At 38.4% G+C, this 72089-nt stretch overlaps 1 protein-coding gene across 3 annotated transcripts; it reads left to right on the top strand.

Moving 5' to 3' along the window:
• Positions 1 to 19305: 19305 nt before the first annotated feature.
• Positions 19306 to 59688, top strand: LOC108520525 (coiled-coil domain-containing protein 138-like). Of its 3 annotated transcripts, XM_017859933.1 has the most exons (5): positions 19306 to 19418; positions 27423 to 27615; positions 37275 to 37451; positions 57623 to 57761; positions 59189 to 59679. In XM_017859933.1, the coding sequence occupies exons 1-5, from the start codon at positions 19314 to 19316 to the stop codon at positions 59226 to 59228; spliced, it is 654 nt and encodes a 217-aa protein (XP_017715422.1). In that variant the 5' UTR covers positions 19306 to 19313; the 3' UTR covers positions 59229 to 59679. The 3 variants fall into 3 exon arrangements, with proteins under 3 accessions (XP_017715422.1, XP_017715424.1, XP_017715423.1); XM_017859935.1 differs by lacking the exon at positions 57623 to 57761 and having other exon boundaries at positions 59189 to 59688; XM_017859934.1 differs by lacking the exons at positions 57623 to 57761; positions 59189 to 59679 and adding an exon at positions 45932 to 46141.
• Positions 59689 to 72089: the final 12401 nt, after the last annotated feature.

Genomic DNA, 72089 nt, shown 5'->3' with positions numbered 1-72089 from the left:
ATTACCACAAATTTAGAGGCTTAAAATAATATACACTTATTATTTCACAATTTGCATAGGTTAGGAGTCTAGGCATAGCTGCCTTGGATCATCAACTCATGGTATCACTGGGATGAAGTCAAAGTGTCAGTCAAGACTGTAATCTCATTGGAAGCTCAGGGTCCACTTCCAAGCTGTGTGGTGGTTGTCAGAATTTAGTTTCCTGCTGTTATCAGAACACACTTTCTTGTTGACTATTGGCCAGAGACTGTCCTCAGCAACTAGAGGCCATCCTTGGTTCTTTGCCATGGGACCCCGTCCATCCTTAGTTCACAATAGTGCTGTTTTCTTCTTCAGTGCAAGCAGCAGTAATCTCCCACTTTGAATCCATCTGATTTCTTTTAAGGATTCATCTAATTAGATGAGGCCAAACCAGGATAATCTCTATTTTATTAACACAAAGTCAACTGATTAGGGACATTAATTAAATCTGATATTTCCATTCTGCCAAATAACATAACGTGATCACAGACATAATGACCCATTATAGTTATAAATTTCGCTCACACTCCAGGGAGGAGGATTATATTGGGGATATTTAAGCAGAGGGGCAGAATTTTGGAAACCATCTTAGAATTTTACTTATTAAATCTGTCTTCTGTGCTTACTTGCTGTACATAGAGCCTTTTACTAGGGGGGTGATGCTCCATAATCTAAAATTAATGAGTATTTTAGGAAGTGATTTTGATAGTGATGGTGTCATTATCATTTTTTTCTGAAAGGGAGCTAATATGACTGTACCATATGATTTCCACAATCCAAAAGTCAAATCAGAAAACATTCTCCCCACCAAAAAATTAAAACAAATGCAGGGGTAAAGGTAGGTATTTATGTAGCAAATCATTTGATTTCTATGATTCTTTTTTTCCTGCTGCAGAAAATGGGTATAAGGTTTCCCTTCTCATTGGGTTGCTAAAAGGATTAAAGAAAATTATTAGAGAAATACCTGACAGATAATAGGTCCCTAACAATTGGAAGGCACTTTATCTTCGTATTCCCTGCACAGAATGCCTTAACTAAATTTTCTAGAAAGAAAAACTATTTTTAAGGACATGTGGAAAATATTATTTTGAAAAGCAACAGATGCTTTGGGAAGTAATTAACTAGTGCACATAGAAGAGGACATTTATCAGTCACAGAAAACATTTTGCATAAAAGGCAACTTAAAAGAGGCAAAGAGAATGAGAAAACAAAAAAAAAAAAAAGGACAATTGCACACTGATTTCTTCCCATAGAAGAGAGTTTAGGGAGGGAATTGTGGTATGGAAAGTTATCAGTTAAGTTCCATATTTTGCAAGTGGTAAGATATTAAAAATCCAGAGGTCTGGAAACTTGATAGAATTTATGGGACCTATCCCATAAATTACCCCCAAATTACATGTTTCCTAGAATATGTCTTATCTTGGTGTCTGAGGACTTCAGGGCTTCAGCATAGGTGCATAGCAAGACCTTAAAAAATATTACTCAATGAAGTATTTAGAATGCTTGTCAATATATTACTTCTATATGCAAATAGTCAAAAAAGTACATAATTGTGGCCAGGTGCGGTGGCTCAAGCCTGTAATCCCAGCACTTTGGGAGGCCGAGGCGGGTGGATCACGAGGTCAGGAGATCGAGACCCTCCTGGCTAACACAGTGAAACCCCGTCTCTACTAAAATACAAAAAACTAGCCGGGCGCGGTGGCGGGTGCCTGTAGTCCCACCTACTCGGAGGCTGAGGCGGGAGAATGACGGGAACCCGGGAGGCGGAGCTTGCAGTGAGCCGAGATCGCACCACGTCACTCCAGCCTGGGCGACCAAAAGAGACTCCCCTAAAAAAAAAAAAAAAAAAAAAAAAAAAAAAAAAAATTGGAAACAAAAAATGAAAAAATTTAAAAAAAAAAAAAAAACAAAATAAAATAATGTGAAGCAAACATTGACAGAATTGAAGAAATAGTAACATAATAATACTAGGAACTTCAATACCCTACTTTCAGAAATAGGTAGAATTTCAGAAATAGGTAGAATAACCAGACAGAATATAAGTAAGGAAATGGAGGACTTGAGCAACATAATAAATTAACTCGATCTGTCAGACATATACAGAACACTCCACCCAACAACAGCATATGATACATTGTTCTCAAGTGTACATGGAACATCCTCCAGATAAACTATGTGTTTGGCCACAAAACAAGTCTTAATAAATTTCCAAAGACTAACATCGTTACAAAATTTCTGATCACAATGAAGTGAAACCTCAAACCAAGGAAGGATAACTATAAAATCCACAAATATGTGAAAATTTAAAAACTCACTCTACAGCAACCATTGGGTCAAAGAAGAAATCCCAAGGAAAATTGGCAAATACCTTAAAACAAGAAAATACATCATAACAAAATTTATAGGATGCAGTGTTAAGAGGGAATTTTGCAGCTGTAGATACTTACATTGAAAAGGAAGAGAGATCAAAATCAAAATCAACAGCCTGGCTGATTTGGTTCCTTGAAAGTATCAACAAAATTGACAAACCACTAGCTAGATGAAGGGAGAAGAAAAGAGAAGACAGGAATAACTCAAATTAGAAAGGAAAGAAGGGATCTTGCAAGCAATACCACAGAAATAAAAAGGATTATAAGACAATATTATCAACAATTACATGCCAACAGATTGCATCACATAGAATAAATGAATAAGTTCCTATAAAAACACAGCTTTCCAAGACTGAATCATGATGAAATAGAAAATCTGAAAAGGCCGACGATAAGGAGATTCAATCACTAAAAAAAAAAAAAAAAAACAAAGCCAACAATGAAAAGCCAGAGAGCTTCACTTTAGAATTCTATCAAACATTTGAAGAATTAACACCCATCCTCCTCATATTCTTTGAAAAAATTGAAAGGGAAGTAACACTTCCAGACTTACTCTTTGGGGCCTACATTACCCTGATACCAAAGCTAGACAAAGACACAGTAAAAAAACTACTGACTAATACCTTGATAAATATAGATGCAAAAATCTTCAACAAAATAATAGCAAACTGAATTCAACAGTACAGTCATGCATTGCTTAATAATGGGACCACATTCTGAGAAATGTATGGTTAGGTGACTTTTTGTGTAAACATTGTAGAGTATTTACATAACCCTAGGTAATATAGCCTACTACCAGCCTAGGCTATATTATGTAGCCTGTTGTTCCCAGGCTATGATCCTGTACAGCATCTACTATGCTGAATATCTTAGGCAGTTGTAACACAATGTGAAGTATTTGTGTATCTAAACATATAAAATGTACAGTAAAGATACAATATAACAGATTAAAAAGGGTACACCTGGGCCAGGCTCGTGGCTCATGCCTGTAATCCCAGCATTTTGGGAGGCTGAGGCAGGTGATTACCTGAGGTCAGGAGTTCGAGACTACCTTGGCTAACATGGTGAAACCCCGTTTTACTAAAATACAAAATTAGCTGGACATGGTGGCGGGCTTCTGTAATCTCAGCTATTCGGGAGGCTGAGGCAAGAGAATTGCTTTAACCCAGGAGGCAGAGATTGTAGTGAGCCAAGATCGCGCCACTGCACTCCATCCTGGGCCACAGAGTGAGACTGTCTCAAAAAAAAAAAAAGGGCAGGTACACCTGAATAGAGCACTTACCATGAATGGAGCTTTCAGGACTGAAAGTTGCTCTGGGCGAGTGAGTGAGTGAGTAGTGAGTAAATGAAATTCTAAGACATGCACGCTACAGTAAATTTTATAAACAGTATGCCTTAGACTACACTAAATTTAAAAAAAAAATTTTTTTCACTAACGAATTAAGCTTAGCTTACTGTAATCTTTTACTTTATAAACATTCTAGTTTTTTTTAACTTTTGACTTCGTAATATTAACACTTTGTTTAAAACACAAACACATTGTACAGGTGTACAAAATATTTTCTTTCTATCCTATGTTTTTTTCTATTTAAAAATTTTATATTTTATTTTTTACTCTCTCAACTATTTTGTTAAAAACTAAGACACAGACACATGTTAGCTTAGGCTTACACAGGGTCGGGATAATCAATATCAGTGTCTTCCACCTCTACAGTTGGTTCCACTGGAAGGTCTTTGGGGCAATAACACACAAATAGCTATCACCTCCTATAATAACAATGCCTTTGCCTGGAATACCTGCTGAAGGACCTGCCTGAGGCTCTTTTACATTTAACTTTTTTTTTTTTTTTGAGACGGAGTCTCGCTCTGTCACCCAGGCTGGAGTGCTGTGGCCGGATCTCAGCTCACTGCAAGCTCCGCCTCCCGGGTTCACACCATTCTTCTGCCTCAGCCTCCCGAGTAGCTGGGACTACAGGCGCCGCCACCTCGCCCGGCTAGTTTTTTTTTTTGTAGTTTTTAGTAGAGACGGGGTTTCACCGTGTTAGCCAGGATGGTCTTGATCTCCTGACCTCGTGATCTGCCCGTCTCGGCCTCCCAAAGTGCTGGGATTACAGGCTTGAGGCACCGCGCCCGGCCTGACTTTTTTTTTTTTTTTATAACTGGAAGGAGTACATCTGAAATAATGATAAAAAGTATAGTGTAGCAGATATGTAATCAGTAACATAGTTGTTTATTATCTTTATCAAGTAGTATGTACTATACGTAATTGTATGTGTTACACTTTTATACTACTGGCAACACAGTAGTTTTTTTTACACCAGCATTGTCACAAACACATGAATAATTTACTGCCGTATGACATTGTAACAGCTACAACATCACTAGACAATAGGAATTTTTAGCTCCCTTATAATCTCATGGGACCAACATTGTTATATGTGGTCAGTTGACCGAAATGTTATGCAGTGCATGACTGTGTGAGATTAAAAATTGGTAAAGAATGAAATTGAGTTGTTTCAGAGGGAACTCTTTCACATGGAACTAGACATATGTATGGAAGATACAGTACACAGATTTACCTATAAAGTATTCCTGCCAGAAAACAAGTTACGTAGCAACACAAGGAATCATGCAAAATAAATTAGGAACGTGAGATAATTCACTGACCTAGACTCTTCAACAAGTTAATCGTGTAAATAATAAGGAGGTGGGAGGATGTAATGTGTCCAAAACTTGAAGAGACTTAGGAGACACAAAGACCAAGAGCACCAAGCAGGCCTGATTATATCTTGTTTTTGTTCTGGTGGTTTTTGTTTTTGGTAACAGCTTTATTGAGATATAATTCACATCTTATACAAGTAGGCTTTTAACTGCAATTCAGTGTTTTTTTTTTTCTGTATTCACAGAGTTGTGTCACCATCACCTTAATCAGTTTTAGAACATTTTACCTCCTCTCTCCAAAAAAAAATCCAACCCATTATCAGTTGCCCAGCCCTTTATTCAGCATTTCCAGTCCTAGGCAACCACCAACCACTCATCTGCTTTCTGTCTTTATAGATTTTTCCTATCTGGACTTTTCATATAAACAGATTCATACAATATGTAGTGTTCCATGACTGACTCGTTATATTTTTGAAATTCACTTATGTCATCACATGTATCAATACTTCATTCCTTTTTATTACCAAATAATATTCTGTAATATAGATATAAAGTTTTACTTGCCCATATCATTTGAGAGACATTTGGGTTGTTTCCATTTGTTGGCTGTTACGAATGGTGTCGCTATGAACACTTATCTACACATTTTTGTATGCATGTATTTTTTCATTTTCCTTGACTACATACCTAAGAGTGAAACTGCTAAACTGCCAGACTGTTTGTCAAAGTGGTTCAACAATTGTACAGTCCTGCCAGCAGTCTGCAGGAGTTTCGATTTCTTTATATGATGGTCAGAACATATGGATTTAAAATTTTTGTCATCTCAGTGAGTATGAAGTGGTCAATCATCATGGTTTTGATTCATGTTTCCCTGATGACTAATGTTGAGCATCGTTTCATGTGCTTATTGACTGTTGGGATTTCTTTTATAGGTGTTTATTTAAATCCATTGAGCATTTTTAATTGAGCTATCTTTTTTATTACTGAGTTATTTGTAGGAAGTTTTGTTTTTAAATATTCAAGATGGATGTACCTTATCCAATATGTGATTTGAAAATATTTTCTCCATTCAGTAGTTGTCTGTTGACTTTCTTGATAGTATCCTTTGAAGCATAAAGGTGTTAAATTTTTATAGAGTCCAATTTAGCTTTTTTCTTTGCTTGTATGTTTTGCGTCATATTTAAGAAAACATTGCCAAATCAAGAGCCACAAAGATTTATCTGTATATTTTCTTTCAAGAGTTTAATACCGGCCGGGCGCGGTGGCTCAAGCCTGTAATCCCAGCACTTTGGGAGGCCGAGATGGGCGGATCACGAGGTCAGGAGATTGAGACCATCCTGGCTAACACGGTGAAACCCTATCTCTACTAAAAAATACAAAAAACTAGCTGGGCGAGGTGGCGGGCGCCTGTAGTCCCAGCTGCTCGGGAGGCTGAGGCAGGAGAATGGCGTAAACCCGGGAGGTGGAGCTTGCAGTGAGCTGAGATCCAGCCACTGCACCCCAGCCTGGGCAACAGAGCGAGACTCCGTCTCAAAAAAAAAAAAAAAAACAAGAGTTTAATACCTTTACCTCTTACATATTTAGGCCTTTGATGCATTTTGAGTTAGTTTCCTATATAGTGTGAGAGGGGTGTAACCTCATTTTTTACATATAGGTACCCATTTGTTTCAGCATCATTGGTTGAAAAATCTGTTCCTTCCCTATTGAATTGTTTTGGTACCATGTTGAAAATAAATACAGTGTAAATAAGAGGGTCCATGTCTGGATTCTCAGTTCCGTTCCCTTGTTCTATTTGTCTGTCCTTATGCCAGTGTCACACTTGATTCATTACTGTAGCTTTGTAGTAAATTTTAAAATCAGAAAGTGTGAGTCCTCCAACTTTGTCCTTCTTTTCCAGATATGTTCTGGGTCAGTGGCATTTTCATATGAATTTCAGGGGCAGCCTTTCAATTTTGGCAAAGAAGCTAGCTGGGATTTTGATTAAGGACTATTGAATCTGTGGATTAATTTGGGAAGTCTTGGAATCTTAGCAGTATTGTCTGCTAATCCATGAACAAGATGTCTTTCCATTTTATTTAGATCTTTTTAATTTCTTTCAGCTATATTTTCTCATTTTCAGGGTATAAGTTTTGTACTTCTTTTGAAAAGTTAATTTCAGAGTATTTTTATTATTTTTGGTGATGCCAAAATAGAATCATTTTCTTAAATTCATTTTTGGATGGTACGTTGCTAATGTATGGTTACACAATTAAAGGTAGGTCAAGATAGGGATGCCACCTACTGTCACCTCTACTGTTTAACATTATTCTAAAGCAAAATGATGAGAAAATGGAATGAAATGTTTAGCATTGAAAAGCAGACCTATCTTCATCACTTTAAAATAATGTAAAGGAAAGGAAACCAGCCAAAAAATTAATTAGAACTCGTGATTTCAGTGAAGTATCCAGTTGCTAAAAAGCAAAAAAATCTTCCAAATACATCAATATGTAATTTAAAGAAAAGAATGTATTTACAATACCAAATTTACAAACCTAGTAAAATAAATAAAAGAGAAAATGTGTAAAACAAAATGTAGAAAATTACAAATTTCATTTAACAATATGAAAACTTAATTTGATAATCAAGGGATTTCACATGTGCTGGATAGAAAGATATATGACATTTCTTACTAAATCAAAAAGTTAAATGTATCAATAAAAATGATTTTGGCTGGGTGTGGTAGCTCACGCCTGTAATCCCAGCACTTTGGGAGGCCAAGGTGGGCAGATGGTGAGGTCAGGAGATCAAGACCATCCTGGCTAACACGGTGAAACCCTGTCTCTACTAAAATAGAGACAGGTGAAACCCTGTCTCTACTAAAAATACAAAAAAATAGCCGGGCGTGGTGGTGGGCACCTGTAGTTCCAGCTACTCGGGAGGCTGAGGCAGGAGAATGGCTTGAACCCAGGAGGCGGAGCTTGCAGTGAGCCGAGATCACACCGCAACACTCAAGCCTGGGCAACAAGCGAGACTCCGTCTCAGAAAAGAAAAGAAAAGATTTTAAAAAACTTGAAAATTATGTTACGTATTTTGGATCACTGTTCCTGAAAAAAAAATCATCAGAGATTCTATTCCCATATGTAACATATATTAAAACCACAGTGATTAGAACATTGTGGTAGTAGTATAGGAGCACACAAATTGATAGAACTGTGACCACAAAAATAGATCCAAACTTGTACATGGATTTCACATATGATAAAAGTAGCATGTTAAATCAATGGAGGAAAATGGGAATTACTTCATAAATGTGTCAAGACTACTGATTTACCATTAAAAACAAGAAGGTGCTTCTATACCATACTTAACACCAAAATATATTGTAGATAAATATTTGGAAGTTATCATGAAACCATAGAAAACCCAAAAATATAACATTAAATATTTATTAAATATGAGGACAAGGTAAAGCATTTTACCATTAATGTTTACACAAATGGTAAAATAACAAAAGGGCTCTAGATTTAACGACATAAAAACATAAAACTGTTATATGTCAAAGAATACTACTTATCCTAAAATTCATATGGAATCGGAAGGCATAATGAAAAGCCAAAACAACCATAAAAAGAACCAAGTTAGAGATCTCATACTTTCTGATTTCAAAACTTAGTACAAAGCTACAGTAATCTAAACTCTGTGATACTGACATAAGACATGTAGACCAATGGGATAGAATGGAGAGCCCAATATAAGGCCTCACATATAGTCCAGTGATTTTTCACAAGGGTACAGAGATCACTCAGTGGAGGAAGGACAGTCTTTTCAACAAATGATGTTGAAAAACTGGATACCCTCATGCAACAAAATGAGTATGAGCCTTACCTTATACGATATGTAAAATTTAACTCAGCTGGGTGTGGTGGCTCACACCTTTAATTCCAGCACTTTGGGAGGCCAAGGTGGGCAGATCACAAGGTCAGGAGTTCGAGACCAGCCTGGCCAACATAGTGAAACCGTATCTCTACTAAAAATACAAAAAATTAGCCAGACATGGTGGCAGGCACCTGTAATCCCAGCTACTCGGGAGGCTGAGTCAGGAGAATCGCTTGAACCCAGGAGGTGGAGGTTGCAGTGAGCCGAGATCACGCCATTGCACTCTAGCCCAGGTGACAGTGCGAGAGTCCCTCTCAAAAAAAATTTAACTCAAAATGGGTCAAAGGCTTAAATGTGAGAATTTAAAACTATAAAACTCTTAGAAGACATAGAGGAAAATCTTCATGATATTAGATTAGGCAGTGATTACATGGCTAAAACACCAAAAGCACAGGCAACAAAAGCAAAAATAAACCGAACTTCATCAAAATTAAAAACGTTTGTGCATCAACAGATTGAAATGGTAATCTCCAGAATGGGAGGAAATATTAGCAAATTGTGTATCTGACAAGCGATTGCTACCCTCAATATATAAGGAACTCCTTCAACCCAGCAAAAAACAAAACCAAAAAAACTCCATTTTTTAAAAAGCAAGCAAAGAACCTAAATAGATATTTCTCCAAAGATAAAGAAATGGCCCCTAAGCACATAAAAAGATGCTTAACATCACTACTCTCTAAGGAAACACACAACCACAGTAAGATACCACTTAACACCTATTAGAATGTTTATTTTAAAAAATAGGGCTAGGCGTGGTGGCTTACACTTGTAATCCTGGCACTTTGGGAGGCCGAGGCAGGCGGATCACTTGAAGTCAGGAGCTTGAGACCAGCCTGGCCAACATGGGGAAACCTCATCTTTACTAAAAATATAAAAATTAGCCTGGCATGGTGATGCAACCCTGTAGTCCCAGCTACTTGGGAGGCTGAGGCACAGGAATTGCTTGAACCTGGGAGGTGGAGGTTGCAGTGAGCTGAGATGGTGCGACCACACTCCAGCCTGGGAGACAGATTGCGACTGTGTCTCGGTACGTACGTACATACATACATACATACATACGTACATACAAGTGTTGGCAAGGATGTCAAAAAGGGGAATCCTTGTTTATTGGTGATAGGAATGTACAATGCAGCTGCTGTGGAAGACAGTATGGTGGTTCTTCAAAAATTTAAACATAGAATTACCTTATATTATGCAGTTTTACTTCTGGATATATATTCATAATAATTGAAAGCAGAGGCTTGAACAGATACTTAAGTGCCAAGTTTATAGCAAGATTATACATAATAAAATGAAGGTGGACACAATGTAAATGCTCATCCATGAATGAGTGGATAAACAAGATGTGGTATATACATACACAAGACTATTATTCAGGCATGAAATTGACACGCGCTACAACATGAATGAACCCTGAAGACATTGTAAATGAAATAAGCTAGACACCAGATGACAAATATTACATGATTCCACTTCCATGCGTGCAGTACCTAGAATAGTCAAATTTTGTGGAGACAAAGTAGGATGGTGGTTACCAGGGGCTGGGGGAAGAGAATGGAGGGTTATTATTTAATAGATACAGAGTTTCAGTTTGGCATGATGCAGAAGTTTTGGGGATGGATAGTGGTGATGGTTATACAACAGTGTGATTACACTAATGCCATTGGTAAATTTTAAGTTACGTGTATTTTACCATAATAAAGATTTTTCAATAAAGTGTCGACTAGGGTACATTTTCACCAGGATTCTGCATTCTAAGACAGGCCACCCTAAACTTAGGGTGCTCACTTTGCAAAAGTTAGGCAGTTGCCAGTCAGAAACCAAAGGCATGGCTCACGCCTGTAATCCCAGCACTTTGGGAGGCTGAGGCAGGCGGAGACCTGATGTCAGGAGTTCAAGACCAGCCTGGCCAATGTGGTAAAACCCTCTCTCTACTAAAAAATACAAAAATTAGCCGGGCATGGTGGTGGGCACCTGTAATCCCAGCTACTCGGGAGGCTGAGGCAGGAGAGTCGCTGGAACCCAGGAAGTGGAGGTTGCAGTGAGCCGAGATCGCGCCATTGCACTCCAGCCTGGGCAACAAGAGCAAAACTCTGTCTCAAAAAAAAAAAAAAAAAAAAAATCAAAGGCACCTTGAGAAGGAAGCCAGAAAATGTTCTTCATTGTGACATTTTGGCCAGGACAATTTAGCCAGGTACGGTGGCTCATGCCTGTAATCCCAGCACCTTGGGATGCTGAGGCGGGCAGGTCACTTGAGGCCAGCAGTTCAAGACCAGCCTGACCAACATGGAGAAACTCTGTCTCTATTAAAAATACAAAAATTAGCCAGGCATGGTGGTGCATACCTGTAATCCCAGCTACTCGTGGGGCTGAGGCGCCAGAATCACTTAAATCCCAGAGGCAGAAGTTTCAGTGAGCCGAGATCATGCTGCTTACTGCACTCCAGCCTGGGCTGTAGAGTGGGACTCTGTCTCAAAAAAAAGGAAAAAAAATTCTGACAATTTCAAATCATCACAGTAAGAAAGAAAAAGGCAATGTATCTGATGTAAAGATCACCAGATGATCTTAAACGCTGAAAGGACAAATTGTAAAAAGTGAGTTTGGAAAGAGTTCACAGTTCACTATTACTGCCACTCCATGAACAAGGACTGTTGTTACAGTGTTAGTAGGATGAAATATGCCAAATCTCTTGAAACATTCAGAAGATAAGAAAAAATACTTTTTTGTTATGTTTGGATTAAGAATATAAATACTGTCGGAAAAGGCTTAGTATTTAGAGGGGATAAGGATATAAATGAAGTGAATATTTTTCATGAGAAAATGAAATCGCTAGGAAAAGACAGTGTTTGCTGTGAAGAAACTGAAAGTCAGATATCTAAGAGAAACTTGACTTTCCAGTTTTAGCACGTATCAGAATCATTTGCAGGGCTTGTTAAAACTCAGGTTCCTAGGTTCTATCCCTGGAATCTGATTTAGTAGATCCAATGTGGCACAGAATTTTGTATTTCTTTCTTTCTTTCTTTCTTTTTTGAAATGAAGTTCCAGTCTTGTTGCCCAGGCTGGAGCGCAATGGCGTGATCTCGGCTTACTGCAACCTCCGCCTCCTGGGTTCAAGCAATTCTCCTGCCTCAGCCTTCCAAGTAGCTGGGATAACAGGTGCCTGTCACCATGCCTGACTAATTTTTGTATATTTAGTAGAGGTGGGGTTTCACCATGTTGACTGGGCTGGTCTTGAACTTCTGACCTCAGGTGATCCACCCTCCTCGGCCTCCCAAAGGGCTGGGATTACAGGCGTGAGCCATCGCGCCCTGCTTTTTTTTCTCTTTTTTTGAAATGGAGCCTCGTTCTGTCGCCCATGCTGGAGTGCAGTGGTGTAATCTCAGCTCCCTGCAACCTCTGCCTCCTGGGTTTAAGCAGTTCTCCTGCCTCAGCCTCCCGAGTAGCTGGGATTACAGATGTACGCCACCACACCTGGCTAATTTTTATATTTTTAGTAGAGACAGGGTTTCACTATGTTGGCCTGGCTGGTCTCAAACTCCTGACCTCAAGTGATCGCCTGCCTCAGCCTCCCAAAGTGCTGAGAGTACAGGCGTGACCTACCACGCCTGGCCAGAATTTGTATTTCTTTTCTTTTTTTTTTTTTTTTTTTTGAGTTGGAGTTTCACTCTTGTTGCCCAGGCTGGAGTCCAATGGTGCGATCTTGGCTCACTGCAACCTCTGTCTCCCGGGTTCAAGTGATTCTTCTGCCTCAGCCTCCCAAGTAGCTGGGATTACAGGCATGCGCCACCACACCCAGCTAATTTTGTGTTTTTAGTAGAGATGGAGTTTCTCCATGTTGGTCAGACTGATCTGAAACTCCCCACCCGGAATTTGTATTTCTGACAGGTTCCCAAGTGATGCTCTTTCTGTAGTTGTAGGGACCACAATTTGAGAACCACTGGCGTAGATAAATTACATCCTAAGATGAGAAAATATATGGAAAAGCCTTGTAGAAGTGACTGCTAAAAGTTAAACTTTGAAGGATGAGTAGGTATTTGTGAGACAGACACCTAGTAGTTGAAGGAGAAGACATGAGCTGCCTTCGTCATGACATGTATCTGTTACAGGGTGTGGGTGAGGTATGATGTGAGGAAAGTTGCAGTGAGCTGGAAGTGGAGTCACCTGCTGTTCTAGAACTATGCTGGCGAGTTTGAATGTCATCCCTCAGAGAAGAGGGAGACAGGAAATGGTTTTAAGCAAGGGATCTATATTTTACCATGGAGAAAACTTAAATGCACATTGCTAAGTGAAAGAAACCAGCCTGAAAAGGCTACATGCTCTATGATTCCAACTATAATGACATTTTGGAAAAGGCAAAACTGGAGTAAAAGATCAGTAGCTGCCAGGGGTTCTGAGAAAGAGAGGAGAGAAGCACAGGCGATGTTTAGGACAGTGAAATTATTTCCTGTGATACATGGTGGATATGTGTCATTATATGTTGTCAAAATCTGTAAGCTATACAACAGAGTGAATCCTAATGTAAACTATAGATTTTAGTTAATCATAGTGTGTCAGTGTTAACAACTGTTACAAATGTACCACACTAGTAAAGATGTTAATAATGGAAGGTACTGGCAGGTGGGAGTAGGACAGGGGGCATATAAGCATTCTCAACTTCCTACTCAGTATACTCAGAAACCTAAAACTGCTCTTTAAAAACAAGGTCTGTTAGTTTAAAAGTAAACAGAAAGTAGAGATAGAGTAGGCAGGAACTACAAAGAAGACAATGCCAGATGAATTTAGTGAAGTCTGGTTTTTCTTAAGCTATGGGAATGTTTATAGCCCATGACAAAGGTCAGCAAACCCTTTTGTAAAAGGACAAATGATGAATATTTTAGGATTTGCAGGCCAAAAGCAAAGTGAAAGATACCAATACTTACATAATAAGAAATGAAACAAATTTTCACCAGTTTTTTTGTTGACAAAATTAAAATGTAATGTGGAGTAAACTTTTGCAGTAGATCGAATAATGAGGAAACTAGAATTTGGGGGTATCATTTTACTTAATTGGGGTTCCAAGTGTTTCGTTTCATCAGAATCAATTGCATATTTTTATCTGTTAATGCTGATCTGTAATGAGAGTTTACATATTTCATCTTTGAATTTTTTTTTTTTCTTGTTGTTGAGACGGAGCCTCACTCTGTTGCACGAGCTGGAGTGCAGTGGCGCGATCTTGACTCACTGCAACCTCTGCCTCCCGAGTTCAAGCAATTCTCTTGCCTCAGCCTCCTGAGTAGCTGGGATTACAGGTGTCCACCACTCCCAGCTAATTTTTTGCATTTTTAGTTGAGACAGATGGAGGTTTTACCATGTTGACCAGGCTGGTATTGAACTGCTGACCTCAGGTGATCCACCCACCTTGGCCTCCCTAAGTACTGGGATTATAGGCATGAGCCACCATGCCCAGCCTGAAAATGTCTTTTCATACGCTAAGTATTGTCAAATAATTGACATCAATCCGTGAGCATATGATTTTGTTTCATTGTGGTAAAATATGCATAGCTTAATATTTATCGTTTTAACCATTTATAAATGTACAATTTAGTGGCATTAAGTATAATCCCAATGCTGTACAACCATCATCACTATCAATTTCAAGAATTTTTTATCATCTGAAACAAATTCTGTACCCATTTAACAATATCTTCCCATTCCTCCCTCCCCTGTAGACCCTGGTAGTCTCTCATCTACTATCTATCTCTAAGAATTTGTCTATTCTAAGTATCTCATAAGTGGGACCACGGACATGCATATGACTCTGTCACTTGGAAAGCATTTACAGAATTCTTTTGGATTCTTCTCTTGATTCTTCTTTTTGTCTATCACTGTCTTGGAGAGTAATCACTTCCAATTGAAGGTCAGTTGGCAGCTCCTCAGTTGCAGTCAAATGGATCTTGAAATATGCAGATCATTTTGCACTTGCATTGAGATTCAAATAATGCTGCTAGAACTGTAGTTTGGGGTCAGAAAACATATCCGCTGCAAATCTGTGTTGGAATGGTATTGGAGATCTCCTCTCTGACATTATGATTCAACCACCACCAGTTGTTGAAATGGCTACTGTAGTGTAAGTTTCATATATAAGCACTGTTTTGACTTGTAATTTCAGGTTGACTCTAGTAAGAAAAATGAATAATGTGCAGCAAAAGGTAATTTCCAGAACTGTTCAATGATTGAGTGCTGTTCTTATTCAGAAAATGTTCATCTCAGCCATGAGCTCAAAAATTAAAAAAATTCACTGCCATGTGTTAGGGCCATTAAGGATATTATACCTCTATTTCTAATAAAAAATTCACGAAACTGTTGATAGTTAAGTCCCCCAGAGCAAATGAAATTCACCACTGATAACAGCGATATGAAAACACATGATACATTCAAATATTTTTCACAAAGTATTGGCTTATAGATAGTATAATGACTAAACATAGTTTAAATACCTTACATATCATAAGATTTGTAAATCTGTTCAAGTAAGTCTTTTTCTGGTCCACCCATATAATTTCTCAAACTGTGATGAAAACAAATTTATTATCTTAATAATTTTTAAGTATACAGTTCATTAGTATATTCACATTGTCCTTCAGCAGCTCTCCAGAAATACTTTATCTTGAAAAACTAAAACTCAGTACCCATTGTCTTTGTTTTGTGCTGTTGCAACAGAATATCTGAGACTGGGCAATCTGTAAACAACAGAAATTTATTTCTCACAGTTCTGGCAGCTGGACGTCCAAGCATCTGATTGGGGCTTTCTTGTTGCATCCTCACGTGGCACAAGGCAGAAGAGCAAAAACCAGATGAATGTTGTGTGCCCACAGGGTGGAAGAGCAGGAGAAAGGGATCCCACTCCCACATGCCTTTATTATTATGCCATTAATCCATTCCTTAGGGCAGAGCCCTCCTGACGTAAATACTTCCCAGTAGATCCCCGCCTCGCAACACTGATGTTTTGGGCATTAAGTTTCCAACACAAATTTTGAGGAACATATTCAAACCATAGCGCTTATTAAGTAACAACTCCCCATTTCACCTACCCCGGCCCCTGAAGACCACCATTCAATTTTCTGCTTCAATGAATTTGACATCAGAGTTCTCATATGGGTGGAATCATAATAATATTGGCCTTTTTGTGACTGGCTTATTCACTTAGCATAATATCCTTAAGGTTCGTCCATGTTGTAGCATGTGACAGGATTTCTTTCCTTTTTAAGGTGACAGTGTTTCTTTATGCATGAATACCACATATTGCTTATCTGTTCATTTGTTGATGGATATTTGGGCAGCTACCATCTCATGGCTATTGTGAATGGTGCTGATAGGAATATGGGCTTGTAAATCTTCTTTCAAGACCCTGTTTTCAATCCCTTTGGACATATATTCAGAAGTGGGATTGCTAGATCATCTGATAGTTTTATTTTCAATTTTTGAAGAACTGCTATACCATAGTAAATTAATGCTGTAGGGATTTTGGTAGCGATTATCTTGAATCTGTAGATCACTTTGGGTAGCATGGACACCTTAATAATACCAAGTTTTCTGACCCATAAACATGAAATTTCATTCTATTTGGGTCTTTTAATTTTTTTCATCACTGTTTTGTGGTTTTTAGTATATAAGTTTTTTACCTCCTTGCTTAGATTTATTCCTAAGTATTTTTATTAATTTTGATGCTATTTGAAAATGGAACTGTTTTCCTTATTTCCTGTTTGGATTGTTCATTGTTAGTGTATAGAACCACAACTGATTTTTGAGTATCGATTTTGTATTCAGCAACTTTGCTGAATTTATGTATTCTAACTTTTTTTTTTAATTGTGGAATCTTTAGGATTTTCGACATACAAGGTCATGCCATCTGAGAAGAGAGATGATTTTACTTCTTCTTTTACAATTTGGATACTTTTTATTTCTTTTTATTGCCCAGTTTCACTGGCTGGTACTGTGGTGAATAGAAGAGGTGAGGGTGTGCATCCTTGTCTTGTTCCTGATTTTGGAGGAAAGGCTTTCATTCTTTCACCTTTATAGTGTAGTCTGTGGGCTTTTTATATATAGCCTTTATTATATCGAGGTAGTTTTCCTCTATTAAGTTTGCTGAGTATTTTTATCATGAAAAGGTGTTGAATCTTGTTCAGTGCTTTTTCATTGTCAGTTGAAATAATCGTGTGGGTTTTGTCCTTCATTTTGTTAAAATGTTGAACCGTCCTTGCATTGCAAGAATAAGTCTCACTTAGTCATGATGTATAATCCTTTTAATATGCAGCCATGCACTGCATAATGATGTTTATGTCAATGGTAGACCGTATATATGACGGTGGTCCCATAATATAATGGAGCAAAGAAAAAAAGAATATATAAAAAAACAGATTATAATGGAGCTGAAAATTTCCTGTCACTTTGTGACATCATAGGTGTCATAATATTGTAGCAGAACACATTACTCACATGTTTGTGATGATGCTGATGTAAACAAAAAACAAATCTGTGCTGCCAGTTACATAAAAGTATAGCACACACAGTTATGTACAGTACATAATACTTGATAATAAACAACCATGTTACTGGTTTATGTATTTACTATACTATTTATTGTTATTTTAGAGTATATCTCTGTCATTAACTGATGCATGGCTTTATTAAAAAGTTGGGGGGAGAAGTTTATATAAAATTTTACTGAGATTATGACTGTAAGAGAGTATATGGCCACCAACTTTTATTCCATAAAAATACTATTTAGACATTTCTCAGCTTGTGAGGTGTCTATAATTTTTTCAATTTTGTTTTTTAAGACACCAGAGTGGTCAGATGGTAGGAAGACAGGAGCCTCGGGGAAAGCATTGGTCAGACCCTTTATTTTGGTTTCCACATGAAGGGCAATGCAGGGCAGGGTGAGCAAATAGGATTGGCTAGTTTGAATAATTTTGGCTGGTACTAAGCTCTAGGGGTAGTCCCTAGTGACTCTGGTAAGATTACAGCAGAGAATATTGCCTCCTGGGATACAAAGGCCAGATAGAAGGGGTCTGGCTCTGAATTTGTTCATTTGTCTATCAGAGGCATACTCTAGGCTGAGCACTTTGCTATATCTAAGAATTGGCTGGTCCAGGGAGGGGCAGTCTCTCCCCAAGTGGAAAGGTTTTTTAAGATGTCAGAACATCATAATATACAGGAAATTTTAAAAAATACTTGTATGTATATACACACAATACACTCATAATCAGTCTGGAGAATCTTTACACAGTTGACATAACCATTTTCCTGATTGCTGTACAATTGCTTCCAGGTTTATACTCTTACAAACAGTGTAGCAATAAATATCTTTGTACATGGCTTTTGGAGGGATCTTCTTAAAACGATTTTCTTAGGCTGGTATCTCAAAAGTGGGAATACTCTGTTAGAGCCTTAGAATTTATCTTTACGGTTCTGAAATCATTTAGCAAAATGTTACACTTTTGAAGCAAAGTTCATAGACATCCTTAAACATTTAAATATTATTTTTATAAATTAGCATATTAAGATATACATGCAATGTAGACATATAAAAAAGTAAATATTTGAGACGGAGTCTTGCTCTGTCGCCCGGGCTGGAGTGCAGTGGCCAGATCTCAGCTCACTGCAAGCTCTGCCTCCTGGGTTCACGCCATTCTCCTGCCTCAGCCTCCTGAGTAGCTGGGACTATAGGCGCCTGCCACCTCACCCGGCTAGTTTTTTTGTATTTTTTAGTAGAGACAGGGTTTCACTCTGTTAGCCAGGATGGTCTCTATCTCCTGACCTCGTGATCCGCCCATCTCGGCCTCCCAAAGTGCTGGGATTACAGGCTTGAGCCACCGCGCCCGGCTGAAATCCAGCTTTTTAAGAAATCCTTTCATATATCTTTTTCAGTATAAATTTGTGTAGATGTAGTTTATGTAAATGAGATTTTTATTCCATTTGCTTCCTTGTAAACACCTTTTTTCACCCCAAAATACGCCATAGCAATACATGTAAATCTAGGTTATCATTTTTAAAGGTTACATATGTACTATAAATTTATTTAATCATTTAAGTTTCAGAGAGTATCTTTGTTTAGGTTAATCTCCTTAAACTAGATGTGCTGTTATTGCTGGATGAAAGAAAATGCGTATATAAAAATTCAAATACATATTGCCAAATAGTATTGCATATAGTTTTAAACTGAAGATTTTTTGTTGGAGAACTCTTTTTTTGTTTGTTTGTTTTTAAAGATAATTTTGGAAAATTGTGGTAATTGATTTCAGACATTTAAAAATACTGTGCCTTTGTATTTATTTTCCATCATTTTATCTTTAGCTTTTGCCTCTGATGACAGAGCAACTACAGTGGATGCCATTTGTGAATACCAAACTTCATGAGCCTTTTGTAAAATTTATATATTGGTCCCTAAGGCAGCTAGATGCTGGAGCACAGGTAATTGGTTAATAGGAATTTTTCTTCAAGTAATACTCCACCTAATATTACTTCTTGATCTTATTTCACAATATCTGTTTTGAATAAATTCTTTGTATTTCAGAACAGTCTTCCCTATCTATAAGATATCTTGCTGGGATTTTGATAGCAGTTGTGTTAAACCTGTATATCAATTTGAGAATAATTGACATCTTTCCTTTGTTGAGTCTTATAACTTATGAACATAAAATGTGCATTTATTTAAAACTTTAATCCATGTTGTATAGTTTTCAGCATAAAATTGCTGCATTCTTGTTTAGATTTTTGGCTGAGTATTTACATTTTTTGAGCACTTTTAATTGGTGTTATCTTTTTACTTTTGATGTTTACATGTTCATTGATAATGTATAGAAATAAGATTGTTTTTTGTTTATTTTGTATCCTGACCTTATTAGTTTTAGGAGTTTTCTTGAAGGTTCTTCAGGATTTTTACGTAGAAAATCATGTTATCTGCAAATGAAGACAGCATTGTGTTTTTTTTCTTTTTGATATGTATGTCTTTAATTTCCTTTTCCAACCTTATTGCATTAGCTAGAGTTTCTAGCAGTATGTTGAATATGAGTGGTGAGAGTAGTCATCCTCGCCTTGTTTCTCCACTTAGGTGGAAAATTCATTCTGCGATTACTAAGTATAATATTAGCTGTGGTATTTTCATAGATACTTTCAATCAAGTTCCCCTGTATTCCTGTTTTCTGAGTTTTTTAAAAATCATTAATGGCGTTGAATTTTTTTTAGATACTTTTTTTGCATTGATTGATAAGATCACATGATCTTTTACATCTTTAACTTGTTAATATGAATTACTTTGAAATATTAAATTAGCCATGTGTCTCTGAAATAAAACCTACTTGGTTGTGGTGTTTAATTTTTTTATATGTTTTTATATTAGCTCATTCTGTTTGCTAATATTTTGTTAAGGACTTTTGTTTCTATATTCATGAGAGATATTTGTCTATAGTTTTGAACTCTCTTTGGTTTTGTATCAGGGCAATATTAGGTTCCTAAAATGAATTGGGAAGGGTCTTATCCTTTATCTTTTCTGGAAGAAATTATGTAGACTTAGTGTCCATTCTTCTTTAAACATTTGGTAGGATTCTCCAGTGAAACTATGTGGATGAGATTTCTTTTGGGGGAGGTTTTAAATTGTGAATTTAAGTTCTTTAATAGTTACAGGTCTGTTCTAGTTATGTAATTCTTATCGATGATTTGTAATAGTTTGTGCTCTTTGAGGAACTGAACCATTCAAATGTATGCAAATTTATGTGTATAGAATATTTCATAGTATTCTCTTATCCTTTTGATGTCTTCAGTATCTGTAGTGGTAGCCTTATTTCCTTCTTAATATGGATAATTTGTGTTTTCTTTCTTTACTTCGTCTTTTTTGCTAGAAGTTTCTCTGTTTCTCCCTTTTATTGATCTTTCAAAGGATCATCTCTTTGTTTCATTTATATTTATTTATTTATTTATTTACTTACTGAGACAGAGTCTCACTCACTTCCTTACCCAGGCTGGAGTTCACTGGCACAGTCTCGGCTCACTGCAACCTCTGCCTCCTGGGGTCAAGCGATTCTCCTGCCTCAGCCTCCCAAGTAGCTGGAATTACAGATGCCCACCACCACACCTGGCTAATTTTTGTGGTTTCTTTTTTTTTTTTTAGTAGAGATGGAGTTTTACCATGTTGACCTCAAGTGATCTGCCCACCCCGGACTCCCAAAGTGCTGGGATTACAGGTGTGAGCCACCATGTCTGGCTGAACCCTTGAATTCTTCAGAAGTTTGTTGTCTTTCTGTTATTCTGTTTTTCTAGTTTATTGTATTGTTGAGGTTGTTTTATGGCTCAGAATATGTATTCTGTTGTTTGGTGGAGTGTTGCATAAATGTCAGTTTGATCCTGTTGGTTGATGGTGTTTGCGAGTTGTCTATACCCTTGCTGATACTTTGTCCTGTTCTATCAAGTGTGGAGAGATAGATGGATGTTGAAGTCTCCGGCTATAACTATAGATTTATATGTAATAACCTTCATCTGTTTTGCCTCACATATTTTGTAACTGTGTTCATGTAAATTTAGGATTATGTCTTGGTGGATTCGCCCTTTTTATCATTTTATAATGTTCTTTTCTATCTCTGATCATTTGCATTGCCTCTGAAATCTCTTTATCTAATAGTAATATAGAGACTTCTACCTTCTTTTGATTCATGTTCTAATAATATATCTTTTCCCAATCTTTTTGACCTGCTTATATTATATCTAGAATGAGTTTTTTTTTTTTTTAATAAATGGCATATAGCTGGATTTAGGAAAAATAAACTTTGTCAAGCTCTGTTTTAATTGGTGTTTTAGGCCATTTACATGTAATGTACTTATTGATATGTTAGGGCTTAAGCTGTAACTGTTTTTTTAACTACTGGGTGGTTCTTTTGTTTCTCTTTTCATTTCTTTGGTTCCTTTTCCTGCTTTCTTACAGGTTACTTGAACATTTTTTAGAATTTTATTTTCCTTTATCTATAGTGTATTGAATGTATCTCTTTGTATAACTTTTCTAATAGTTCTTCTTGGTATTACATTTGTTTTAATTTAGGATCTTTAAGATGGAGAGTACCCCTCCAATGATTAGAAGCCATAGAAGATGGAAGTAAAGGGTTTTTCTTGTTTGTTTTTTTGTTTGTTTTTGAGACAGAGTCTCACTCTGTTGCTCAGGCAGGAGTGCAGTGGTGATCATAGATCACTGCAGCCTCCAGCTCCTGGGCTGAAGCAATTCTCCCTCAGCCTCCTGCATAGCTAGGATTATAGACGTTCGCCACCACACATAGCTAATTAAAAAGTTTTTGTTTTTTAGGTAGAGGCAGTGTCTTGCTTTGTTGCCCAGGCTGGTCTCTAACTCTTGGCCTCAAGTGATCCTCCTGCTTTGGCCTCCCAAATTGTTGGAATTACAGCTGTGAGCCAACCCATCTGGCTGCAATAAAGAAATTTAATTAATTATTTATTTATTTTTTGAGACAGAGTCTCGCTGTGTCGCCCAGGCTGGAGTGCAGTGGCCGGATCTCAGCTCACTGCAGGCTCCTCCTCCCGGGTTCACGCCATTCTCCTGCATCAGCCTCCCATGTAGCTGGGACCACAGGCGCCCGCCACTATGCCCGGCTAATTTTTTTTTTTTTGTATTTTTAGTAGAGACGGGGTTTCACCATGTTAGCCAGGATGGTCTCGATCTCCTGACCTCGTGATCTACCCATCTCGGCCTCCCAAAGTGCTGGGATTACAGGCGTGAGCCACTGCGCCCGGCCAAGAATTTGTTACTTTTAGGTCCTGGGAGTTACATGACAAACCTGGAGTCCACATACTTGGAAGTCAGGAAGCACAGGCAGGGAGAGAGAGCGAGTGAGGGAGAAAGGGACCTGTGGACAAGTGCCCTTATTGGATTCCAGGATGTTACCCATACAGGTTTTTCACAGGGTGTTTTGTTTGTGGAGTTTAAAGCAAGCAGGCATGACCTCTAGGAGGTAGTCACTGTGGCATATTCACACAGTCTGTAGTGAGGTGTGAGGGTCTGTGAGACAAGTTGTGTGGACTGCATCTAGCTATCCCACAGGGAAGTGGTCATCAGGGAGGAGTTGTCTAAGGCAGATATCTAGATCAAACACATTTAGGAACTAGGGGTGGAGATGGGGATTTAAAACTGGAAACCGTGTTAAAAGTGACTGATCCCTGCTTCTAGTGTGAAAAAGTTCAACTTATATTTAAAATGAATGCCAGGGCAACATAAAATTATAAATGTTCACTACAACATTATGTATAACTTATTCAGTCTATTGCTATTGTCAGTTTACCAGTTTGAATAAAATACAGAAACTTTACTTCTCTTTTTATCCCTTAACCTTTTCTATATACGCTTAGAACCACATTAGAGAATGTTATCATTTTTCCTTCAACCATCAAACATAATTTATAAAACTCGAGAAGGAAAGTTTATTGTATTTACCTATATTTTTGCTTACTTTGTTCTTCTCTCCTTCCAGATGTGCCACAGTTCCCTCTTTCATTATATCCTGTCTGTTTAGAGGACTTCTTTATCAGTTCTTTAGTTTTTGTTTTTTTTTTCTTTTGAGACAGGGTCTCGCTCTGCTGCCCAGGCTAGATGCAGTGGTATGATCTCAGCTCACTGCAACCTCCGTCTCCTGGGTTCAAACGATGCTCCTGCCTCACCCTCCCAAGTAGCTGGGATTACAGGTGCCCACCACCATGCCCATCTACTTTTTGTATTTTTAGTAGAGACGGGGTTCGCCATGTTGGCCAGGCTGGTCTCGAACTCCTGACCTCAAGTGATCCACCTGCCACAGCCTCCCAAAGTGCTGGGATTACAGGCATGAGCCACCGCACCTGGCCTAGAGTAGGTTTGCTGATGACACATTCTCTTAGTTTTTCTTAACATATTTTGATTTCTTTTCAATTCCTGAAGGATATTTTCACTGGGTATCAGATTCCAGGGTGACAGTTCTTTACTTTCAGTACTTAAAAAATGTGCATATTCTTTCTGCCCTCCATGGTTTCTGATAAGAAATCTATTGTCATTTGAGTTATTTTCCCCATAGATGTAAGGTGTCATTTCTCTCACACATTTGTCTTTAATTTTTATGTTTGACTGTGATGGGTCTTGGTGTTGATCTCTTTATTTTAGCCTGTTTGGTGTTTGCTTAGTTTCTTCAGTCTCTGGGCACGTTTTTTGCCAAGTCCAGGAAGTTTTCAGTCATTGTTTCTTCAATTTCATGTTCTGTGTGCATGTGTATGTGTTTTTGTTTTGTTTTGTTTTTTGAGACAGGGTCTCGCTCTGTTGCCCAGGCTGGAGTGCAGTGAGCCTCACCCTCCTGGGTTCAAGCTGGGACTACAGGCATGTACTACCTTACCTGGCTAGTTTTTTTGCTTTGTAGAGATAAGGTCTCCCTATGTTGCCCAGGCTGGTCTTGAACTCCTACGCTCAAGTGATCTTCCATCTTGGCCTCCCAAAGTGCGGAGAGTACAACCGTGAGCCACCGCCCCCAGTTTCTTCAAGTACTTTTTCAGCCCTACCTGATTTTTCCTTTCCTGGGACTCTAATGACATGATTTTAGATGTTTTGTTATTCCCCGAAGTTCTGGTGGTGGTGGTGGTTGTTATTTTTCCAGGTTGTTTGCAGTTGTTCAGGTTGGGTGTTTTCTGTTGTTTTATTTTTCAGTTATTCTTTCCTCTATCCTCTCCATTCTGTTATTGAGACTGTTATTGTATTTCCAGTTCTGAAATATTCACTTGGTTCTTTTTCTGTTTTTTCTTTGGTAAGGCTTTCTGTGTCTTCGATGAGATTTTCTAAAAGCATATGCAGGTGCTCCTTTTCTCATGGCTACTTTAGAATCTTTGTCAGACAGTTCTAACATTCTGTCCTGTTGGTGTTGGCAGCTGTTGATTGTCTTTTCTTCATTTAGTTTGAAATCTTTCTCGTCCTTGGAATGATGGGTGATTTTAAATTGAAAAGTAGACATTTTGGGTCTAGATTTGTTTCAGCAAAAGTTTTAGCATAACTTAGGTGAAGCTTCAGCAACAACCCAGAGTGCTAGATTTGGATTTTTTTTTCTCTTTTCCTTCAATTAAAGGCAAATACTATCCACATTTTTTTTCTTTTCTTTCTTTCTTTTTTTTTTTTTTGTGAGACAGAGTCTTGCTGTGTTGCCCAGGCTGGAGAGCAGTGGCGCGATCTCGGCTCACTTCAACCTCCAACTCCCAGGTTCAAGCGATTCTTCTGCCTCACCCTCCTGAATAGCTGGGATTACAGGTGCGCGCCACCAAGCCCAGTTAATTTTTGTACTTTTAGTAGAGGTGGGGTTTCACCATGTTGACTAGGATGGTCTTGATCTCCTGACCTTGTGATCTGCCCGCCTTGGCCTCCCAAAGTGCTGGGATTACAGGCGTGAGCCACTGAGCCCAGCCCACGTATTTTTTTCAGGTTTATTTTTGCATTATGAAAGTGTAGTAGTAAGCATTAGAGAGAATTTTAAAAACAAAAAAAGTTTACCTTAATCCTGTCATTTTAACACACTGTAAGTAGAGTTTTGAACATTTTTTTCTGTTTTTTACACAAAGGCTTGAAAACACCTATGTATTATTTTTTCTAATAAAATTGTATTGACAGTATATGTAAATTAGATTGCACTGCTTGTGTGTCTCACCACTCAACCGTTTGGCCTTTGACACTGGCAAAACCTCAATAGATTTGTTTTTAATTTTAGATGCAGAAATTTAAAAGCCAAAACTTATCCACATTGCAGGATCAATACTGAGTTAGGAACCATTTGGTCACAAATTTCCATGCAGATAGAGGAAACTGCTATAAAACTCAAATCACATGAGATTGGAGAATTGGGTCATAATAAAGGAAATTTTGGCCGGGCGCGGTGGCTCAAGCCTGTTAATTCCAGCACTTTGGGAGGCCGAGACGGGCGGATCACGAGGTCAGAAGATCGAGACCATCCTGGCAAACACTGTGAAACCCCGTCTCTATTAAAAATACAAAAAAATTAGCCAGGCGTGATGGCGGGCGCCTGTAGTCCCAGCTACTCGGGAGGCTGAGGCAGGAGAATGGCGTGAACCCGGGAGGCGGAGCTTGCAGTGAGCCGAGATCCGGCCACTGCACTCCAGCCCAGGCGACTGAGCGAGACTCCGTCTCAAAAAAATAAATAAATAAAAATAAAGGAAATTTTAAGTTGTTACTAAATCTGGGTTAAGCATTCTGATCTGCAACAGTTTGAAATGCTTTCCTTTCATTTGATTCTTTTTTTTTTTTTTTTTTTTTTTGAGACGGAGTCTGGCTCTGTCGCCCAGGCTGGAGTGCAGTGGCGCAATCTCGGCTCACTGCAAGCTCCGCCTCCCGAGTTCACGCCATTCTCCTGCCTCAGTCTCCCGAGTAGCTGGGACTACAGGTGCCCGCCACCACGCCCGGCTAAGTTTTGTATTTTAGTAGAGACGGGATTTCACCGTGTTAGCCAGGATGGTCTTGATCTCCTGAACTCATGATCCGCCCGCGTCGGCCTCCCAAAGTGCTGGGATTACAGGCGTGAGCCACTGTGCCTGGCCTCATTTGATTCTTAATAGATATATCAAATACCGTTAGATCATACATTATTTTAGGAGTAGTTTCTTGCTAATATTTCTGTTTTGCCCATTTTGTTTTTGTTTTATTCTCCATGAGAATTATCCATGATTCTAACCCAATATTTTACTGTTTTGAAATTGCTAAAAGTTTTTGGAGTCACTGTGACTTTTGTAGTCAGAGTGAGCTGAAGGGAACTGAGGGTCTAGATAATCATTTCATAAGCGAACACAGAAAGATGTGCCTGATAAGCTGGTTTTCATTGATGGTGGAGCAATCAGCAACTGAGAATGTAGGTAGTCCACCTCTGTTCCCTTGATAGTTCTCTGTGTCAGAAATATAGCATGATCTTATATTCTTACACGTTTTAGGAAAATGTACAGTCATACTTTTAAATAATCTTTAAGTTGATAAAATTATCACTTTCCAATTTTGCATATTTTCAACTTTAAATTAGCCACAGATTCACTTACTTTTAATACATATATTTGATTTAATATTTAAAGTAGTTATTGGCCAGGCACAGTGGCTCATGATCCTGTAATCCCAGCATTTTGGGAGGATCACCTGAGCCCAAGAGTTCAAGACCAGCGTCAGCAACTTAGACCCATCTCTACCAAAAAGACCCCAAAAAACCTGGGTGTGGTGGTTACTGCCTATAGTCCCAGCTTCTTGGGAGGCTGAGGTAGGAGGATTGCTTGAGCCCGGGAGTTTGAGGCTGCAGTGAGCCATGATTGCACCACCACACTCCAACCTGGACAACAGAGCAAGACTGTGTCTCAAAAAAAAAAAAAAAAAAGAAGATATATTCTGAACATGAATAAATATACTAAGATTGTACATATTTTTAACAGCACTCAACTATGACATCAACATTGAGGAGACTGGGTGAAGACATTTTTAAAGGAGTGGTAACTAAAGGAATTCAGGATAGTTCACCACAGCATTCTATGGAGAATAAACCAAAGACAGCTGCTTTCTTTAAGAGCTCCAATTTGCCACTGAGACTTTTATCAACCTTAATTGTTCTCAAAACAGTCACTCAAGGTAAGCTTTGAAGTGTACTTGTGGTTAATTTTGAGAAACAGTAGAGAATATCATATATTAAAGCAATTCTTTTATAATCACATATGTGGTACATTTTCAGAATGAGGTTTTGAATTGTTTTATAATGGTTACACATTATAAAAAGCTACTTGTATTTGCTGAATTTCAGAAATTGAAAGTCTTTAGTTGGATTGTTGCCTCCTCCCAAGAGGCCTTTGATTGTTCGGTCATATTCCCAAAACAGCTTTTGCCTACATTTATTTGTATTTGTCACATCAAATTGAAATTGCTAGTTAGTTTATTGTTTTCCACTAGCGAATGGGTTGGCAAACGAGTCCATGGGCAAAATCTGGCCTACTACCTGTGTTTTGTAAATGAAGTTTTCTCCCACAACCATGCTCATGTGTTGTATATTGTCTATGACTCTTTGCCCTACAGTGACAGAATTGAGTAGCTGGCGGCAGAGACTGTATGGACCCCAAAGCCTATAATATTGTCATCTGGCCCTTTACAGAAAATGTTTTTCAGTGCTTACACTAGCTTGTAAGTTTCCTGAAGAAAAATCTTGTTTATAATGACCCTGCACCTAGCGTAGTGCTTCATATATAATAGTGAATAAGGAAATGGATGAATTAGAAATCCTTCAAAGTTGGCCCTAATTAATATGTGTTTAATATTTAGCTATAACAGGTTATATTATTAAATGTGATAATTTTTTGTTAAAGTGAGTTATGCCAGTATAGTCAGGCAATAAATATACCATCTTTCTGTCTGTCCTGTTTGTTAAATTATATGACTCAGATTGTTGTTTTTATTAATGGGCAATGACAGTAATTTGATTTGACTTCTTTCTTTGAAGTATGGTTTATTTGGTTTCTCCCAATGGTATGGAATTGATGAAAAAGTGAAACACCATATAACTGCTTTCTTAATTATTTTGCCTCCTCAAAATTACAATAGAGTAGGTGGTAAGTGTGTGAAAGGTGACTTCCAAGAAGCAGAGATTAGCTCAAAATAAAGCTCACCACAGGCCTATCTCCGAATCTTAAAAAAAATACACACACACTTACATACGCACAGGTAAATAGATTCTAAATAAGAATTTTAGCTGACAGACCATAGCCACACATTAAAGTATGTATTCACCAAAGATCAAATAAGGTTAGTATCGAGAATTTGAAGCCAATGTAATATAAGAAAAATTATTAATCATTTATCATTTAACTAAAATGTTTGAAATAATATATCAACATACATTAGTGTATCATTTAATAACATAATGTTCATTTCTGATAATGTGCTAAAAAGCAAAAATGCAATAAGGGATATTTATGTGAAATAGAAGGGAATTAGGTGCTCTCTGTCACCACTTGTGTGCGGCAGTTTTGGACATCTGTAATGAGCCATGAAACAATGAAGTGTGAATATTGGGAGGAGTAGAGAAAACCATTTATTTGTGGAGACTCTATATTAATCGAGGGCTTTCAAAGAAATATAAGTGCGTAAGAATATGGATAAATAATGGATGAATGAATAGGTTGATGAAGATTATTGCTGAAGTTCAATGTCAGAAATAAAGAACTTTTATTCTTCTTACCTATGAAGACACAGTGTTTTAAAAATAAGATGTCCCACATGGCTTAGTGTATAATACTAGTTAAAATTCTAATATAGTTTGCATAAGTTGAGGAAGTGATAGGGAAATTTATGTGGAAAACTTTGCAACAAATGCGATGATTTAAAACAAGTAAAACAGCAACACTGGGGCAGAGACTAGCCGACTTTAAAAGAATCCTAATATGTAATGATACAAAATGAATAATAATTTATTTAATCAAAATAGGACAATGGGAATAGGAAGTGCAGAAATGAATCAAAATTGGCACTTCATATTATTGAATTAATGACTTTGCTTCCCTATGCAAGTCATTTTTTTAAGAACATAGAATCATGTCAAATCATATCATGACACAGATGATAGAATTAGTAGACAAGACTTTACTAGAGTTATTATCACTATATTCCTGTGTTCAAGAAGGTAAAGGAAAACATGAGCCTGGTGAGGGGATACTTGGGAGATACGGGATAAAAAGACATCAATCAGATTTCTAGAGATGAAAAACCCAATGCCTGAAATTTGAAAATACACTGCAGAGAATTAGATATTGCAGACAAAAGACTAGTGAACTGGAACACATAGCAATAGAAACTGTCCAAAATGAATTACACAGAGAAAAAAAAATCTACAAAAAGGAAAATAGAACATCAGTGAGTTTTGAGGCAGAATCATATATTCTAATATTATGTACTTAGAGTCTATGAAGAGGGGAGACAAAACCATTTCAAGACATAATGTCTCCAAATTTTCCAAATATGGTGAAAACTAAACACAGAAATCCAAGGAGCATGTCCGACTGAGCTCATGGTCACTCCTATTCCCTTCTCCTTAGCCTCCTCTAGATACCTGTGTGCCACCCCTTTCCTCCACACCCTGGATTTCAGGAATACTGCCTCCTGTGTTGACTCTCCGTGACCTTTTCAGTGGCTTCATCACCTCTCCCTAGACCACAGAGAGTCCCTGACATGTCTTCCTGGCTTCACTGTCTAGTTTCCCTTCACACTTGTTATGACCGATTCTTTCTCACAAGGTTCTTGCCTAATAGATGCTCTTTGCTGCAGGCTCCTCAGCCTCATAGCCTCAAAAATGAAAAAGAAAAAAAAATTCTGACACTAAACACTGTGGAGCAAGGAAGAGATACAAGAGTTCTCCCTTTCCTTATAGTCTGGCCGCTCCCAGCCTAGGCCCAAGGGTTTCTTATGAGCCCAAACCTATGGGGTTCCAGTGTTCATCTACTACCTGGGGCCAAGGGACAAGCTGCTGCCATCAAGAAAGAAGCCTGAATGCTGATGAATCTCAGGGAGAAGAGCACTTTCTGACAGCAGGTCTTCTCTCCAGCAGCTGCAGGCTGGTGGGGTGTGCCTGCACACAAGACTTGGGGCTAGGAGGGTTCAACAGGATGCACGGGCCAGTGAATACAGGTGTAAAAGGGGCCTTTGTCCTGGCCAAATCCCAGCACATGCCAGAACTAGGAAGAAACGTCAGAGCCAGATGGTGCTCAGAACCACTGTCGGACACTGTCATGATACAGCTATTTATCCTTTATCATTAAATATAAATATACTGAAAAAAAATTCTGGGAGAACTAAAATTTAAACATAAGAAAACTCTTAAATCATAAGAGTAGACTTACCTAACTCTAGTAAGAAGATGTTTCCTATTTATAAAATAGGAACATCAGTTTCAAATTTGATAAATTTAGTAGAAAATATGAAGTAGACAAATGTATTGGTAATAGGCAGATGCATTGGATAATACACATTGGTAATAGGTAGATGCATTGAATAATACACATAATATTAGCTGCTTAATCCAGATATATATAGATCTATAAAGATAATACCTAGTTATATTGAATAGACTGTTCATATAAGAATCAGCATACATAATACTTGGTGAGTTTTTTTTTTTTTTTTTTTTTTTTCGAGACAGAGTCTCGCCCTGTCACCCAGGCTGGAGTGCAATGGCACGATCTTGGCTCACTGCAACCTCTACCTCCCAGGTTCAAGCGATTCTCCTGCCTCAGCCTCCTGAGTAGCTGGGATTACAGGCATGCGCCACCACGCCTGGCTAATTTTTTGTATCTTCAGTAGACACGGGCTTTCACCATGTTGGCCAGGCTGGTCTTGAACTCCTGACCTCGTGATCCGCCCGCCTCAGCCTCCCAAAGTGCTGGGATTACGGGCGTGAGCCACTGTGCCCGGCCACTTGGTGAGTTTTGACACCACAGTGCTGTCTAGGGAAAACTCTTTAACTGTGTTTTTTCTCTACTCCCACATGACGATAATCATCCACACAGAAGATTTCTGTGACAAAACGTGTGGAGGTTTTTCCCCACACACCAAGCAGCAGACACAAAGCTGCTCTAATTCACTTCTGACACGATCCACCTGGAGATAGTGTCAGATCCCACAAGTTGGATGCTTAGTCTCCAAGGCTGCCTCATGCCACACCAGTCACAAGTCTGGCCCTCTGGAACTTCTGACCAACTGGCTTCAAATTGGGGTTTCCACAACCCGCTCTTTGGGTTTAATTTGCTGGAATAGCTCCTAGAACTCAGGGAAACACTTAACCAGTTTATTATAAAGGATATTGCAAATGATGTAGATGAAGAGAGAGGGCAAGGTACAGGGGAAGGGATGCGGAGCCTCTGAGCCCTCCCTGGGGCACCACGTGCTCCAGGGACCTCCATGTGTCCAGCCATCTGGAAGCTCTCTGAACCCATTTCTCTTGAGTGTTTTGTTTTTTGTTGTTTGTTTGTTTTTGAGACGGAGTTTTGCTCTTGTTGCCCAGGCTGGAGTGCAATGGCGTAATCTCGGCTCGCTGCAACCTCTGCCTCCCAGGTTCAAGCAATTCTGCTGCCTCAGCCTCCTGAGTAGCTGGACTTACAGGTGTCTGCCACCATGCCCAGCTGATTTTTGTCTTTTTAGGAGAGACAGGGTTTCACCATGTCAGCCAGGCTGGTGTTGAACTCCTGAACTCCGGTGATCCGCCCACCTCGGCATCCCAAAGTGCTGAGATTATAGGCGTGAGCCGTCATGCCCGGCCTTTCTCTTGGGTTTTTATGGAGACTTCCTGACATCACAATTCTGTCCCCCAGGATATAGGGCAGGACTCTCGCTGGGGAGGGTCTTAAGACCCACAATCAGAAAGTCCAGGAAAGATTAGAGTCCTGGCTTGGGCCAGGTGAAAGGAGGGCAGGAGGTCAGAGACCTTCCCCTGAGGCCTCACACACCCAACATCATAACAAAAGACTAACGAGATGAAAACTTATGTATATATCATAACACCACAGATGCTAAGCTCTTTATACCTTATCTCTGAATACTGTTATCCTCATATTAGTGATGAGGTTTACAAAGGTAGATAATTGTGCCAAAACAATACAATCTGCATTTGACAGAGCCTAATTTAGCCTCTATCAATTGCTGAAGCCTACTTTCTGAAGCCTATTTTATGACTACGTAAGAGCGTGCACTTCCTGAGATAACCAAAGAAATAACAAACACCTGTATAGCACTTACTATGTTATAGGCCGAGCACTTTGTATATATTAACTCATTTAATCCTTACAACAGTTCATGGATGTCCATATGATTGTTGTAGTTTTACAAATGAGGAAATTGAGGCATAAAAACGTTTAGCTTGCACACTTAATCAGTATGTTATGCTCAATCTCTGAAATGAAATTTAACTGTAAGATATAACTCTTCTTTACGGAAAGAAAGGAACACTTGTGCACTGTTGGTGGGAATGTAAATTAGTTCAGCCATTGGGGAAGACAGTGTGGGAATTCCTCAAAGACCTAAAGACGAATGCCATTCAACCCAGCAATCCCATTACTGGGTATATACCCAAAGGAATAGAAATTGTTCTATTATAGGGACACATGCATGCGTTATGTTCATTGCAGCACTATTCACAATAGCAAAGTCATGGAATCAACCCAAATGCCCATCGAAGATAATCTGGATAAAGAAAATGTGGTACATATACACTATGGAATACTATGCAGCCATCGAAAAAAATGAGATCATGTCCTTTGTAGGGACGTGGATGGAGCTGGAGGCCATTATCCTTAGCAGACTAATGCAGGAACAGAAAATCAAGTAACACATGTTCTCATTTATAAGTGGGAGCTAAATGATAAGAACAAATGGATACATAAGAGGGGAACAGCACACACTGGGGCCTATAAGAGGGTGGGAGGAGGGACAGGATCAGGAAAAATAACTAATGGGTACTAGGCTTAATACCTGGGTGATGAAATAATCTGTACAACAAACCCCCATGACACAAGTTTACCTATGTAACAAACCTGCACATGTACCCCTGAACTAAAAAAAAAAAGATATAATGTAACCATTACAGAAGTAAAATGATCAAATATAATGTGTCACTGAGAGGATATAGGCACAATTTTGTTTGTATCAAAGTTAATATTTTTGAAGTGCACTTTGCTCACAGACATCACCAAAATACATCATAACCTTTCATGAGATCTATTGCAAGAAATAATTGCAAAGGTAAAAATGTTCAAAGGTGTTAATATGCTGTTTGTAATAATGAGAAAAGATAAATAGCTGGTAGACCCACAATCGGAATAGTGAAGAAAATGAACATCAGCCAAGTTCTTGGACTTTGCTGGCCTTGTTTTAGTCATTATACTTGATTGTTTCAAATTTATTCCCTGCAATAACTATGACATAGGTGGTGATGTCATTTTTATAGAAGAGCAAACTGAGGGTCAGTCTAATATAATTGACCCAGATTTTCTAGAAATATTGGGCCCTTAACCATAGCATCATGAGCATGGTGCAATATTATATGTCATTAACAATGATACGTATGGAGATATAGAAATCTATGCATATTTTAATTAATAAAACCTTCAATATGTTTGTAACACTGTAATCTAGAAATTGTTAAAAGAAGTTGTAGGAATTTTATCTGATAGAATTATTTGGTTTACTGATAGCTTTCTTTTTTTTTTTTTTTTTTTTTTTTGAGAGATGAGGTCTCTGTCACTCAGGCTGTAATGCATGGTGCAATCATAGCTCACCACAACCTTGAACTCCTGGGCTCAAGCAGTCCTCTTGCCTTAGGCTTCCAAGTAACTGGGACTACAGGCGTGCACTACGATGCCCAGCTAATTTTTTATTTTTTGTAGAGATGAGCTCTTGCCGTGTTACCCAAGCTGGTCTCATACTCCTGGGCTGAAGCTATATTCCCACCTTGGCCCCTCAAAGCAGTGGAGTTACAGGCACGAGCCATCCCCAGCCAACTGTCTTCTATTTGCATATAAAATAATTTGCATATAAAAAATTTTGCATATAAAAATAATTTTGCATATAAAATATATATATTTAAAATGTGTACATTAGGACTAGGACATTTGTCCTGTTCTACTTGGTACTTGACTCTTAAAGCAGATTTATGTGTTTTTAAATTGTGAACTTACACTTTAGGTCTAGAGAAATGTAGGGAATTGTTGCTGTTCTCAGTTAATAGGAAGGTTTGATTTGGTAGGAAGCCAGTATAATGGAGTAGTTACTTCAACTCTATAGTCAGACAACTAAGGTTTGAATCTTAGCTTCACTACTAGCTGTGTGATATTTGGAAGGTCTTTTTTGTTTGTTTTACTATTTTCACTACAATTATTTTTTAATGAGAGAATTGATGTAAAGGTTTAGCAAGTCTGGCATAAAGTCTTAAACTAGCTACTATTGTTATCAGTAGACATTATTACTGATTATAAAACTTTTAAGAGTTGGTTTTACTTGAGACCAGAATTGAGGTCTGTTAGACTACTTTAGTTGTCTGTCTATTCCTGCCTAATTAACTGCCAGACACTTAGTGACTTAGCTCAACCACCATTTTATTTACCAGCTCACAGTTCTTTGGGTTGGTAATTTGGGCTCAGCTCAGCTGGATATTTGGCTGGGCTGGGCTAGGTTCTGCTGTTCTTCGTTGGCGTCTCTCCAGGGGCCTGTTTATAGGTGAAGAGTATCTAGCTGAGCCTCAGGCTCCTAATTCACACAACATCATTTCTGCTACATTTTATTGGTTAAGTCACAAGGTTAGCCCAGATTCAAAGGGTGTGCAGTAGAGTTCACCTTTTGATGGGAGTTTCTGCAAAAGACTTTCTAATCATTTTAAAATTTGCCATATAAACAAAATAATGGAAAACCCTATTTCATACTGATTAAGATCAATAGTTTGAAGTTTGACTTTTGTTAGGGAATAAAAAGTTTACATTTGATTGCCAGGACACTGTTAAAAGACTCAATAATATAACATTTATAAAAGAAATCAACTTTGATATAATTGATAACTAAAATTTTAAAATACTCTTTTAGAAGTTAAATTGGTCTTTTTAGAAAATCTGAAATACTCAATAAATTAAAATGAAGACAATTAAAATGAGGACATAATTTTGATTTATCCCTAAAAGATAAGGTTCCACTTGTGAAAAAAGTAACCAAATAACAGTTTTTTTCTAAATCCTCAAAGGACAATTTTTAAAGTGCAAACTTAATACCCATTATACCATATAGTAGTCCATTTTAAAAAACTGTAATAGTATTCAACCTGTTTAATCTTGTCAAATTATATACTAAGAATAATTTGTGTCAAATACAGTAGGTGGCACTGTGATAAAACTTTTGTTCCTGTAAAGAGTTGCGTTCAGGCTTCATCTGTGTATACTCTTCTACCTGTGGTGTTGCTAAAAAAAAAAAAAAAAAAGGATATTTCTAAATAAGGCAAGTCTGAACAGAATGTAGCAACTTTGTTTAACTTAATACTCATTTATTTACAATTTTTTTTAAACCACAAAATTAAGTACAGTACTGTTAGTGTTCCTTGAACTAAATTCTACCAGTGGTAAAAATGGAGTTCAGTATAATTGATCCAGAGGCACAGATCTTAATTTCTCAAAATAGTTTCATATGTATTCTCACTTCACATAAGTTACTCTAAACTTCTCATTCTTTATAACCAGGGTTTTAAATTATTTATTATGTAAGCTGAAACAGCAAAAAAGAAATGCAACATGAAGCTACAAAAGAGTACATTTTAATACAGTGATTCTGTTGTACTTTCAGTATTTCATGGTGCTCTTGAGTCTTCTCCTTTAAACAGAAATCTCAGTGTAAAAATCATTACTTGGATAGCATGAACAGTTTTTTATTCCTCTGAATAGCATTTTGTAAGGTGAGTTTTAGAAAACTTGATTATTGTACATTAAAAGCACAAGGTAAGACTGTTGTAAGCATAGGGATTTGGGTTGTGTAGTGTACTGAAGTGTAATGATGCAACTATCTTACTACTGCATTTGCATTGATTCTGGTTAAATTAGTGCTTCCTAGTCCTGGCATTGCAGGTTTCTCAGTCATCTGTGAGACATCCTTAAGAGGTTTCAGGGATTCTGATTCAGGATTCGTTACAGCGCTGGCCTGGGTAAAATCTTGCTGCCATTTTTAATGGCAGATGTGTCATGAAACATGACACACCAGAGCATATTTCATCTTCTTGAAATTATCTTTGGTCTTTTGTTTCAGCTTTACTAGGAGACAGAAATCCTTATTTAAAATTCATTTAGCGTGTTTGTATAAATTACATTTTGAAGTAGGTAAACATTTAGGAAGCAGCAACAAAAAACATAGTCTTAGAAAGCTTTTATAGAAATAGAAATACTAAGTTTTTGGAAACATGTAGTAGTTATCAAATATGGAAAATAAACATTTGTGATACTAATAAGCATTGTTTTTCTTCCTTAGTATTAAAAAATGCGGCTTTTTTGTTATTTTGGTGTTAAAACATGAAAATTCTAAATGAAATTTACCCTGTCATAATGTCTCCTCTCTCCTTCCCCCTTCGAGTTCTGACAAATTAGTTAGAATCTCAATTTAGACTGTGATCTCTTACTTAATTTTTGTTTCTCTTTTAAGTTAAAGTAACGCCATCCATTGCTTTTTTACCTTCTGATTGCCACCTAAACTAGCAAAACTGCAGTTGATTGTACATAACTGTTTTCCAGCTGATTACCTGGCTCAGGCATTTGATTCTCTTTGTTTGGACTTGAAGACAGAAGAAGGAAAAACCTTGTTTTTGGAGTATCAAGCTGTTCCAGTAATATTAAGTCATCTAAGAATATCCAGTAAAGGACTCCTGTCTAATGTTATTGACAGTTTGCTCCAGATGACGGTGGAATCTAGTAAGTTTTTAAGTTCTATATGTGTAAAGAAAGCAGGATGATTTTTCTGTCTTCATCTTGTCTGAAGGTATAACTCCACATATCAGATACTATTGCTTTTTTTTTTTTTTTTTTTTTTGAAAAAGAATTTTTTTTTTTCCCCAAGTTGGAGTGCAGTGGCACAATCTCAGCTCACTGCAACCTCCAACTCCCTGGTTCAAGCAGTTCTCCTGCCTCAGCCTCCTGAGTAGCTGGAATTACAGGCACACGCCACCACGCCCAGCTAATTTTTGTATTTTTAGTAGAAATGGGGTTTCACCATGTTGGCCAGGATGGTCTCTATCTTCTGACCTCGGGATCCGCCAGCCTCGGCCTCCCGAAGTGCTAGGATTACAGGCATGAGCCACCACGCCCAGACTATTGCATTTTTAAATGCTTAAGAATATTTTTGGTGCTATTTAATTGAGTCATTAATAATATCACTAAAAAATTAGGTAACGTCTCCAGGGACTCCCCAGCTAAACACAAGTAGAACTGAGACTTAAAGCCAGATCTCTGACTCTAGACATAAGGCTTATTCTACCGAAGCACTGTAACTAGATTTTCCAGGTTTATTTTCTTCTTCTGTCCCAAAATGTCCTATATTGTCTGATATGTTTAATCAACGTTTTTAGCTATTTGTAACTGTTAAAATATTGGACTTATAGTTGATGACTGGCTACCTAGATTAGTAATTCTGGAGTTTTGTGTTTCGGTTTACTAATGTAAGGAGTAGAATGAAAAGTGAAAAGTTAGTGAACTGAGGGATCTAGTATTACTTCAGTGCCTAGATTCCCAACTTGTTTCACAGGGATTTTTCTCTTAATGAGAAAACAAAATCATACCAGATGCAAATGTCTGTTCATTAGAAACAAATCTTTCTGAATATGACAGAGATGACATCTTTCTCATTGTCGAAGGAAAACGAAATATAATTTTATGAAATAGTTGACCTGCTTGGGTGAAATGACAATTGTGGTACTGCAAATGCAAATTTGAAAAAATTCTATTAGATGAGATAGTCAACAGTCATTCACATTTGTTTACCATTGTTCAGGTTACTCTCAAAATTCAGCCGGGTGCAGTGGCTCATGCCTGTAATCCCAGCACTTTGGGAAGCCGAGGTGGGCAGATCACTGGAGGTCAGGAGTTCAAGGCCAACCTGGCCAACACGGTGAAATCCTGTCTCTACTAAAAATATAAAAATTAGCCAGGCATGGTGGTGTGCGCCTGTCCAGCTACTCAGGACACTCAGGCAGAAGAATCGCTTGAACCCAGCAGGTGGTGGTTGCATTGAGCCAAGATTGTGCCACAGTACGCCAGCCTGGGTGACAGAGCAAGTCTCTGTCTCAAAAAAAAAAAAAACAGCAACGCTGTGCCCTTCTTGTTCAAATCAATAAGCAGTATCTGATGGTGATCACTACTAAAGCCATATTTTTTTTCAGTGATGTGAAAAATTTGGAAGTTTGGAAATGGGTGAATCTTTGATGATGTCTGTCTGAAGAGCATATACTTGCTTGAATTTTAATGTAAATTCAGTGCCTGTTGGTCAGCTAGTACAATTTATTAGAGGGATGAAAGATTGATCAAAGTGTAGCAAATACTTCTTTAGCTGTTGGTTTTTCATTTTTGTAGGTTTGAGATTGGAAACCCCTTTTACCATGTATTTAATTTTCTCATGCTATTTTTTTCTTTTTTTTAAATTTTAGATTTAGGGAGTACATGTGCAGGTGTGTTACATGGCTTTATTGTGTGATGCTGAGGTTTGGGTTTCAGTTGAACTCGTCACTTAGGGTAATGGCATCCAGCTGCATCCATGTTGCTGCAAAGAACATTATTTCATTCTTTTTTCATGGTTGCATGGTATTCCGTGGTGTATATGTACCACATTTTCTTTATCTGATCCACCATTGATGGGCACTTAGGTTGATTGCACATCTTTGCTATTTTGAATACAGCTGCTGTAATAAGCATGTGAGCGCAGGTATCTTTTTGGTAGAACACTTTCATTTCCTTTGGGTATATACCCAGTAGTAGGATTGCTGAATCGAATGGTAGTTCTATTTGACTTTTTAATAATAGCCGTTCTGACTAGTGTGAGATGGCATCTCATTGTGGTTTTGGTTTGCATTTCTCTGATGATTAGTGATGTTGAGCATTTTTTAATATATTTATTGGCCACTTGTATGTCTTCTTTTAAGAAGTATCTGTTCATGTCCTTTGCCCACTTTTAAGGGGTTGCTTTTCTTGTTGATTTGTTTGAGCTCCTTGTAGATTCTGGATATGAGTCCTTTGCTGGATGCAGAGTCTGCAAATATTTTCTCCCATTCTGTAGGTTGTCTGTTTACTCTGTTGATAGTTTCTTTTGCTGCACAGAAGCTCTTTATTTTAATTAAGTCCCAATTGTCAATTTTTATTTTTATTGCATTTGCTTTTGAGGACTTTGTCTTAAATTTTTTGCCTAGGCCAATGTCCAGAAGGGTATTTCCTAGATTTTCTTCTAGGATTTTAATAATTTGACATCTTTCATTTAAGTCTTTGTTCCACTTGGGTTAATTTTTGTGTATTGTGATTTTCTTTGTTGAAAATCAGTTGGTTTAGGTATGTGACTTTGTTTCTGGTTTCTCTGTTCTGTTCCATTGGTCTATGTGTCTCTTTATGTACCAGTACCATGGTGTTCGGTTACTATAGCCTTGTAGTATAGTTTGAAGTCAGATAACAGGATGCTTCCAGCTTTGTTCTTTTTGCTTAAGATTGTTTTGGCTATTTGGGCTCTTTCTTGGTTCCATATGAATTTTCAATTTTTTTTTTCTAATTCTGTGAAGAATTATTTTGGTAATTTGATAGGAATTGTGTTGAATCCATAGATTGCTTTAGGCAATATAACCATTTAAATGATCTTAATTCTTCCAATCCATGAGCATGGAATGTTTTTCCATCTGTTTATGTCATCTGTGATTTCCTTTAGTAGTGTTTTATAGTTCTCCTTGTAGAGATATTTCACCTTCCTGGTTAGATGTATTCCTAAGCATCTTGTGTGTGTGTGGCTGTTGTAAATAGGATTGCGCTTTTGATTTGGTTTTCAGCTTGAATGTTATTGGTGTATAGAAATGCTTCTGATTTTTTTTTCTTAAATATGTTGTTTTGATGTAAGCTACTGATTTTGTACATTGAATTTGTACCTTCAAACTTCACTGAAGTCATGTTTCAGGTCTGGGAGTCTTTTGGCAGGATCTTTAGGGTTTTCTAGGTATAGAATCCTGTCGTCAGTGAACAGAGATAACTTGTCTTCCTCTTTGGATGCCTTTTCTTTCTTTCTCTTGGCTGATTGCTCTTGCTAGGACTTTAGTATTTTGTTGTAGGAGTCGTGAAAGTGGGCATACCTGTTTTGCTCTAAATTTTAGGGGAAACCCTTTTAACTTTTCCCCATTAAATATGATGTTGACTGTAGTTTAGTCATAGATGACTCTTACTGTTTTGATGCCTAGTTTGTTGAGGGTTTTCTTTTTATCCTAAAGGGATCTTGAATTTTATCTAATGGTTTTTCTGCATCTATTGATAAGATCATACGGTTTTGTTTTAATTCTCTTTTATATTTACTGATTTATGTATATTGAATCATCCTTGCATCTGAGGAATAAAGTCCACTTGATCGTGGTGGATTACGTTTTTGATGTGCTACTAGGTTCCGTTTGCCAGTATTTTGTTGAGGATTTTTGCTTCTGTGTTGATCAGGGATATTGGCCTATAGTTTTCTACTTTTCTTGTGTCTTTGCCAGATTTTGGCATCAGGATGATACTGGGTTTTGGAATGAGTTAGGGAGGAGTCCCTCCTCCTCCATATATTGGAAATAGTTTCAGTAGAATTGGTATCGGCTCTTACTTTGTTCATCTGATAGAATTTGGCTGTGAATCCATCTGGTCCAGGACCTTTTTTTTTTTTTTTTTTGGTTGGTAAGGTAAGGGTTTTATTACTGATTCAATTTTGGAGCTCGATACTGGTCTGTTCAGGGTTTCAATTTCCTCCTGATTCTATCTTGGGAGGTTGTATATTTCTGGGTAATTATCCATTTCCTCTAGATTTTCTAGTTTATGTGCATAGAGATGTTCATAGCAGTCTCCGAGGATTTTTTTAAAATTTATTTCTGTGGGATTAGTTGTAATGTCACCTTTGTCATTTCTGGTTGTGCTTATTTGGATCGTCTCTCTTTTTTTCTTTGTTAATCTAGCTAGTAGTTTATTGATCTTGTTTATCCTTTCAAAAAACCACTTTTTCATTTCGTCGATCCTTGTATAGTTCTTTTAGTCTCAACTTCATTTACTTCTGCTCTGTTTTTATTATTTCTTCAGCTAGCTTTGGATTTAATTTGTTCTTGTTTTTCTAGTTCTTGTAGGTGTGACATTAGGTTGTTAATTTGAGATTTTTCTTTTTTATGTAGACATTTAGCACTATAAACTTTCTTCCTTTTTTTTTTTTTTTTTTTTTTTGAGATGGAGTCTTGCTCTGTCAGCCAGGCTGGAGTGCAGTGGCACGATCTGGGCTCACTGCATCCTCCCCCTCCTGGGTTCAAGCTATTCTTCTGCCTCAGCCTCCTGAGTAGCTGGGACTACAGGCGCACACTGCCACACCCAGCTAATTTTCATATTTTTAGTAGAGTTGGGGTTTCACCATATTGGCCAGGCTGGTCTCAAACTCCTGACCTCCAGTGATCTGCCCACCTCAGCCTCCCAAAGTGCTGGGATTACAGGCGTGAGCCACCGCGCCTGGCCTCAACTTTCTTCTTCACACTGTTTTTACTGCATCCTAAAGGTTTTAGTATGTTATATCTTGATTTTCATGGTTTCAAAGAATTTTTTTATTTCTGCCTTAATTTTTTTGTTTACCCAAAAGTCATCCGGGAGTAAGTTCTTTAGTTTTCATGTGTTTGCATGTTTTTGAGAGTTCCTCTTTGTATTGATTTCTATTTTTATTCCACTATGGCCCAAGAGGATTCTTGGAATGATTTCAGTTTTTTGTTTGTTTGTTTGTTTGTTTGATTTGTTGAGACTTTACTGAGCATGTGGTCAATCGTAGGGTATGTTTCACATGCAGATGAGAAGAATATATGTTCTGTGGTTGTGGGAATGACCCATGCCATTTAATAAAAGGAAAAAGTTGCTGCAAAAGAAATCTCAATGGAATTTATTTGCAAATGGGTTATCTTAACCTTACTAAATGGGCATTGCTGACCAGCCTTGTGAGTTGCGATGTTTCAAAGCATTGTGTTTACAGTGCTCTAGGGAGTGCAGAGCTTCCTCAGGAGTCTTCACAGGCTGGGAGGTAGTGTCAGTGGGCCTAACTCCAAGTGCCTGTGACTGGTTCCCATTGCATATAATGGGGGATTTTGGATTTTCAGATTAGGGATGCTCAACCTGTATAATGTGGTGATTACAGTTAATAACAGGTATATTACATACTTGAAAATTGCTAACAGAGTACATTTTAAATGTTACTACCACAACAAAGCAAATATGTGAGGTAATGGATATGTTATTTAGCCTGATTTAGCCATTCCGCAATGTCTACGTACTACATGATATTGAAATATATTGTACATGGTAAAGATATATAATTTTCATTTAATTAAAAAACCAACAACTATCCCAGAAAAATATATCTTTGCTATCAAAAGATACGTAACTATTTTGTGTCTTTTTTCTACAGATGGTTTTCTTGATGTTGGCCACCTTTTCTTTTTTTTACATGGCTAGATACTAGTGCATATACAGTTGCATATTTGCAAGTAGGCTATGTTTATCTGTTTAAAATGCAAGAAAATCCTAGGAAATATTACAAGGACATACTTGAGTTGTTCTGTTTAAATTCTTTGTGTCAATTTGGGTAAAAAATAATAAAGATAACAAAGAATCATCAAAAACTTTGTACTATACTCCAGGCATTAAACTTGTTCTGCAAATCTAGAACTTACTTCTGAACATATCCATATTGTTTAGTTGCAATATTAGGTTGTTAATTTGAGATCTTTCTATCTGATGCAGGTACTATTTTCATTGACAAGTTTTATTGATATGAACAACATAACTTCTTCCCTTTTGCTGTTTTAAATTTATTCAATCATTCTATTATGTTTTTTATTATTTAGGAGATTAAAGGAAGGATAATTTCAATGAAATTATAGATGCAATATTTCTAACAAAGCACCAACCTTATCCTACATACATATAGTCTGTTTCCTCAGTTACAAGCTTTCACATGGAAAAATTCCCTTTAGGAAATACAATGGGAAGATTTATTTTTAATAACTGAATAATATACAACTGTAGCAAAGGCTGTACTGTAATTTAGATGTGTAGTGTTTTCAAGAAACATTAGAGAAGCCAGTGTAGCTGAAGCAGAGGTAGTGAGGGCAGAGAAGTAGAAGAATCAGGAAACAAGCTGGGTTGCTCATTGGGAAGAGCGTTGTTGGGCATCATCAAGACTTGGGGATTTTTAGGTAGTAAAACTCCTAGATCTTTTTCTTTCTATTCTGGTTTGTTGACTTTAATTAAGTGAGGAGCTTTTTAATATATTTCTACATAACCTTTGTTTTTAATTATTGCTTAATATTTCATTATGTTTATCATCATTTATTATTTATTAAGGCAATTGAGTTTTATGAAATTGGATAAGAAAATTGATTCATTGGCATTCTTTCCCAGCACAAAAGAGCTTTGAAGTTGTTCTTGGTCAGCCACTTCAGGGATACGTGGCACAGGGACCTAATGAACTAACAGTTCCTTCTGTAACTTCTGAAGTCTACTTAAGAGTCAATTAATGAGCGCTTGTAGCCATATATTTGCTACTGGCCTCTGAATGCTGCCAGATTTACAGCTCTATTAAAAGTTACATAATCACTTTAATGATGGTTTGCATCCTCTTGTTTGACACTGTTAACAAAATCTGTTTCTAAGATAAAAGGCCGGTCTTTCTCGTGTGTAACACTAGATAATAGATGATGCATTACACTAGTGTGTAACACTAGTGAGCCCTTTTTGGTCAACTTTTAAGTTTGTGTTATATAGCATATTTTGAAGAAACCCATTCTAATATTTTGTGGAAAAAAAACAAAACATTGCATATGATGGGGGATAAAATCTAACCCACTAATTAGTGTGGTAGAAAAAGCTAAGAAAGCGAATAATTAAATATCCGGATGATGAGCACACTATTTTTTTTTTTTTTTTTTTAAAGATTAAAGTTCTCTAGCTATTTAACTTAGGGAATTATTTTTAACAAAATTGTGTTTATTGTTTAAAAGGTAACACATTCAAGGCCAGTTGTGGTGGCCTATGCCTGTAATCCCAGCACTTTGGGAGGCTTAGGAGGGAGGACTGCTTGATCCCAGGGGTTTGAGACCAGCCTGGGCAACATAGTAAGGCCCATCTCTACAAAAAAATTAAAAAATTGGCCAGACACGGTGGCTCATGCCTGTAATCCCAGCACTTTGGGAGACTAAGGCAGGCAGATCACAAGGTCAGGAGATTGAGACCAGCCTGGCTAACATGGTGAAGCCCCATCTCTACTAAAAATACAAAAAGTTAGCCAGGCGTGGTGGCACACACCTGTAGTCCCAGCTACTCGGGAGGCTGAGGCAGGAGAATCACTTGCACCCAGGAGGCGGAGGTTGCAGTGAGCTGAGAATGTGCTATTGCACTCCAGCCTGGGCAACAGAGTGAGACTCCGTCTCAAAAAAAAAAAAAAAAAAAAACCAAATTGGCATAATGGTGTGCACTTGCAGTCCCACCTACTTGGGAGGCTTTGGTGGGAGAATCGCTTGAGCCCTGGAGTTCAAGGTTGTACTGAGCTATTAACATGCCACTGCACACCAGCCTGGGCAAGAGTGAGGCCCTGTTTTAAGAAAATAAATAAATAGTAACACATTCACATATCTCATAATTTCAGAAGTACAAAAGTGAGAAGTCTGCTTTCAGTTACTGTTTCCCTCCCTGGAGGGAACAACTGCAGACACACAAACACACACACACAAATACATACTCATTTTTACTTTTTCCTTTTTATCACAGGAATGCTACTAAGTTTTATATATATTATGTATATAATATATAATGTTTGTTATTGTCAGCTTTATATCTTAAATATATATAAAGATCTTATATAAATGCATAATTTCTTCATTAAAATTCATTCATTTAAGCAGACCACCATTGATGGATATTTTGGCTGTTTCTAGTCTTTGGCTAATATAAACAGTGCTTCTGTGAATAACTGTATACAAAACTTAAGTGTGTACATGTAGGAGCTTATTTGGTAGTAGTGATTTCGAATTCTCTGTCAGTTAATTGATGTATCTCCATTTCATTAGGATCAGTTTCTAGAGATTCATTTCTTTGTCTTTTGGGGAAAATATTTCCCGGTTTCTTCTTTTTCTTTGACATTCTCTGTTGATGTTTTTCTGCCATAGACAAAATAGTTACCTCTCTTAGTCTTCATGGACTGGACTCATTCTGGAGAAGACTCTCCCAAATCAGCCCTGACAGAAATTCTGGGATCTTTCATACCTTCCTGCCAGTCCTATCCACTTTCTTTGTTCTTAGTAGTCCCTAGGCATCTAGAATATTTCAGGTCCCTTCAGCTTCTGAGACCATGGAGACTAAAGCCATTTCCTCAGGCAGTCGCCATTTAAGGTGAGTGGTTGAACACATGGTACTCCCCTATCCATTCCCAGGTAGAAGCTAAAGAGCTGGGATTTTTGCCTGCTTACTCCATGATGAGCCAGAGGTAGAGGGTGGGGTGGCTATGGTGACCAATACCCTAAGTTGCTATGAGTGGCCAGAGTTTGTTGGGTTCTGTCAGTGCTCCAAGACAGGGTAGACATAGATCAGTTTTCTGGGTAGTTCCTAGAAAACTTTGGACATTAGACACATAGGGTACCTCTTTCTCTTCCTGGGGAGAAGCTAGGAGCTGGGGGATCTTGTTCCTGTCATATGGAGCTGTGCCAGAGGATTATGGTTTATAGAGGATTATAGGATGGTATCTGAATTGACTTACTGGCTTTGATGTGACTGGTTTCACACTTACTGGGATGCAGGAGCCTCTTAAAGTTTCTGGATTTCATAGAAAGGGAATTTGGCCATGGGGATTGTTGTGGAATCAGTTTGCTTGTTGGAAGAAGGAAGGTCCAGGAGTCCTCTTCTGCCATCTTGATGATGTCATCCCTTCTGCCTCCCTTTTATAAGGATACTTGTGATTGTAGTTAGACCCAATAAAACGATCCAGGATCATCACCTCCATCTCAGGATCTCTAATTTAATCACATCTGCAAAGCCTTTATCTTATAAGCTAACATTCACAGGTTCCCATGACGGAGATATGGACATCTTTTGGGGGAACCATCATTCAGCCTACCACACTAGTCCTTCATTTTTCTCTCCTCATCAGTTTGAGAATTTTCTTGGTACCAGTTTGCATGTGTATCTGCTGCATTTAGGGTATTCCATGTACAGGTAGAAGCATTTGACTGCTTCATTATGTCTTACAGTGCAGTTATCCTCAAGTATTGACACATTGAAATGATTAAAATAGGCCAGGCGCGGGGCTCATGCCTGTAATCCCAGCACTTTGGGAGGCCGAGGCGGGTGGATCACGAGGTCAGGAGTTTGAGACCAGCCTGGCCAAGATGGTAAAATCCCGTCTCTACTAAAAATACAAAAATTAGCTGGACACGGTGACGGGCGCCTGTAATCCCAGTTACTCGGGAGACTGAGGCAGGAGAATTGCTTGAACCTGGGAGGCAGAGGTTGTAGTGAGCCGAGATCGTGCCACTGCACTCCAGCCTGGGTGACAGAGTAAGACTGTCTGAAAAAAAAAAAAAAAAAAAGAAGAAATGATTAAAATATTACCTTATTATAAATTCCCTTTTCCTCCCCTGTATTATAAATAGTGCATTATATTGATTAAAAAGATACATGTAAATAGATTATATTGTTATATTGTTTATGGTTATTTTTAGGATAATTAAAGGGGAATTATATTTATTATGAAAAGATTCTACTGAGTCACTGGGTTGAGAACTGTTCCACTAGCTCAGCTATGTTTTTATATATATGTATAATTTATATAAATAGATCTTATATAAATAGATAGGAAACCTAGGGCTCTGAGAAATTAAGTGACTTATTTAATGTTACAGGGCTAGGGCCAGGGCAGTGATGAGAGGAATAACTAAGTCTTTTAGAAGAATAAGAGGTAGACCCAAGAGAGAAGCTCCCTGCTGGAAGCTAGGACTCCAGAACTGAGAGATTCCAGAGTGGGAATTACTGGTAGCACTAAGAAAAAAATAAAAGTCTTGAAATTCTCTCAGGAATGAGAAGTAGAAGGAACAACGTGCTTCAAAACTGGGAAAATGGCAGACTAGGAAGTTTACTTCGGGAGTTGTTAGTTATGAATATGGATTACCCTGCTCCAAGAGCACCTTTGTCCCTGGACTAGCACCACTCCCCAAGCCTTTGGCAAGTTCCTACTCATCTTTCAAGAAATAGCTCATCTTTAGTGCATTTCACACCATTCCTCCTTCCAAAAAGGAAAGAGGGTGGACTTGAAGAAAATACTGAAGAGGAAAATTCATTTGGGTGTTTTTCAAAGACTACCTAAGTCTATTCATACTATTGCTTTTTTTTTTTTTTTTTTTTTTTTTTTTTTTTTTTTTTTTTTTTTTTTCTTTTTTATTGACCCTTATCCAGTTGGAGGGATGGACAACTGAAGGTTTTGGTTGGTATTGAATGTTGCTGTGTTATGTTCAGCTTTTGAGTCATCAGAACTGGAATGAAAGCCTTACTCACTAAACATCATACATTCTTTGTCCCGTGTAATAAATAGCACGTTACTGAGAACTGAGGTGAATTTTCTTTAAAAAATAATTTTATTCTGATTACTCTTGCCTTAGAATTCTGAAAAGATTAAAATAGCTGTTATCTGAGGAACTTGGATTCTGAGCATTTAAACTGGAAAAATGTTCTAGTCAGTTATCGACAGGCTGATGACTAACATATGTGGACATAATCGTTACCAAAGAGTGTGCTGACTTGTTGACAGCATGTACTTTTAAAAAATGTACAACCGCTGTAGGAAATGTTGGCAGATAAATAATTCTCTTGAGAGATGTCAGTATTGACTTTTAAATTAATAAAAATTACATTTATTTTCTTAAGTTACCCGCAATAGATTTTTGTCAGATATCATATTAGTGTAGTATTGGTGCAGGGAGTCTGTGGTGCCCCTTTTTCCTTATTACTGAAAGTAACTTGTAGCTGAGAGTGGTTGTGTCTTCAGGTAATCTTTCTCAAATTGAAGATGTAAATACTTTCCACCAAGTTTATTAACTATAAATTTATGTAAAATATTGTGACTCAACAAAAGCCCTGAAAAAATTGTTTCAAGAAATAACTTAGATCCTTGCAGCAGAGACTGTGGCTTGGCTCCCTCATCATGATTCTCACCTCTTTCTACCTCACCTGCCTCTCTTCTAGAGACTATAACACCTAAAAACTTTCTCCTCCACCCTTTCATTGCTGGCAGGGTAGCTACATCTTTGACACACTTGAGGCCAGTAAGATGGAAACTAGAAGTCTGCTGAGAGTTTCTGGGAAACCTTTTGCTTTTCTTCTGAAGAAGAACAGATATAATTGGCACTCGTTCCCATACTGTCCTTCTTTTTTACTTTGTTGTATGGAACCTTTGACCATGACACATAAAAACAAATACTAAGGATATTTTCATGAGAAAACTTGAATAAGAAAAAAAAGCTAAGGATTTTGAGGCAGAAACAAAGAATCAGGGTTTCTGATGACGTTGTCTTGCACCTGAATTGGTTCCATGAAGTGCCTACCTTTTATGAAAGAAAAAAATGAAATTTTTTTCTATTTGATTAAGCTATAAGTTGGATTTTCTCTACATTCCCAGCTGAATTAACACAGATTTTATTTCATACTTAGAGTGGGTTTTATTTTACTTTATAAAAATTTTGTTTCCTTAAAGAAAAATTTTTTTCATAGTATTACACATGCTCAAGCAGAGCAAAATCCAAACATTAGCAAAATGGCTGACTAGGATGTTGCAGGTGCTTGTTTCCCCACAGAAACATCAAATAAATAGCTACAGACTGACTAAAATAACTTTGTAGGAAGTATGGAAACCGGTCAGAGATCTGTAGCAAACCTGCAAATGCCCAATCAAGAAAAAACCACATGCAAAATGATAGGAAATTCTGTGATAATTTTACTCACCCTTACCCTACTCTGTCTCTGGCACAGTGCAGCACAGAGAGAAGTAAATGGCCCAGTTCTCCATTCCCTTCCTCAGGAGAGAAGGATTTGAGCAGAACTAGTATGAAGCATTCTTGCCTATCAGTGGGTTACCCAAGAGACTGATTGCAGACTCGCCTCGTTCAAAGCACATACAGGGAATGTGGCATGGTTTGATTCTCAGGCTGATGGCCAGGAAAGGCAGTGATGGGCACTATAGCACATGAAGACTACAGGGAAACCACAGACCTGTGGATGTGTGGGAGGAAGGTTATGCACAGAGGAATACCATACAACATCTAAGGCCTTGAGAAGAAGCTTGGGTGAGATTCTGGGAAATTAAGATGTTTACAGGCAGCCAGAGGAAACAAGAAAAAATACAGAAAGTACACACAGGTCCAGATAGGCTGCATGCCCAGAAAAGACCTGAGATGACCTTAAGCACACTCCCTGCACCCTTCCCAGGGCTCAGGGGCTTGATAAGTAGTGAAGGTCTTTCATGTCAGTCTTCAAAGGCTGGGGGGGTGGTTTTTTCAAATGTCAGATTTTCAGCAAAAAATCATAGAACATGCAAAGAAAGGATGAAACCTGGCCCATCCAATCTTCAGAAACTATCCTGTAAAGACACACAAATTAATTGGATTTGCTCAGAAAAGACTTTAAAACAACTATCTTAAATATGCTCAATGAGCTAATGAGAAATAATGAAATCAGGAAAATGATACATAAACAAAATTTCTATCAACAAAGAAATAGAAATTATTTAAAAGAACCAAATTCTGGAACAGGAAAATACAGTAGCTGAATTGAAAATTTTACTAGAAGGATTCAACAGCAGACTTGAACAGGCAAAAGAAAGAATCAGTGATCTTGAAGGCAAGTTATTTGAAATGATCAAGTCCGAGGAGCAAAATCGAAGAAAAAAGAAAAGTGAACAGAGTCTGAAGGACTCATGCAGTACCATCAGGCAGACCAATTGATGCACGGCTGTCCAGAAAGAAAAAAGAGAAAGGGTGGAGAGATAATTTATGGAAATAATAGTTGGAAACTTACCAAATTTGAGGAAAGACACAGCACTACAAATCAGAGAAACTCAAGGAATCCACGTTTGATAAACCCAGAGTCTGACATCAAGACACATTATCATGAAACTGTCAAAAGTGAAAAACAAAGAGTATCTGGAAAGCAGCAAAGGTAAATGTGGTATGTACATATGGTAGAATATTATTCAGTCTAAGAAAGAAATGAAATTCTGATACATGCTACAGAATGGATGAACCTGGAAGACATTATGCTAAATGAAACAAGCCATTCCTTTTACATGAGGTGCCTGGAGTAGAGAAATAAGTAGATTGGTGATTGTCAGGTGTTGGACAAGAGGGAAATGGAAAAATCGAAGTTATTGTTTAATGTGTGCAGTTTCAGAGGAAGATGGAAAAAGCTCTGGAGGTGGATGTTTGCACAGTAATGTGGATTTACTTAATACCACAGAACTGAACACTTAAGAATGGTTAAAATGATAAGTGTTATGCATATTTAACACCAATTTAAAGAATGAATATAAATAAGCTTTTAGAACTCAAAAAATTCAAATGAACCTCATTATTTGGAAATAGTCATCATTAATGTTAGGTGAACATTATTTTAGACACATTCCTATGGTTGCGTTCACATGAAGAGATAGATGGATGGATAGAAGGAAATACTTTTACAGAAATGGCATGCATTATACATGTTATTTAATGAAATAGTATTCAACAGGAAAAATAAAATGGATTTGAGTCATAAATTTTTTAAAATATAAATTCCTGGCCAGGCGTGGTGTCTCACGTCTGTAATCCCAGCACTTTGGGAGGCCGAGGTGGGTGGATCTCTTGAGGTCAGGAGTTCAAGCCCAGCTTGGCCAACATGATGAAACCCCAACTCTACTAAAAAAATACGAAAATTAACTGGGCATGGTGGTGTGCGTCTGTAATCCCAGTTACTCGGAGGTGAGGCAGGAGAATCCCTTGAACCTGGAGGGAGGAGGCTTCAGTGAGCCGAGATCGTGCCACTGCACTCCAGCCTGGGCAACAAAGCAAGACTTCGTCTCCAAAAAAAATAAAAGTTCCTTCTGTTAAAAAAAAAACAAGATAAAAAACGTCCCATTTTTTGTACGTTGTTTATGTTGATAAAATATACATAACATAAAATTTATCATTTTATCCATGTTTTAATTGTATGCCCTGTTTCAATACTGTGTTCTACACAGAATTGACTGACTTCCAGCCTGAAAGATGAGGACATGGGCAGTGTTGCACTTTTCATCTTCCCCACCTCAACTTTCCGATTTTAAGCGATACTGCTATTTTTATACTCATAGTTTATATTTTTACCTTTTGTTTTGTGACTACAATTTCCACATTTGCTACATAACTAGCTTGATTTTATCTAGTTTTACAGTTAATTATATTCAGTGCTCAAGACTAATCCTTTTACTGTGGCTTCTCCATGTCTGTGTTCTTAATTTTGAATGATCTTTTAATTCCCCTCTCTCACACATACTTTGCCCTACTTCCCTCCACCGATTTAAAGAGGTACTTCATGTTTGAGAATGCCTGAGGCTTTTATACTTAACCAGATCTTGGCTGAGTGGTTTTTAATCTCTTTTGCTTTTGTTCAGAACTTGGTAAATAAACATTGCTCTGTTGTCTTCAGGCATTCATTGTTGCCTGGGAGAATTCAGAGAAGAGTGTGATCATTTCCTCTTCCTCCCTCCTCCTCTTCCTCCCCCCACCATAGCATTCTGCCATTGGCCCCCAAAATTTATGTCCTTCTCATATGCAGAATACGTTCATTCCGTAACTAAGAAGTCTAAAGTCCAGAGTTTAACCTAATATCATTTAAATCAGATGTGGATGAGGCCAGTTGTTCTCAAGCTGTGAGCCTGTGAAATGAAACAGTTTATGTGCATTCAAAACACAGTGGTGGGACAGCCATAGCACAGACATTTCCATTGCAAAAAGGAAAAATAGGAAGAAAGAAATGATAGATAAATCCCAAGCAAGTCTAAAACCAACAAGGTAAACAGCATTAACTCTTAAGGCTCAAGAATAATCTTTGATTCCATGTCCTGCCTCTGGACACATTGGGGTAGGACTTAGGTTGCTATAAAGGAATACCTGAGACTGGGTAATTTATAAAGAAAAGAGGTTTTATTTTGTCTCATGGTACTGCAGGCTGTACAGGAAGCATGGTGCTGCCATCTGCTTCTGGTGAGGGTCTCTGGAAACTCAAAATCATGGTAGAAGTCAGCAAGAAGCCAACAAGTTACATGGAAGAATAGGAGCAGGAGAGAGGAAGGAGGTGCCACATCCTCTTTAACAAGCGGATTGCATGTGAACTCACTCATCACCAAGGGCATGATGCTGAGCTATTCATTGAGGAATCCACCCTAGTGATCCAAACACCTCCCACCAGGCCCCACCTCCAACACTGGGGATTACATTTCAATGTGAGATTTGGAGGGCACAAATACCCAGACCATATCCAGCCTCAAGTTCTGGGCGACTCTGCCCCTGTTTTTTTGCATGGCACAGACCATGCTGCAGCTCTCACAGATTGGAATCTTGTGTCTCTCCTAGGCTGGAGTTGCACACTGGTAGGTCCTACCCTTCCAGGGTTTCAGAGACAGCCCCCATCCCATGGCATGTCTGAGCATTGCCCTAGAGGAGGCTCCCTGTGTTGGCTCTGCCCTCACACCTCTACTTCATATCACTCTATTGGGGGCTTTCCGCAGTGGCCCTGCCCCATGACAGCTCTCAGCCTGGACACTCATGCTTTTCTGGCATCCTTTGAATATAGGTGGAGGCAGCCACACCATCACAGCTCATGCACTTGCACACCCGTGGAGATGGCACCGTGCAAACACCATGCCAAGGTTTATCACCTGTGCCTTCTAGAAGGGTGATCTGAGCTGTACCTAAGCCTACTTGAACAACAGCGGAGGTTACCAAGGAGCACTACACCAGAATTTAGGGAGAAGAGCCTTGAAATTGTTCTGCCACAGGCCCCAGAGTTCTGGGCCTGTGATGGGTTGGGCAACTCTGGGCATCTCTGAAATACCTTACTTAGTCCTTCTCCCATTGTCTCGATGAATAGCACCTGGCTTCCTTCCATTCACACGAATCTCCTTAACAGATGCTTGCACCGCACCTTTGGTTTCTTTCCTCAACACGCTGTATCATTCTTTACAACATGGCTAGGATGAGAATTTTCCAAATCTTTAAATTCTGCTTCCCTTGTGATTATAGATTTCATCTTTTATTTGTTTCTATCTTCTCACATTTTACCGTAAGTCAAGCCACAAAGCACCCTCAAGACTTTGCTTGGATATTTTTTCCACTAAATATCCTGTTTCATCACTGTCAAATTTCTTCCACAGAGCGCTAGGACACAAGCACAATCCCACCAGGTTCTTTGCCACTTTATTACAAGATCACCTTTTCTTCTGTTTCCAGTAACATGTTTCTCGTTTTTTTCTGAGACCTCATTAGAGTGGCCTTTACCATCCAACATTTTGATTGTGACCACTAAGGTAATCTCTAAGAAGATCAAAGCTTTCTCAACAGTTCTCCTTTTCTTTTGAGCCCTCACCACTCTTAATGCTCCTTCCACAGCAGTGTAGGCTTTTTCTAGCATGCACATCCATACTCTTCCAGGCTCTACCCATTACCCAGTTCCAAAGTTACTTCCACATTTTTAGGGATTTGTTACGGCAGCTTCCTGCTACTGGTACCAACTTCTGTCTTAGTATGTTCAGGCTCCTATGACAAAATTCTCAGACTGGATAATTTATAAACAAATTTACCGTTCACATTTCTAGAGGCTGGGAAGTCTAAAACCAAGGCACCAACAGATTCAGTCTGATAAGGGCCTGTTTCTCATAGGTGGTACCTTCTAGCTATAGCATCACAGAAGGGGCAGACAGGCTTCCTCAAACCTCTCATAATGGTACTAATCTTATTCATGAGGGTGGAGCCTTCATGACCTAACTGCCTCCTAAAGTCCCCTCCTCCGAAAACCATCACCTTGGGAGTTTTAACATAGGAAGTTTGAGGGGGACATTCAGATTAGAACCAGCACTAAACTCATTCATGAGGTTTCTACTCTTACGCTATAATTACCTGCTGTAGGCCCCCTCCCACCATAATTATTACAGTGGGATTAGGCTTTCAACATAGGAATTTAGACGGGGACAGAAATGTTCAGTTCATAACACCAAGTGTATTCAGGTCAAAATTCTGAACTTGAAAGGATGTAATCCATTTGAACATTGTAGTATTGAAAAAATGTTAAAACCACAATGTTTCTTATTTTATAGTTAGCCTGTCTCATCTACAGAATCCCAGAACTTTTTCTCTCCTATATTTTACATCTGCCTCACAGCTTTAAAAGAGAAATTGGAAACCAAACCAGTGAACCTCTTTTACTTCCTTTTTTTTTTTTTTTTTTTTTTTGAGATAGATTCTTGCTCTGTCTCCCAGGCTGGAGTGCAGTGGCATGATCTGGGCTCACTGCAAGCTCCGCCTTCTGGGTTCACACCATTCTCCTTCCTCAGCTTCCCGAGTAGCTGGGACTACAGGTGTCTACCACCACGCCTGGCTAATTTTTTGTATTTTTAGAAGAGACGGGGTTTCACAGTATTAGCCAGGATGGTCTCGATCTCCTGACCTCGTGATCTGCCCACCTTGGCCTCCCAAAGTGCTGGAATTACAGGTGTGAGCCACCGTGCCCGGCTGGACCTCTTTTACTTCTAAAAGACCTGTACAGGCTTCACTTTTAAAATAATTCTGATATATTAAAATGTTTGGGGGATGTTGGGTTTTTTTTCCATTGCAGAGGTCATATAAGGAAGTTTACTTTTATTTGGCTTGGGATTCTATTTGGGGCTTTGTGTAATAACCCTTAAATGTGTGCCAAAGACTTGATTTAGATAAAAGTACAGTAAAATAAAGTAAGATGTGTTCTCTTTCATGCTTTTGCAGTATGCAGAAAAATGATTATAATTTTCTTGTGTGCTTTCTGGGCTTTTTGATTGAAAACATTGATACTGTAGATTGTACATATGTTAAGAACCCCTCAGTTAACTTTCTGGTAATGATTTACGTTGTTCTTTTTTTTGAGATTGAGTTTTGCTCATGTTGCCCGGGCTGGAGTGTAGTGGCACGATCTCGGCTCACTGCAACCTCTGCCTTGCAGGTTCAAGCAGTTCTCCTGCCTCAGCCTCCCGAGTAGCTGGGATTATAGGCGCCCGCCACCAGCCCTGGCTGATTTTTTGTGTTTTTAGTAGAGATGGGGTTTTGCCATTTTGGGCAGGCTGGTCTCAAACTCCTGCCCTCAGGTGATCCACCTGCCTCAGCCTCCCAGAGTGCTGGGATAACAGGTATGAGCCACCGTGCCCAGCCGATTTAGGTTGTTCTTTACGCACTAGTTTGAATTCTGTTAGCTATACAATAGTTAACTTTCTTGTTTACAGTTCATATGAATCATGTCTCAGGACCTGAACTAAAACTGTGTATGGTTGTTTAATGAGGCTGCTTGAAATTTCAGTTGATTTATTTTTAGCTCTATTTGTAGATTATGTGTGCCGTATCTGTAACCTAAGTTTTTAGTCTTTAGGAAGATTCTGTGTAACACTCTCTCACGTGGACTCACGCTCTGTCAGGCTCTCTCTCTCACACACACACACACAAACACACATACACAAAGACTCACACACACATAACTCGGTAAACTATGTTTAGACCATGCTTTTGTTGGACTATTATTGTGAAAGTAATGCGTTTGGTTACCCTACTTTTACCACATAGTTGCATGCAAAGGGCACATAACCATTGTCTCCAGTGCTCCATTCCTAGCATATACCACTTAGTCTGTTTTATCCTACTATAGCAGAATACCTGAGACTGGGTATGTTATAATGAACAGAAGTTTAATGGCTTATATTCTAGAGGCTGGGAAATCCAGTATCAAGGTGCCGGCATCTTGGAGGGCTTCTTGTTGCATCATCACCTGGCAGAAGACAAGAGGGCAAGAGAAAGCAAGAGGGGGCTGCACTCACACATGAGGGTGGAGCCTCATGGCCTTATCACCTCTTCTTAAAGGTCCCCCCTCTTAATACTATTACAATAGCAATTAAATTTAGCATGAGTTTTAGGGGGGACAAGTATTCTGACTATAGCATTCTGCCTGCAGGCCCCCACATCTCATGTCCTTCTCATAAACAAAATAATTCATTTCATCTAAATAGCCCCGCAAGTCTTGTAATAGCTTCCAACGTAAAAGTCCAGAGTCGCATATAAATTAAATGTGAGACTAGTCTTTTTTTTTAAATGAATTTTCCCTTTTGCTTTCATGCTCCAAAGGTTCTTCCTTATCCAGTGACTATGTAAATTGTCATTAATATTCAAGTGAAATTCACAAATGTGGGGGCTCTTTGATTTTTTTTTTTTTAAACTTACTACTTAAGCAGAATTTCTTGTTGCTAATTGCAGTATTTAAACTGAACTTATTATGAACTTACTGAAGAAATGGCTTTCCTCCTTTCTTTCAAACATGGGATTTCTTCTAGATTTTGCCTATTAGGAATTTAATATTAGGGTAAATAATCTTATCTTTTGTTTGCATTGTTGAATAAGAGCCAGTAGATGTTTTAATTTTCAAATGATATTTTCACTCAAAATTTAAGTATGAAAAGAATGAAAATCTAAATGAATATTTATAAATGCCTCACATAGTTCTGATTTTAATTTGTTTTTAATTTCCTTTTTAGCTGCTCCCTAAAGGTAAAGCACTGTTGATTTATTTTGCAGAATCCTTGCAGCCTTTCTTGGAAGCCTGTAGCAACTCTTCATTTTTTCGTACTTGCTCTGTGCTGCTTCGAGCCCCTAAGCTTGATCTTCAAATACTAGAAAAACTCAGTATTATTTTACAGAAACTTTCCAAAATCAAGTAAGAATTTCTTATTGCTAACATTTTTTATTGAAAAATACCTTACTGTGATCATTTAGACCAGGGGTGTTTAATCTTTTGGCTTCCCTGGGCCACACGGATGAAGAAGAATTGCCTTGGGCCACACATGAATACACTAACACTAGTGATAGCTGATGTGCTAAAAACAAAACAAAACCTCGTAGTATTTTCAGAAAGTTTACAAATTTGTGTTGGGCGGCATTCAAAGCCGTCCTGGGCCGCTTGCAGCCCGTGGGCTGCAGGTTGGACAAGCTTGATTTAGACCTTTCTGAATCCCATGCTACTTAAGCTTTCATTATTAAATAAAAATTTCCGTTATACAGATGTAGAAAATTAAGATTCATGAATACTAAGGCTGATCTAAGACCACATATTTAGTGACAGACTAGAATTAGAGTTCTGATCTCAGAACATCTAGTTGTTTCTATGGCTCATTTCAGGTAAGTGAACTTTAAATAAATCATATAAAAGTAAGAGCAGTTTTTAGCAACCAAGTAATAATATCAGAATAAATTCTTGCATACTGGTATTCTCTAATACCACAGGTGAAAATAAAAAGATCTTTAAGACCACAAAAGATGTAAATCCTTTTGTATTAGGATAGTACATAAGGTTATTTGACAAATTCTCTCAAGAGGTAAAAATAGCTAGACAAGGAAATAAGACACATAAATTCTTAATGATTGAAATGAAATTACTGACAGGTCATTAGAAAGAGGATGGTTGAACAAGTATTCTGTAACCAAGTCAAAAGATGGACCAATATTCTGCCACTTTAAAAAGGCCTGCTTACTCAAAATAGCATGATCAAATGTTTGCTTTGCCAGCAGTGAAAAAAAAATTCTCATGCTAATAGTGAATAGGGTGCAGTTTTCAGAATTATAAAATGGTTCCAGGCTGGGCACAGTGGTTCACATCTATAGTCTCAGCACCTTGGGAGGCCAAGGAAGGAGGATTGCTTGAGCCCAGAAGTTCAAGACCAGCCTTAGCAACGTAGTGACACCATGTCTCTACAAAAAATAAAATTAGCCAGGTTTGGTGGTGTGTACCTGTAGTTCTAGCTACTTGGGAGGCTGAGGTGGGAGGATTGCTTGCGCTGGGGAGGTCGAGGCTGCAGTAAGTTGTGTTCATGCCACTGCACTCCACCTGGGTGCCAGAACAAGACCTTGTCTCAAATGAAGAAAAAGTTTCCTTTTTTTCCCCCAGTGGTTTTCTGCTTCAGGTTTATCTCCTAAAACCTATTTTGTTTGTTTCAGCATCTTAATATTTTAGTCGCCTATTTTCTCCACTGTTTTTAAAAACAGATGCTGTTTCCTCATGTTTACACATAAATTATCTTTCGTGTCATTGCAGATAAACTCTCTTAAGTATGTGTAATTAAATAATATATTCATTTTTTTTAACAGGAGTAATAAGAAGCTCTTTGAACTTTTACAATTCATCTGATGCTTCAAGAAATACAAAGGACAACAAATCCAGAGCATGCATTTCTCTGTATTAATCTAAATTCAACTCTGTTCAATTTGGGTTTAACAAAATGTAACTCCCTGGTCTCCAGTGCAAGCCATTAGACTGGCTAATTTTTTAATATAGTATATGTGGTGCTTATTTATAAACATGTAGAAATTACCAAAGTAACTACAATTCTACCAAGGAAAGTTATCAGTAGCATCATTTATCATGAAAAATAAGTACTTTTTTTGAACTTTAAAAATGAAATCTGTAGAAGGTATTGGAACTTTTGGAATGTTTCAGTTCAAGTAAGGTAGTGCTAATGTACAAGATGACATTTCTAGAATGTATGACACTGAAGTTACTTTTGTAAAAATATATTAGGAAATTTCTTTCTTAATTATGTGATTATTTGGAATAAAATCGGTGCTCATGTGAGAACAGGGTTAAATAATACTGTCTTTCTATTTTCTTAATATATTAGAATCCTTCCTTTTGAAAGCAAAAGTATATATCTTTAAACTATTGTCTTGATACCATAAGTTTTCTATATACTGTATCCTAGATTAACAAATGATTTTTTTTTTTTATTGTGCTCTTTGTGGGATAGAAAAAGTTGTTTTTTATTGTGCTGTTCACAGGTTTAAAAACTTTTTTTGTTTTCAAAATAATTATTACTGGAGCATGTAATACAAGGCAAGACATTTTTTAAACATCGAAAGGTAAACAAAAATAATAGTCCTGTTACCAGAAATATCTCTTGGTATAGCCAAAGATGAGTAAAGTGGCCAGAGGTCTGGGTGAAGTAAAGGTGGTAAAACTTGGGACTTAGGACAAGATACTGAGGAACATTGTGTTAAAAAGTCATAAAATCATATATGATCAGTGTATAATCTCAGTTTCAGGAGTTAGAAGAAATTTTCAAGAAACGACTGGGCCTCTTCAAAAAAATACCAGAAAATGTGCCATTTTTGAAGTAGAAACAGAAAGCCATAATGAAAGAACAGGCCAAAGTGAGAATGGTGGAACCACAGAAACTTAAAAATGCAGAAGCCCAGGTGCGGTGGCTCACGCCTATAATCCCAGAACTTTGGGAGGCTGAGGTGGGCAGATCACCAAAGGTCAGGAGTTCAAGACCAGCCTGGCCAACATGGTGAAACCCCGTCTTTACTAAAAATACAAAATTAGCCGGGCAGTGGTAGGTGCCTGTGATCCCAGCTACTCGGGAGGCTGAGGCAGGAGAATCACTTGAACCTGGGTGGCAGAGGTTCCAGTGAGCCAAGATTGTGCCATTGCACTCCAGCCTGGGCAACAAAGTGAGATTCTGTCTCAAAAAAATAAAAGTAAGTAAAATAAAAATACAGAAGCCAAAGTGCACATTAGAAAGAAAAAATAACATCAATACTTCATAAAATAGGATTAGCATGACAAGAACAAACGAAGTTCTCTCAGAACTCAGAGTACATAGAGATTGTACTCATGAGAGGATGGCAGATTCTAGGACAGAGCCTGGCACTTCTGCAGGGCGGCATTTGGTGTTTCTGAAGAAGAGAACAGAACAAATGGAGCGGAAGCAATATTCAGAAATATAGTTGAATAAAGATTCTGGCGGCCAAAGAAAGAGCTGCATGTACAGATTGAAAGGGCTCATCATGTTCCAGAAAAACCTATGAGAAAAGAGTTCTATAATTAGATGCTTCCTGGCCAAATGTTAATTTATAAGGATAAAAGCACAAACAAAAGCCAGTTACTTACAAGAAAGGAAAAACCAGGCTAGCCTTATAGAATGCTGGAAGGTAATAGGGAGCTGTAGAGGAGAAGATTTTTAATCCAAGACTTTATCCCTAGTGAAGATGCCTTTCATAAGTGGGGACAATGGAAAGACCTTCAGACATTCAGGCGTTGAGATATGATACCACTTACGTACTGTTCTGGAGAAAGCAATGACTTAAAGATTAATCAACTTAGAGATGAAAGAAAACAGTTTATTGGCCGGGCGCGGTGGCTCAAGCCTGTAATCCCAGCACTTTGGGAGGCCGAGACGGGCGGATCACAAGGTCAGGAGATCCTGGCTAACCCGGTGAAACCCCGTCTCTACTAAAAAATATAAAAAACTAGCCGGGCGAGGTGGCTGGCGCTTGTAGTCCCAGCTACTCGGGAGGCTGTGGCAGGAGAATGGCGTAAACCCGGGAGGCGGAGCTTGCAGTGAGCTGAGATCCGGCCACTGCACTCCAGCCTGGGCGACAGAGCGAGACTCCGTCTCAAAAAAAAAAAAAGAAAAGAAAACAGTTTATTAAATCAACCTCATATCAAAAGCACGGAACACTGAAACAACTTAAACATTAAATAATTGTTGTAACTGTTTATAAGATGCAGTGAGATGTTAAATTCCTCAAAAGGATAAATAATGGAAAAGCAGCCCCTCGCTCTTCCTTCCTCCATCATCATGATGTGTACAGTTGACTCCATTTCTCACCCTGTCTTCATAAGTCTTTCAGGGTCAAGTGATTTCAGGCCAAGAAACAAAAGCAAAATTGTCTCATTCCCCATTGTATTCAGATGAAAGCTGATGATAAAATCAGGTACAGTTCCAAGAGGAGACACTGGAGAGGAACCACGCTGGGTCTGTAAGCAATTGCAAATGAGATGGCACACATATTTATGCTGTATCAAGGTCACTGTCATCTTACCATATCAGACTGAAAATGTCACCACTATCTGGACCGTCAGATATGTTTTATTGGGAAAATCGTTTTTCTCTTTGTGTATATGTTATGCACTAGCAGGGTGGTTTAGTAACAAATATGTGAGACCTTTTATTTGAAAACATTTGTTTTTAAATAATGGGAAAAGCAATATGTTAGTAGTGAGGATCTGGGTAAGACTATCTTAGCTTTTGTTAACAAAAACTAAGAATTGATGGGGCCTTGAGATTGAGGTAGAGATGAAAGAGGAGCTGTTAAGTACAGTATTCTACATTATCATCAGAAAGAGTCGAAGTGTTCCATTTCACTGTTAGAAACATGTAAGATAAAGAATCTTTTTGGAAAATATCAAGGAAACTATTAAAATAAAAATTGCATAAATATTCTCAAAACACTGAAAAGAAAATGAAATAGATATAGCAAAAAATAGAATGACAGGAATATGAAAAGAACAAAATATTTAGGATAAATAAAGGAGGTTTTAAAATTATTTGTTCTTTATGGTCATGTGCTAATAAATTTGAAAATCTGAATGAAATGGACTATTCTCTAGGGAAAGATCAAAATTGGCTTAAGAAATCTGCACTAGCAAACCATTGGAGTCATTTATTTATTTATTTAATTTTTTTGTAGAGACAGAGTTTTGCCATGTTGCCCAGGCTGGTCTTGAACTCCTGAACTTGAGCAGTCTGCCTGCCTCAGCCTTCCAGAATGCTGGGATTGCAAGCATGAGCCAGTGCGCCTAGCCTACAGTCTTTTATAAAATTATCAAAGAAATTATTATTATTATTATTTTTATTTTTATTTTTTTTTTTGAGACCGAGTCTCGCTCTGTCGCCCAGGCTGGAGTGCAGTGGCCGGATCTCAGCTCACTGCAAGCTCCACCTCCCAGGTTCCCGCCATTCTCCTGCCTCAGCCTCCCGAGTAGCTGGGACTACAGGCGCCTGCCACCTCGCCCGGCTAGTTTTTCATATTTTTTAGTAGAGACGGGTTTCTCCGTGTTAGCTAGGATGGTCTCGATCTCCTGACCTTGTGATCCGCCCGTCTCGGCCTCCCAAAGTGCGCTCGGGATTACAGGCTTGAGCCACCGCGCCACGGCCAGATTAGTTTTTTTAAATGGCTGCAAGTCCAGGTGTTTTGTACAAGTGGATTCAAGTGGATTGTTTTAAAATTTCAACATGAAATATTTAAAGTTATTTAAACTGTCCCAGAATGTAGAAAAATCAAATTCATTTTATGCAGTTAGCATGAACCTAGTATCAAACAGTTGGCAAAATGAGAAAGAATAAGATTTAAAAGTCTTAAAGAATTATGGAGAAATTAATACCAACTGCATATGACAGAAACATTAATCCATGATTAAGTAGGATAACATACATTCCAGAAATACAAGATTAGCTTTCTAACAGAAAAATATATTTTGGCCAGGCTAAGTTTTTAGTATATTATTATTATTTAATCCTCATAATAACTTTGTGATGGGTTTTTTAATTGTTACCATTTTATAGATCAAAAAAGAAATGGGGTTAGGGAGATCTGAGTAAGCCACTATCATTGTTGTGACTAGAGCTCTGTTAGTTGAAGGGGAGTGAGAGGGAATTTGCAATAGTAGATTTTTACCCATATTATAGTTGTAACTAGAGTCCTTGAGTTTACCTCCTCTCTTCCAACCTCCAAATTTATTGGAATAACAAAAGCAATTTTCTAGAGTAAACGATGTAAAATAGAAAATTTTTATTTTCAGCAGTGTGGTGGACTATATCTATTCTCCAGGTGCAGTGCAACTAAAAATGTTACGAGTACATAGGCATGTGGTTGAGCTGGTGGCAAAGTCAGATATGTTTTACTGGGAAAATCGTTTTTCTCTTTGTGTATATGTTATGCACTAGCAGGGTGGTTTAGTAACAAATATGTGAGACCTTTTATTTGAAAACATTTGTTTTTAAATAATGGGAAAAGCAGTATGTTAGCAATATGTCTGGTCTTGGAGATCAGACATAAGAAACAAATCCAAAGCAAAAGAAAAAAATTTAAAGACCAGAAATCAATGAAGTAGAAAAAAGGAAGTCAACAAAACCAAAAGCTATTTCTTTGAAAATATCAATAAAATTAATAAGCTTCCAGCCAGGCTAACTTAAAAGGGAAAAAAAAAAAAAAAAAAAAAAAAAAAAACAAGAGAAGGCACAAATTGCTAATACCAAAAACGAAAGAGGGAACATTACTGTAGATTCCATGTTCATAGATAGGAAGACTCAATATTGTTAAGATGTCTGTTCTTCCCAACTTGATCTATAAATACAATGGAAATCCTATTCAAAATCCTAACAAGTTATTTTGTGAGTACCAACTGACTTTCTCCCATGAATTATGAACTTTCTTAATGGCATCTAGAAGGCTAAACTTTCTAGGTTTTCATAGCTAGAGAGGAGCTAGGGAGGAGACATCAAGGCCTGGCTTCAAAGCTTCAAAGGACAGGCTGACTCTCTTGTTAGAGTTTAATGGAGCTGGCAATGCTCATTTACCATTCTGAAAATCCTAGGGCCCTTAAGAATTATGCTAAATCTCCCCTACCTGTACTCTGTAAATGGAAGAACAAAGCCTGTATGACAGCACGTCTGTTTACAGCATCATTTCCTGAATACTTTAAGCCTGCTGTTGAGACCTACTGCTCAGATAAAACAGACTTTTCTGAAAACGTTACCACTTATTAACAGTGCACCCAGTGACCAAAGAGCTCTAATGGAGATGTACAAGATTAATGTTTCCATGCCCGATAACATAACATCCATTCTGCAGCCTGTGAACCAAAACGTAATTTCAACTTTCAAGTCAATTTGCTTCTCCATATATACTTTATAATTCATGGGAGAAGGTCAAAATGTCAACATTAACAGGAGTTTGGAAAAAGTTGATTCCAATCCTCATGAATGACTTTGAGGGGTTTAAGACTTCAATGGAGGAAGTAACTGCAGATGTGGAGGAAACTGCAAATGAACTAGAATCAGATGTGGAGCCTAAGATGGCATGGTCTTCCAGAAGAAGGCTGTTTCATCTACATTGGAAATCTGTTGTGTAGTGTAGTCACTTCATCAGTGGTCTTACCTCAGTCTTCTGGAGAACTTACTGCAGCTTCTGCACCAGCACTTGCTGCTTCATCTTGCACTTTTATGTTATGGAGATGATTTCTTTCCTAAAACCTCATGAACCAACCTCTGCTAGCTTCAACCTTTCCTTCTGCAGCTTCCTCAGCCTTCTTAGAATTGAAGAGAGTTAGGGCCTTGCTTTGGATTAGGCTTTGGCTTAAAGGAATATTGTGGCTGATTTGATCTATCAATACCATTAAAACTTTCTCCTTATCAGCAATAAGGCTGCTGTGTTTTCTTATCATTTGTGTATTCTCTGGAGTAGCACTTCTAATTTCCTTTAAGAACTTTTCTTTTGCTTTCACAACTTCGTAGTTTGGCGCAAGAGTCCTAGCCTTCAGCTTTTCTTGGCTTTGGACATGCTAAATTACCCAATCACTTCTAGCTTTTCATTTAAAGTGAGAGATGTGAGACTCTTTCACCTGGACACTTAGAGGGCATTTTGAGGTTATTAATTGGCCTAATATCAGTATTGTTATGTCTCAGGAAATGGAGAGCGATCCAAGGAGAGGAAGAGATGGGGGGATCAGCCAGTCAGTGGAGCAGTCAGAACACACACATTTATCAGTTAGGTTTGCTGTCTTACATGGGTGTGGTTCTTGGCATCCTGAAACAATTACAATAGTAACATCAGAGATTATTGGCCAGGCACAATGGCTCACTCTTGTAATCCCAGCACTTTGGGAAGCTGAGGCTGGAGGATTGCTTGAGGGCAGAAGTTTCAGACCAGCCTGGGCAACATAACAAGGCCCTGTTTCTACAAAAAGAGTAAAAATAAAAGTAAACCAGCCAAGTGTGGTGGCAGGCGCTTGTAGTCCTAGCAACTCGAGAAGCTGAGGCAGGAGGATCACATGAACCTAGCAGTTGGAGGCTGCAGTGAGCTATGATCACACCACTGCACTCCAGTCTGGGCAACAGAGTGAGACCCTGTCTCTAAAATAAATAATAAATAAATAAATAAATAAAAATAACTGATCGCAGATCACCATGACAGATATAATAATAGTAACAGAAAAGTTTGAAAATGCAAATTACATTTTCACAAGATGCAGGGTTGCCGCAAATCTTCAATTTGTAAAAGACGCAGTATCTGTGAACCACAATAAAGGTGAAGTACAACAAAATTAAGTATGCCTGTATGCAAACGCAGAGCTCACACCCTTCTAATGAATAGACAGAAGTATCAGATCCTTTTCTATGCTAGCAAAGGATTTTAAGAGTTTGGAATTCTTTAGAAGTGTAAAGTTCTTAGGAGGGCATTATTGGGCAAAGCAGTGCTTTATCTCATTCTCTTGTTTGCCTGTTCAAACTTCCCACCCATTGTAGACTCACTTGCTGTGTTATTGCAGGTTAAGCCCCTGAGGCCCTTTTCTCTCACCTCTTCTGTTCACCTCTCATCCGCTTTCCATGGCATCCTCCATGCCCTTCTGATATCCACATGTCTCTTCATTTTCTTCTCAGGCCTCCTCTTTCTCTCTCTCTTGCCATCTCTCTAAGTTATTGAAATTCCTGAAATCCTAAGCTGGCCTGGCACTGAGAGGTAAGCACCTAAGAGCGTCAGTCTTCCCTAGATAGATGGAACTGTGCGCAGATCTGGGACTGCTGGAAGGGTGTGAGGTAGGGGTTTAAGGATGGCGCAAGTAGGGTGGGGTTAAAAAAGACCTTGTCATCTTTAAATAATAGCATCAAGATTAAACTTCATATGGAATTCAGCAGTGTTCATTTCTTATTTTCCACTGTATTTCGTTTCAACCCATCCTCTATATTTTATGAGCCCAAAGCCTTTAGATATGTATAGAGGAAGGTGTGATACAGCTTTCAAATTCTTGAAATTTGCCCAAGAAATACTTTGTATCATGAGGTCTGCAGTTATTTATACAAATCCCTGAAAATATTTCATGGCAAATCTGTAGCACCCAGTTGAGATGAGACCAAACTGGAAAAATCTCTTTGGCTGTGATTATTGTCAATTCTGTAAGATGAAGATGGGACCAGTGACAAGAATGTGCACTGTTTACTGAGCACTCACCTGCACGGGGCCATGTGCTTTTCAGACATTGCCTCTTTCAGTTTTGAGCACAATGCCAGTTGTGGCATCCCTGACATATAGATGAGGAGATGAAGATCCAGATGTAACCAGCAAGGGCAGGGCTGGGATACGATCCATGTGTGCCTGATTCCCAGGGCTCGCATGTGTGCAGTTTTCTCTCCGGAACGGTTTGCCTTAGTGAGGAGAGGATTCAGGATATTCAGTTTCAGCTGCACTGGCTGGGCTGGAATCTTTGTTGACCCTTCCACTCTACGTTCCTCCCTGGCCGGGGAGGCTTACTAGGGTGGGCTTCTTGCTGGGCTTGGCCAGTGGGTGTTGCCATCAGGAGATGACAGGGCATCTGCTTCTCCAGGGTATCCCCCAGGGCACAGTGCTCTGTGACTCCAGGGTCTGCCCCTCATGGTTTCTCTAAACCTCACTCCTCTCTTTGTAAACAGCCCCTTCATAAATTACCCACCTTGGCTGGGCGCAGTGGCTCACGCCTGTAATCCCAGCACTTTGGGAGGCCGAGGTGGGTGGATCATGAGGTCAGGAGATCAAGACCATCCTGGTTAACCCAGTGAAACCCTGTCTCTACTAAAAAATACAAAAAATTAGCAGGGCGTGGTGGTGGGCACCTGTAGTCCCAGCTACTCAGGAGGCTGAGGCAGGAGAATGGCATGAACCTGGGAGGCGGAGCTTGCAGTGAGCCGAGATCATACCACTGCACTCCAACCTGGGCGACAGAGCAAGACTTCGTCTCAAATACATACATACATACATACATACATACATACATACATACATACATACATTACCCACCTTGAGGGTGTCATCTGCTTTCTGTCAGGAGCAGGACTGACACCCCTTCATGAGTTATCCACTTTGAGGGTGTCATCTGCTTTCTGTCAGGAGCAGCACAGACTCGCTAGCATCACTCCTAAATAATGTGAACTTGTTTTGATTTTTTGTTTGAGGCAGAGTCTCACTCTGTTTCCTAGACTAGAGTGCAGTGACATGGTCTTGGCTCACTGTAGCTTCTGCCTTCTGGGCTCAAGCAATCCTTCCACCTTAGCCATCCCAGTAGCTGGGACTATAGGTGTGCACCACCATGCTTGGCTAAGTTTTAAAATATTGGTTGCAGAGATGAGGTCTCGCTATGTTGCCAGGCTGGTCTTGAACTCCAGGGCTCAAGTGATCCTTCTGCCTCAGCTTCCTAAAGTGTTGGGATTACAGGTGTGAGCCACTGCACCTGCCCAATGATGTGAACTTTTAGTAAGTCCCTTAAGTTCTCTGGGCGCAACTTGCTTTACCTGTCAAGCAGGGACCATGGTGCCAGGTCTCCCAGATTGTGAATGTCAAAGAAAACAGGTAGAGGGGCACTTTGGAAGACATAAAGACTCCTCAGAATGGGAGCTAGCAGTGTAATTCCACAAGGCGCAGAATGGGCATTCAGTGCATAGCCTGACTGGAAGTGGAGCATCCTTTGTGAGAAAAGGAAACCTCTGAGACAGTGAATATGTTTCCATTCCAAAAAGCTTGATGCAATTAAAATAGAAGAAAGGGCACCGCTGAAGAGAATAAGAGGAGAAGGGATCTTTGTTTTGTTGTTGCTTGTTTCTTTATGGTAGCGACAGCGTATTTCATGTAGGAACCTGTGACAAAGCTCCACATAATAAACATGAGAAAGTCAAGGATGATGGTTTTGGCCAAGGAGCAAATGACATGCCACAGCTGCCCTGGCAGGTCCCCTTTTCGAGATTGTGTCCTCGCGGATGGGACTCTCAAGCAGCTACAACAGGCATCTTCCAGCCGGGAAAGGCCACTTGACCTCTTTCTCTCTTTCGAAAGCCAGGCAGCTGTGAGTCCAGGCTTGTCACTCCTGGGTGCAGGCTCAGGAATTGAAGGTGGGCCTGCCAAGCCACACACCATCGTTCGAAACACCTCTGCTCTGTGGCCAGGTTTTTCAGCCCCTCCCCACTCCCCATCAGCAGTGGCTTCTGGAATTTCCCTGTCTGTAGAATGAGAATAGTTACACCAAAATTTCTTCCCAAGGAGCTAACTGGAATATTGCAATATGAATCTTTGCAGAGAATCAATACTGAGAGATGCTAAAGGATAGTTTAGCTCATATAAGTACTAATCAGTATCTCTTTTCCAGGTAGAGGGAGCTGAAACTTCCAACCTTTCTTCCTATTCACAAACCCACCTTCACCTGCCCCCAATGCTGAACTTTGGTTTTTCACGTTGCTTTGCAGAACTTTAAAACATTTGATTTCCCTGATGAGTCTTTGTACTGGGGGGCCAGTGCAGTTTGCTTGGCACTTTGTTTTCCTCTCATATAACTTTTCCCTGCCAATAAGACCTTTAGGCTGAGAGAAAAAGTTATTGAGCATGTGCATCCAAATTTGAGATGATCGTTATTTCATTTACCTAATGACTTTAACTTCTTTGATACTGTGTTTGTCTTATGAATGTAATGGCTTTCTCACTTTAATGAAAAGTTGTGCAATAAAATTGAAAAGTAAGTACTATATATGTAAACATTAATTCCTTTTTAAATATAAAGAATTAATGGGACCAGGCTTTTTATATTTTATTTGTACAAATCTATGGGATACATGAGAAATTTTGTTACACGTGTATAATGTGTGGTGATCAAGTCAGGGTGTTTGGATTGTCCACCCGAGTACAATACATGTTGGTTAAGTATAATCACCCTACTCAGCTGTTGAACATTGAGTTTTTTCCTTCTAACTTATTGTATGTTTGTACACTTTAACCGAGTTCTCCTTATCCTCTTCCTCCCACCACTCTTGATTCCCAGTCTCTGGTATCTCTTTCCCTCTCTACCTCTATGTGATCAAAATTGTTAGCTTCCACATATAAATGGAAAAGTGTCATTTGTCTTTCTTGCTTGGCTGTTTTCACTTAAAATAATGACCTCTGGTTTTATCCATGTTGCTGCAAATGACATGACTTCATTCTTTTTGTGGCTGAATAGTATTTCATTGTGTGTATGTACCACATTTTCCTTATCCATTCGTCCGCTGATGGGCACTTAGGCTGATTCCATATCTTTGCTATTGTGAATAGTGCTGCAATAAACATGGGGGTGATATATATCAATATATCATATTGTTTTCTTTTCCTTTGGGTAGATACCCAGTAGAGGTATTGCTGGATCCAGTGGTAATTCTAATTTTAGTTTTTTGAGAAATCTTACTTTTCCATAGTGGATGTTTAAATTCTCACCAACAATGGGTAAGAATTATTTTTATCTACATCCTTACCAACATCTGTTATGTTTTGTCTTTTTCATAATAGGTATTCTGACTGGGGTAAGATGATATCTAATTGTGATTTTGATTTTGATTCTGATGTTGGGCATTTTTTCACCTATCTGTTGGTTACCTGTATGTCTTCTTTTGAACAATGTCCATTCATGTCCTTTGCCGCTCCCCCCGCTTTTTTTTTTTTGAGACGGAGCCACTGTTTGCCACCCAGGCTGGAGTGCAGTGGCGCAATCCCAGCTCACTGCACAATCCGCTTCCCGGGTTCACGCCATTCTCCTGCCTCAGCCTCCCGAGTAGCTGGGACTACAGGCATCTGCCACCACGACCAGCTAATTTTTGTATTTTTAGTAGAGATGGGGTTTCACTGCGTTAGCCAGGATGGTCTCGATCTCCTAACCTCATGATCCACCCGCCTCGGCCTCCCAAAGTGCTGGGATTACAGGTGTGAGCCACCGCGCCCAGCCCCCTTTGCCCACTTTTTAATGGGATTTAAAAAAATTTTTTTAACTGTTGGGCTGTTGGAGTTCTTTTCGTGTATTTGGAATATTAGTCCCTTGTTGGATGAATAGTTTGCAAATATTTTCTACTGTTCAATAGGTTGTCTCTTCACTCTGTTGATCATTTCCTTTGCTGTGTCAAATATTTTTAGTTTATTATAATCCTATTTGTCTATTTTTGTTTTGTTGCCTGTGTTTTTGAGGTCTTAGTCATAAATTCTTTCCCTAGACCAATATTCAGGAGAGTTTTCCCTAGGCTTTCTTATGATATTTTTTATAGTTTCACATCTTATGTGTAAATCTCTAATCTAATTTTTAGTTTATTTTTGTAGATGATGAGAGATGGAGGTCCATTTTCATTCCTCTGCATGTAGTTAACCAATTTTCTCACTATCATTTATTGAAGAGGGGGAACTTTTCCCAGTGTAAGTTCTTTTTGGCTTTGTCGAAGATCACTTGGCCATAAATATATATGTGCCTTTATTTCTGGTTTCTTTATTTTGTTCCATTGGTCTACGTGTCTGTTTTTATAACAGTATCATGCTGTTTTGATTACTATATGCTTGTAAAATGTTTTGAAGTGAGTCATTGTGATGCCTGCAGCTTTTGTCTTTTTGCTTATGATGACTTTGAGCTCTTTTTCGGCTCCATATAAATTTTAGGATTGCTTTTTTAATTCTGTGAAAATTGACATTGGTATTTTGATGGGGATTGCATTGAATCTATAGATTGCTTTGGGCAATGTGGTTATTTTAATGATATTAATTTCTCTTATCCATGAACATGGGACCTTTTCCCATTTTATTTGTGTCTTCTTCAATTTCTTTCATCAGTGTTTTATAGTTTTCCTTATAGAGATTTTCCACTTCCTTGCTTAAATTTATTCCTAGGTATTTTACTTTATTTTTGTAGCTATTGTAAATGGGATTGCCTTCTTGATTTCTTTCTCAGATCATTATTGGTATAGAAATGCTACTGATTTTTGTTATGTTGGTTTTGTATCCTGCAACTTTACTGAATTTATTTATTAGATATAAGATATTTTGGTGGAGTATTCAGGTAGATATAAGGCCATAGCATCAGCAAGGAGGGCCAGTTTGATTTCCTCTTTTCCAATCTGGATGCTTTTTATTTCTTTCTCTTGCCTGAGTGCTCTGGCTAGGATTTCCAGTACTAAGTTGAATT

Source organism: Rhinopithecus bieti, unplaced genomic scaffold, assembly GCF_001698545.2.
Source record: "Rhinopithecus bieti isolate Rb0 unplaced genomic scaffold, ASM169854v2 scaffold_53274, whole genome shotgun sequence".
Taxonomy (NCBI): Eukaryota; Metazoa; Chordata; class Mammalia; order Primates; family Cercopithecidae; genus Rhinopithecus; species Rhinopithecus bieti.
The sequence above is the reverse complement of the archived record's forward strand: the minus strand, read 5'-3'. Positions and strand labels throughout refer to the sequence as shown.

Bases quoted from the DNA above. Each gene is read 5' to 3' on its own strand.
- LOC108520525 (XM_017859933.1), top strand. From the start codon at position 19,314: ATGACAGAGCAACTACAGTGGATGCCATTTGTGAATACCAAACTTCAT. The intron at 27,616-37,274 runs GTAAGCTTTGAA...ACTGTTTTCCAG, and splicing joins TCTCAAAACAGTCACTCAAG to CTGATTACCTGGCTCAGGCA. The intron at 37,452-57,622 runs GTAAGTTTTTAA...TTTATTTTGCAG, and splicing joins CCAGATGACGGTGGAATCTA to AATCCTTGCAGCCTTTCTTG.